Raw genomic sequence first — 72089 nt, 5'->3', positions numbered from 1 at the left:
TCTCTCAGAAATAAGATTACTCTTAGTTTCCTGACTATATAATACAGAAAAATGGACAAACAAAAAACCAACCAACAGCAAATGCAACAAAACCAAACAACAAAACCAAAACAAAGCAACCATAGCTGCTGATGAATCCTGAGCTGACATGTTGCACCCCACAGCAGACTTTTCTTTCTCAGTCCCAATTTTAAATTCCTAGGGATTGAGCCAGCAGTAGCTTGGGCTAACTGATCCTCTTTGGGGAATGAATCTGATGGTCTGCCTGGCCTGGTGGAGAAGCAAGGTATGTTGCTCAGAATAGCTGCCCAGACTCACCCCTGCCACCCTGTGGTAAAATAGGGAAATAGTCTCCAAATAAGGGTGGCATGAGAGACAGGGACAAGTGACTTCCCCCTGAGGAATTCATTATCAATATAAATAGTGTATTTTGAAACTCCAAAATGATTTACTTAGAGAAGCCAATGAATTAAAAAACAGTCTTGCTGTGCCCCTAACACGCATTCAGTACTGGAATGCTATACAACACATCTACTATTTACACTGATTTCTTCAAGGAGCCTCAGAATAACAGCCACATCTCTATTGATCTTGTCACGTTCTGTTCCCTTTCTGTTGGCTACACAGTTGATTAACAGATGATCACTGCTGAGAGTCTATGTGGTGACCAAGCGGAGAGCCCCACGTACAAGGGACAGACCACCCTGGATTTTGGTGGCCAACCCATCGCGGTATTTCTTTGTCAGTGAGTTTGAATTTAAATCGTCGAGTCATTTGAGGTGTAGTGGGCTCAGCAGAAGCAGCTGGGTATTGAATAGGCAGAAGTGTTTCCCAGAACCCAAGAAATACATGTTTCTGCAGAAATAACCAGTAGAGATGCTTCTGAATCAGTACAGCTATAGCTAGACCAACAGAGCCACGGGTTACGAGGAACAGTAAGAAATGATATTTCAGGTCTGGAGTGGCTTCTAAGACCACTTCCTATTTCCCCAAACTTTCCAATATATTATAAAAATAAGCCCTGATCATCTGAGGATAGCTGAGTGTGATTCTGTGCTGTGGAACTTAAAAAAGAGCCTGACACGCTTCTCAAGATACTAACAGAGATACTGACAGGGAGTGAAACTGAAACAATGCAGGGATTAACAGTAAATAATTTTGAAGGGGGTTTTATGAGTAGCAATAACGAAAAAAAGTAGTAGTAATAACAAAGACAATAATACTAGCTACTTTTCATTGAGTGCTATGTTCCCGTGGAAAGCACTTCACAGATATTATCTTAATCTAAACAACACAAGAGTCCTATGAAGTAGGTTTAACTGTTATCATTCTCTTTGCAAACGATTCATCTGAGTCTCAGAGAGGTTAAGTTTCCCAAGATCCCATAGCCAGAAAACAAGAAAGCCAAAAATGTGGCTACAGAATCTGGGCTCTTAACCACTTGGCTGAACCACACCTCCTACAGGATTTAAAAAATATATATAGTATTGAGAACAGATTGTAATTTCATTTTAAGAAACCAAGTAAAGTGCAACATAAAGACACTCACATAGAGGACTCCCAGTAGCAAATATGTGGTTACCTTTCCACATAGTTTTTGAAATATTTGTCCTTAGATACTAATCCCAAAGTATTTCAACATCTGGTTCAAATTATGTATTTTGCTTTATCTATAAAACTGCAAAACGTTATGTCATTAGCACCAGGCAGACATGTGTTCTGCATTAGGTTTTATTCTATTCATATTGAAATAGTTATTAAAATAACACGACTCAGTTTCTCTGTTTTCTTTATTTGTAGTATTTTAGGAGCAAACAAAATGTTTCACTGTTAGCATGAAGAGGCATATTGACAATCGGGGGAATCTTATCCTCTTATTTTGTTTTTGCAAATTATCAACTGTGAACAAATATTAAAATGTTGTAACCTAGGGTTTCTTAAAAATAACTTCCACTCTAATGAAATTGTACTTCCAAGTGCAATCAGTTATTGTTTAAGAGAAGTTGGAAAGCTTCTTTAAAAAATAGCTTGTCCCTATTCACCATTTTAGGAAACTTAACCCTGTGGATCGCCTCCTTTTTTTCTAAATAAAATTTTCCCTTTTTGATGTATTTGATGTTTTATTCTGGTCCGTCCACCTCTCTGACTGCTCCTCTCACTCACTCTATCTTAACATAATTGTCCTTCAAAGCATAGTGTGTTTACTAGAGTTTTTGATATTTTATATTCATCCAGGTAAACAAGTGTTGCTTACTATGGTTTCAAAAAGTTGCACATAGTTCCAAGGAACATGTGTCCTGGATTCTCACTTCCTGTATTCACATCTCTCTCCAGTTACTAGATTGTGACCTTGGGTGGGAAATCTAATGTCTTCCTACTTCTGTTTCTTTTATTTATTTATTTATCTGGCCGCACCTTGCAGCGTGTGGACCTTAGGTCCCCAACCAGGGATTGAACTCGTGCCCTCTGCATTGGGAGCATGGGGTCTTAACCACTGGACCGCCAGGGAACTCCCGACTTGTTTCTTTATGCGTAAAATTTAGAAAATCATAATGCCTTCCCACAGGGCTATTGGGAGCATTAAAATGAGATAATATGAGATAATAAATACACGGCACATTGTAAATATTTAATCAACATGGGCTGTTTATTTCAGCCCTGACCTCTCAACCATACTCTAATTCTGTATTCCTCCCACTCTCCAGACACAGTATTTTGTAGTTAAGGATAAAGACCTAGTGATTAGGAGCCAATATATTTTAAAAAGAGTAGTGAAATGATAGGAAATTTTGGGTCTGGAGGCGAGACTGCCTGATAGATGGCTGCTGTAGCTATTCAGGCATGGAATGGGAGAGGGTCTGCACTAAAAATGGTCTTGTGGTAATGGAGCTTACATGACTTTCAGAATGACTGCATTTGTAGGACAGAGGGAGAATAAATAAGACGGATTATTTCCATTGATTGAAATACTGAACGAATTGTTTGACAACCCTTTAATACTGAGACTAGATATTACTGAGAGTGGCAGTGAGGGTGACAGTGAAAGGGGGTGTTAAATTCAGTTTTGGGCATCCTAAGTTAGACCTTCAGTTAGAGCTGCTCAATGCATGCATGCATGTGTATGTGTGACTAGTGTGTGTATATATACACTTATACATATATATATACACACATGTATATATATACTTACACACACATATATATAATAAACTCTTTCAATTATGAAGAATAGATACACATTTCTTGGTTATCAGCTCATGAATATGCATAAGATCACATAAAGAGGACTTGAAAACTGAGAAGAAATTTGAAGCAAGAGAGAAATGCAAATGCAATACCAACTATAAATAGTATGTGAAAAAAGAAGAGCCCAGAAAGGTAATTGAGAAAGACTGTCCAGAAATACAGAAGAAAAATCTTGAGGTACTGTGTCATGAGACACTAGTTCATGGGAGCTGGGATGAATGCATTTAAGAGTTGGAATGTGAGGCAGTCTAACAGCGCCATCAAGAGGAGAAGACCCCAACTTGAAAGTGTGCTTGAGATTTGGCAACTCGGAGACACTTGAAATTTTCTGAGAACAGTTTCCGCTTGGCTAATTGAACTGGAAGCCATACGTATTTCAGTGAGTTGAAAAACAAATGGGAATTGGAATGTGAAATAGGAAGAAGAAAATCCTGTGTTTAGAACCTTGGTTGTGACAGAAAAAGATGTTGCAGCCACAGTAGATTACAGGTATATAAAGTCAGGTAAAAATGGTGTGTGTGTTTGTTTACTGGAGATGATGGAAAGGTGGAAATGTTTACTTTCTGAGAGGGAATAAATAATAGAGTGAGAAATCTTGGAGTCACATTTGAGCAAAAGGATGACCCATGAGGCAAGAGCCATGATAATAAAGGAAATGAGAGCTCTCCCACCAAAAAACCAAGTATTAGATTTGGGAATGATGTGACATGCCTGTAAATGAAAGAGGGTAGAAGGTAATGATTCATGCAAACACAGGTAAGTGTGTAGATTGAGACAGAAGGAGAGTGAAGTGAAGACCTTTCTTCTGATAAACCACTGCTACTACCACCACCACCACTACCACTGCTACTACTACCACTGCTCTCCTTTCCTTTTTTCTTCATGGTCTTGTTCTTGTTCTTCTTGGTCTCCCCTTCCCTTTCTTCCTATTCTTTTCCCTCTTATTCTCCTTCTCCTCTTCTTTTTCTTCTTCTTTTCTTCTTGCAGTGTAAAAGGAGAATCCATGGAGTGAAGAGGCTTGAGAACCACTATTTGTCATATTGCGCCAGTGGGGGAAAGAGAGAGGGGGTGGGAGGGGGAAGAGAAAAAGAGAGAACAAGAGATTTAGGTATATAGATTAGATGATAGATAGATGATAGATAATAGATAAAATACTTGGAATCCAAACACAAATGACACATTTCTGGAAACACAAAGATATCATTGTATTTTCTATTTCCAGATTGAGAAGTAAAATAATGTTATGGTTGTTGAGATGTCAAGAGAGAAAATATAATGCATTCTAGACTGGAGTGAAAAAAACTTTTGGCAGAAAGAAACAGCAGATGTACACTTTCTCAGTTCTATAATATTTCCTACAATTATATTAAAGTAAACAAACAAAACCTATTAGCTCTATTTAGCCACAGAAAGGCTTACGCCCCAGTGAAATGTCCTATAATGAAAAATCTGGTGAACTAAAAATAAATGAATAATTTAGGAAAATAATTAATATTTCAGATCCCTTTTCAGGTGGGTTTCCAAGCAGCTATGTTTCTTCTAATCAGGTATGACCACATGAACTCAGAAGGAGGAAGAGAGCAATGAGTGGAAGCAAGTATACTCAGGGATGTTGGCGCTTTTTGAAAGCATGTGGGGCAGAGTGTTCAGGGGTTTACGCCTTGTGTTCAGCCCTAGTGGAAATCCTAGTAAATGGCTTCTAGTACCCCAAGTGCCTAGTGCTATAATAAGCAGTGTTGGAGCTTTCATTAGAAAAAAGTTAAATATGATTAGCTTTTCCTAACTTCTATTGTTACTAGACTTCTTGCAGTTTCTTCCAGCTTGCTAATAAATATCTTTCTACTTAAACTAGCTAGAGGAAGTCAAGCAAAACACAGATGCCAATAATTAAAAAGGAATATATTTAGGTTAAAAACTACACTTGGATATGGGACTTCCCTGGTGGTCCAGTGGTTAAGAATCCACCTTCCAATGCAGAGAACATGGGTTCGATCCCTGGTTAGGGAATTAAGGTCCCACATGCTGTGGGACAACTAAGCCCATGCACCATAACTACTGAGCCCGAGCGCTATAAAGCCCTACACTCCCCAAATAGAGGAGCCTGCAGGCTGCAAGGAAGATTCCATGTGCCACAACTAAGACCCAACACCGCCAAATAAATGTTAATTAAATAATTTTTAAAAAGTACACTTGGGTAAAAGGAGTACCCCAAATTGGTCCCTAAGACCATGGGGATGGAGCAGAGGAAGGCCACTTCTGGAAGAAACAGGAAGAAGAGGTTAAAAAAGAGAAAGAAAAGCCTGGGGGAAGTGATGGAGAATGCATGCATTGTAACAGCCTTGGAAATATCAATGAAAATTTTCCATACTTAGTATTAACTGAAGCTGGTAATAAATGCAGGCTGGCTTTAAATCTGGGGTCACATGCTATTTGACCTTACTTGTAGCATCCAGGTACCAACTGGATCACCTCTATTCCGCATTACCTCCCATGGTGCCAAATGTCTAAGCACCTTACCCAGTTCACTGCTATTCTGCCTCAGTGTCCCAGGACTCCCAAGGATGCTCACTCTTGTTTGAACAACAGCAGTTCAGGTGCAGCCAAATCTCCATCTTAAATACTATATCCCTTAAGTTTTATCCATCTTATATTTATTCTCAAACACAGACATCTTTGAGACTAATCAATAGGTCCATGTCTCATCATGCTTTCTTTTTCCTTAGGGAAATACTCAGATTTCATTATGTAGGCCATCCTATACTTGTGTCATTCTGTCTCTTTAGCAGGACTTTGCCCTTTCCCTCCAGCAATTTTAACTGTCTTTCTTTCACAGGACTACATCTTTATATCCTCGAAAAAGCCTTTCAGGATTACACCATCAGGGGATTTCCATGTTCACTGAGCTGTACTGTAACACCTACTGCATGATCCACTTTTTAAAAAATTTATAAAGATAGGGTACTTTTTTTTTTAACTGCTTCGTGTTTTGATGTATCATCTCGTCAATTAGATCCTAAGCTCCTGAAGAGCAGGGATAAACAATATTTTGACTTTCTTTGATGTAACAGCTTCATAAATCATAAATGAAATGCAATATCAATGACAAAATCAACCTACCCACATGGCCTTATCAATACAATGGGAAACAAATAGGCCAGAAGCGTGCTATGTTTTAGGCAACTCTACTCTCAAAGAAATCCCAAAACTTTTTCTCAATGAGGATGAGAGTTTGGTTTGGGGTCAAAGCCAGAGCCTCAGAGGAAAATGAACAGGGGGTAACCTATGCAAGAATTATATCAGGACCTGTCCGATTGACTAATCATGGAACATATTCCACTGCCAGGGCCAGGCCTCAAGGCTATTGCTATTAGGTGGCATTTGATTACCATGCATTTCTCATTCTCCTCCTACAGCCTTTTAATCTACAGGTCACAGGAGCCACACTGAGATGTGATGCGCACATCTTCATTTAACTCAAAGGTCCTGAGGCTTGAGCTCTATGCAGAAACTCTCAGATACACTGGGGTTGTTTCCTTTGAGGGAAGGTTGTGTTTCTTCCATATATGGGGAAAAAAAGGTGCACATTGATGTTTGGGTGGGCAAATCTCAACTGGTTGCCTGCCCAATATTCATTCTCTTTTTCTTGCCAACAGAACTCTGGGCATTGGGCCCAGATGAAGATAAAGATAAGGGAGCAAGCTGAGATTTAAACAGATGTTGTGTGAAGCTTCAAGATGAGTTTTTTTTTTCCTCCCTCTGTGCATCTTCCTTTCTGATGCCTCAAATGAGAATATGATAGTGTGTCAGGAGTTCCCAAACCACTTTTAGATTTGTTGTTTTGCTAAAAGGATTTACAGAACCCAGAAGTTCTTATTTTCATAGTTATAGTTTATCACAACAAAACTGTACAACATAAAATCATAAAGGGAAAAGGTGCATGGGGCAAAATCTGGAGGAAACCAGTCTCAAGCTTCCAAGATTCTGCTCCCAGTGGAGTTGAATAGGATGTGCTTAATTTCTCTAGGAACAGTGTGTGAAAACACAAGCAACCTGTTTTCTGCCAGGGAAGCTTACCTATGCCTGAACCTAGGTGTCTAGGTTTTTCATGGGGATCAGTCACAAAAAGCATACCATGCCTGCAGGACTTAGAGCAATACCTCCAGAGCCCCAAAAGAAAGCAGGTATTCACCATAAGTTATACTTGTTTGTACAACTTCTCTACAAAAACTGGTACAGTGTGGTTAAAGGCCCCTAGCTTACAAACACTCTTATCAGTTAGAACATTCAAAGACTGCAATTCCTAGGGGCATGGTCAAGGGCTAATCCAGTCACAAAGACAGACCAACTACTGGGAATGTGCAAGGTATGAGCAATTTAGGCCTTTTGAGTTAACTCTTTCCTGCACAGATGGCTGGTGCACTAGCAGCCATCTTGTGATTTTGAGAGTAGAAACTAGGGCTAACTTAGATGTCTTTGTGGATCCACCAATCCAATCCTAGCCCTCTTAGCTCTTCATTTCTTTTTGTGTATGTGTGTGCATGTGTGTTTCTGAGAGAGAGAGAGGAAAGAGAGAGAGAAACCTACCTTATACACCAAAGCTATTGTTAATACTCAACTCTATTACTATTGACTGAATCCAATTTCTAATTCTTAACTGACACGAAAGTGAATGCTTATGGTACTTATTTCCTTAGTTTATAAATGACAAGTATAAAATATTTTTTGAATAAGATTTTATTTATTGATAGCTATCACTGAGTTACAAGTTAATAACCTATTTGAATTTCCTAGGAAGCATTCTATCAGTATAATCTCTAGGTCTCATGACTACTTGCTTTGTGTTGTAAGAGGACAGAACAAAGAGGTCAGGAGTTACTCTATAAGAAATCTTGAGAGGCTCAAATTGTCAATTTTGCTTTATGGACCAAGGTTGGCTAATGATGACTTTGTGTAAAGGAGAATAAAAAAATGATGTTTTTATGATTCTGAATGCTCGACCATTATAACCCACTTTATCTCTCTCTCCCCTTCTTTATTACATACCTCAAGTTCTTAGGTTCTGCTTTATTCAGGGAAGTTTGATGATTGTAGAGAAGATCTGCCTGTATCACTTTCTCATTAATATCATTGGGCTTTAAGGCAACTATAAAATACAGGCTCCAATGAACCTTCCATATCCTGCTCCTTGTTCCTTAGACCCTGCTCTGTAAGTAGGATCATTTTGAACATGAGCTCAAATGACATCAGAAATAAACTGAGAACCAAAATTTTTATGGATTTAAAACTTCCTTGGCAAGCTCTCTTGACTGGATCCACTCAGAGGTTTTGATCTATTTTAACACTTTTTCAAAGGAAAGTTTATAAGTAAATACATTACATAAATATAATAAAATGGGTTGTCATACCAGATAACAGCGATTCATAACATGCATCAATATAAATGTATTAACTTCTCTTAAATATATATTTTGAATGTTTATGGAGTTTTTCTTTCTGAAATACTCTTCTGATTTTGATCATCTTGTCTAATTTTCTTCAGTTCAAATATGTTTTGTTGAGCATAATTAAGTTTGATTTTAGAGAAGGGACAATAAAATTTCCAGAAAATGATGGAAAAGTGAAAATAGCACCCTTATATTATCTATTAGTTGAATATTATCCATAAATTACTCATTTTTGTCAATTATCTTCTATTTTAAAGCTGTAATGTTATGCAATGGAAAGATTATTGTCTCTAGCTCTCAGAAATATTTCATTATTGCACCTAAAATCTAAAACAACAAAAATTTCTTGTGTCTAAAAGTAAAAAGATCCCAAAGATATAAACTAACAATAATGTTTAAAAAAACAAATAAGTAGAGGCTAGCAAATAAAAGATGCTCAATGAATATTTTTAAATTCATGGAAGACCAGGTGGTTGAGACATTGTACCTCTCGAACTGTGTTATTGGCAACTACTTCCAAGCTAGTTATTAATTCAGGGTGAATATGGGCAACCAGAAAATAGTTTATTGAACTTCAGAAATGCTCACAGGTTTTCACATTGCTCCACAGACTGTGAACATTGAATCTCTGAAAAAAATTATGTAAAATCATGTCACTGCCTCTCTGAACTGGTAACAGATAACTATTTTACCTTTCAAGAGTCTTTCTAAATTTTTATTCAACTCATAATACATTTTTCATCTTTTCACTTGTTCTTTCTTCTAAATAAATGTGCTTAGTTTAATCATACTCTAAAAAATGACTTAGCCAAGCTGCAAAAATATAAAACCTGTATTCAAACTACCTATGTTCAATCATAACATTCATAGAAAGTTTTGTGCAGAATGCTTGCCTCACTTTGTGGCAAGCTTAACAAAAGTTGAAAATGAATGGGATAAAATGAACTGCAAAATAGGGGTTATAGTCCTGAAATGGCCTTGTTCCTCAGAAGATTAAAAGGTAAAATTATAATGTCATGCCAATATATTTTGTAAAGTATACTGAGGGTACTGCATTTAGAGAAGCTAATTTGTGTGACAAAACTTGTGACAAGAACAGAGGTTGGCACAAAAATCAATACATTCATGTGACCAGTACTGCAATAAATAATAAAAGTGAAGAACTGAGTGAATTTAGCCCAATTTTATGATAAAGTCAAACTAATATTCTATGTTATTGTCTAAGAACAGCACGCCCAGGAAAATGCAGAAAATTATGAGCTGTACTTTACATTGCTTTAGTGCTTAATCAGCCTCAAAAATAAGAATTGAAAAATGTTTCTGACCTTCACTTTTATACAGGAAGCATAATACCTACAAGTATCTGTAAATTGGCTGGTTTTTACATAACAAGAGCTTAATCAGGCCATAATGTGCATAAGGAGGATTCACTGAGCACGTGCATCACACTTCATCATGTGAACCCAACAACAGCTCTTCCCCCCGGGACCAGATTTATTTTCATACTACATTTCACAAATAAGGAAACTGAGGCATAAAGTGATTAACCTATCTGCCGTAGGTCACAGGAAAATCTGTGCCAGATATCAAATTACGATTCTTAGCTGCTAGAAGCAGGATTCAAGGCCACTGAGTCTTTAATCTCCTGAATTTTTATTTTGTGGGTCATGTCACCATGGATATAATTGCTGATGTTCATAGGCTAAGGGATTTTCTGTCAGGATGATTTTCCCATTTACTCAAAGAATTGCAGCTATGAGAAACTAGCTTCGGTTCCAAGAATAGCATCTCAAAGGCCTGGGACATATGGGGATGTACACAAATATATGCATGTGCGTTTTTCAAAGCGAAAGGAAGTTAAGTGTGTGAAAGAGGAAGCTCACATACAAACCTAGAGTAGCAAAATTCTTTGTGTGGATATGCAGTCATTATGATCTTGTCCATGGCCATCCTTGAAAGTGGAACAATCTTAATTTAATATAGTTATATTCTTTAAAAAAGATCTTTATTGCATACATCAATATGTAATTTATTAAAATTTAAATGCCTTTTTGAGACTTTCCATTTGCATAAATCCATAAATATTAAAAATGTCTTTGACAAGTCATTATGTCTAAATTTTAGGTTTATTATCAATGGAGAGGATTGAAGTTACAGAAATTATATATTGCATTTTTCAAACTCCCAAATATATTTTAATTGCTTTGTGTAAAATCAAGACAGCTTCAGAGAGAAAATATAGTCACATGAAAGGCAATTTAAAAGGGATATGGGTGGTAGTGAGAAAAAAATTGCCTTGGTGATTCTTTTTCAAGATATTGTGTGATAATTTTATTTAGCAGCTGCTGTGTCTTAAAATACATAATGTCAGAAGTATTGGGCCCCATATATTCCAGGAGCAGGACATTCACTGCAATATGTTACCAAAGATGGTTTTGACTTGAATTTGAAAACCATTTTAGGGATATTGTCTTCCATATTACTGATAATGAGTTGAAATTTGGAAAAAAAAATTCATGTTTATAAAATTTGTATATGTATATGGTTTTCCCAAGAATTATCTATACATGGATGAGTATGGATAAATGTGATTAACAATACATAAATATTTCATGTACATTTGCATATTTGAATATATATATATACATACACATAAAGTCTTATTTTAGTTGTCATTTAGTGTATAGTAATTATACTTTGAAGTTTTTATTCTATCATTAGGGACATTTAACAAAATAACAATGATCCTGATGCCACTGATAAATGCTATTTGAGCTGATTTAAACATATGAAAAAGAGAGAAATAAAGAAGATCCTTGTCAAGAATTGCTTTCTGTTTTCTAACGACTTGCTTTGTTTAATTCCTAACAAGTTCATCATCTAATCTTCAGTAAATTTGAAGTCTTAACTCTTTTAAGAATCAGGAACAAATATAATGTGCTAACTGCAAATTTGCTTATACTGTGACTTACCAGTCTAAGGTTGAATTACTTATTTATGTATCTACTCAGAATTTAATTTAATAAAGCACTTTATTTTTTACTTGGTCAGTTACAGCTCCTTACTCCTCTGTTCCTGGGAGGCATAAGATATGACATGAGGCATGAAATATGATATGAGATAATTTCAATATCAAGGTAATCCTTCCCTTCAGTGATTTCTTGAGGCCCACAAAGAGTCCAAGAGGCAGAAATAGAAGCCATGTTAACAAGTGACAAAGCAGCCAGAGCAGAAATATGCCAGGTGCTCTCACAAGGTGCAAAATTCAAATTCAAGAGAGTCTGCTGCCCCTAGGGACACCTACTTCCCTGCCAGTATGCCACACACTTGACTGGGCAGAACCTCTTTTGTAGCATCATTTTCTCTTCAGAGGTCATGATATTTCTTTTAACAAAATTTAACCTTTGTAAACACACAAAATTTTATGTTTCCTGAAGATTTTTCCCTAAGTAAAAGTCTATTTCCTCCCCACAACCCCCCCACCCCCTTCTCCTCTATCTCTCGATCTATGTTATCTTTCACTGTTTCAGATTTGGAGGCAACCATCCCCACTAACCAATCTAAATCAACTGATCATCCCATGACTTCTGAAATACATGAATCCTGGGACAATATAAAATTGTATTACTTTGTATTAGTTAATACTTTTTACTGTTTTACTTTGCCAGATGAAAACATTAAAATGTGTTTAAAAGTTGTGTATATAATGTTTAAAAAATATTGGCTAGTTCTTTAATCCTGTGTCCTTTAGAAAAATGAATATGAAAAATTATGATCAACAAAATATTTGAATTTTATTACATAATTGAGCTTCATATTCTCATATGTGAAAATTTTGATCCAGATTATATTCTTAAGTAAGGAATCAAGAAATCTGGGTTGCAATTCTACCAAACATTTAAAGAAGAGTTAGTGTCTATCCACCTGAAACTATTCCAAAAAATTACAGAGGAGGGAATACTTCCAAACTCATTCTATGAGGCCACCATCACCCTGGTACCAAAACCAGGAAAGATATCACAAAAAAAGAAAATTGTAGGCCAATATCACTGATGAACATGGATATAAAAATCTTCAACAAAATACAAGCAAACAAAATCCAACAATATATTAAAAGGATCATATGCCATGATCAAGTGGGATTTATCCCAGAGATGCAAGGATTTTTCAATATCCACAAATCAATCAATGTGATATATCACATTAACAAATTAAAGAATAAAAATGATATGATTATCTCAATAGATGCAGAAAAAGCTTTTGATAAAATTCAATATCCATTTATGATAAAAACTCCAGAAAGCAGGCATAGAGGGAACATACCTCAACATAATAAAGGCCACATATGGCAAACCCACAGCTAACATCATACTCAATGGTGAAAAGCTGAAAGCATTTCCTCTAAGATCAGGAGCAAGACAAGGATGCTCTGTCTTGCCACTCTTCTTCAACATAGTTTTGGAAGTCCAAGCCACAGCAATCAGAGAGGAAAAAGAATAAAAGGAATCCAAATTGGAAAGTAAACAAGTAAAACTATCACTGTTTGCAGATGACATGATACTATACATAGAAAGTCCTAAAGATGCTACCAGAAAACTGCTAGAGCTTATCAATGAATTTGGTAAAGTTGCACTATACAAAATTAATATACAGAAATCTGTCATATTTCTATACACTAACAACAAACTATCAGAACTAGAAATTAAGGAAAAAATCCCATTAATCATCACATCAAAAAGAATAAAATACCTAGGAATAAACCTACCTGAGGAGGTGAAAGATCTATACTTCAAAAACTATAAGATGCTGATGAAAGAAATTGAAGATAATACAAATAGATGGGAAGATATACCTTGTTCTTAGATTGGAGGAATCAATATTGTTAAAATGATCATACTACCAAAAGCAGTCTATAGATCCAATGCTATCCCTATCAAATTACCAATGGCATTTTTTACAGAACTAGAAAAAGAATTTTTAAATATGTATGGAAACATAAAAGACCTCAAATAGCCAAAACAATCTTGCGACAGAAGAATAGAGCTCCCTGAGGAATAGAGCTCCCTGGAGGAATCATGCTCCCTGACTTCAGACTATACTACAGAACTACAATAATCAAAACAGTTCAAAACAGTAGCACAAAAACAGACAATAAATCAATGGAATAGGATAGAGAACCAGAAATAGACTGACACACTCATGGTCAATTAATCTGTGACAAAGGAGCAAGACTATACAATGGAGAAAAGAAAGTTTATTCAATAAGTGGTGCTGGGAAAACTGGACAGCTGTATGTAAAAGAATGAAATTAAAATGTTCTCTAACATCATATACAAAAATAAACTCAAAATGGATTAAAGACCTAAATGTAAGACAAGATACTATAAAACTCTTAGAGGAAAACATAGGCAGAACACTTTTTGACATAAATCACAGCAATATTTTTTGGGTGTGCCTCCTAGAGTAAATGGAAACAAAAGCAAAAATAAACAAATGGGAACTGATTAAACATAAAAGCTTTTCAACAGCAAGAGAAACCATAAACAACACAAAAGACAAACTAAGGAACAGGAGAAAATATTTGTGAATGATGTGACCAACAAGGGCTTAATTTCTAAAATATACAAACAGCTTATACAGCTCAATATCAAAAAAACAAAACATCTAACCAAAAAACGGTTAGAAGACCTAAACAGACATTTCTCCAAAGAAGACATACAGATGGCCAACAGGCATAAGAAAAGACGATCAACATTGCTAATTATTAGAGAAATGCAAATCAAAACTGTAATGAAGGATTACCTCACACCAGTCAGAATGGTCATTGTCAAAAATTCTACAAATATTAAATGCTAGAGAGGTATGGAGAAAAGGGAACCCTCCTACACTGTTGGTGGGAATGTAAATTGGTGCAGCCACTATGGAAAAAGATATGCAAATTACTCAAAAAACTAAAAATAGAGTTGTCATACGATCCTGCAATTGCACTCCTGAGCATATATCCAGAAAAGACAAAAACTCTAAATTGAAAACATACATGCACCCCAATGTTCCTAGCAGCTCTATTTACAATAGCCAAGACATGGAAGCAACCTAAATGTCCATCCACAGATGAATGGATAAAGAAGATGTGGTATATATATACAATGGAATATTCAGCTATAAAAAAGAATAAATAATGCTATTTCCAGTAACATGGATGGACCTAGAGATTATCATAATAAGTGAAGTAAGTCAGATAAAGACAAATATATGATGTTAATTATAGGTGGAATCTAAAAAAAATGATGCAAGTGAACTTATTTACAAAACGGAAATAGACTCACAGACATAGAAAACAAACTTATGGTTACCAAATGGGAACGGAGGAGGGATAAATTAGGAATTTGGGATTAACAGATACACACTACTATATATAAAATAGATAAACAAGGCTCCTACTGTATAGCACAGAGAACTATATTCAATATCTTGTAATAACCTATAATGGAAAAGAATACATATATGTATGACAGAATCACTTTGCTGTACACCTGAAATATTGTAAATAAACTATACTTAAAAAATTTAAAAAACAAAAGAAATCTGGGTTGCCATTTTGTGGTCACCAAATGTTTTGAGCATTCCCACTTTCTGACACATTGGTTGCATTGTACTTTTTTGGTTTTTTGACACTAGTTTTGGTCACGGGACTTGCTTCCAAATGTGATTAACACTAATGTGTGAAGTGTGGAAAACCAGAACTCAAGTTGCCAAGTTGCTTGAAAGCTTCTTTCAGTCTGGCTTTTCTTATAAACACAGTGAGTAAAGTGCCCTAATAACCTGCATTGTCACGTGAGAGAGAAATGAAATTTTGTAGGGTTAAAATACTGATAATTTTTGAAGACTAAAATAAGTATACTAGGTGCAAACACTTAGAAATATGCCAGACATGAAATAAATGCTCAATTAATGAGTTTTCATTTTCATAATCCTAGTAATGTATTTCATTGCAAAGCAAGAGGAGACTTTAAATATCAATTCTAAGTACTACATCCTTTTTTCCAAATAAATTGGCAAAGATAGATTTTCTTATAAAAATTTAGGGTATAATTGACATTTTTTCATCAATATCTTATAGTTTTCAGTGTACAGGTCTTTCACCTCCTTGGTTAAGTTTATTTCTAAGTATTTTATTGTTTTGGTGCTATTATAAATGAGACTCATTTCCTAATTTCTCTTTCAGATAGTTTATTTTTAGCACGTAGAAATGCAAATTATTTTTGTATGTTAATTTTGTATCTTGTAACTTTACTGAATTCATTTATTAATTCTAATATTTTTGGTGAAATCTTAAGGGATTTTTGTACTAAGATCATGTCATCTGCAAAATTCCTTACTTTCTGCTTTGGATACTTTTAATTTTTCTCACCTAATTGCATTGGCTAGGACTTCCAGTACTATATTGCATAGAAGTGGGAAGCATGGGCATCTTCATCTTGTTCCTAATCTCAGAGAAAGAGCTTTTAGCTTTTTACCATTGAGTATAATGTTAGCTGTGGGTTTGCCATATATGGCATTATTATGTTGAGGTATGCTCCTAGTATATACAGTTTGTTGAGAGTTTTTAATGATGAAAGGAAGCTGAATTTCATCAAATGCTTTTTCTGTATCTATTGAGATAACCATATAAATTTTATCTTTCATTTTGTTAATATGGTGCATAACATTGATTTCAGTATGTTGAATCATCCTTTCATACTAGGGATAAATATGCCTTGATTATGGTATACAATCCTTTTAATGTGCTGCTGAATATAGTTTGCTACTATTTTGTTGAGAATTTTTGCATCCATATTCATTAAAGATATTGGCCTGTAATTTTCTTTTCTAGTTGTGCCCTTGTCTGGCTTTGGTATCAAGGTAATCTTGGCTTCATAAAATGAGTTTAGAAGTGTTTCTTCCTTTTAAATTTTCTAGAAGAGTGTTGTCATTAATTTTTCTGTAAATGTTTGGTAGAATTTACCAGTGTAGCCATATGGTCCTTTTCTTCATTGAGAGATTTTTGATTACTGATTCAATCTCCTTACTTGTTACAGATCTATTCATATTTTGTAGCTTTTCATGATTCAGTCTTGGTAGAGTGTAAGTTTCTAGAAATTTATTTATTTATTTTAGTTCTTTTCATCCTTCAATGGTAAGGATGAGAAAACCTGTATGCATATGGGTATAGTTAATTTGAAAACTACTTTTTTTTAAACATTTGGAAGTCTTTCAAAACCAAAAACATATTTACCAAATGATTATTTCCCCCTACTTTTCAAACCCAGTCATTTAAGCTAAAAGAAACTTAGTACATATGCTAGTTCATATTCACTTATATTAAAATCATAAAAATTATGTTTAATAGCTACTTGACACATAAGGAGCTTTTAAATTAAGCTCTTCTAAATTTTATATCTTTCAAAATCTATGTATTCTCTATTCACCTCACTACTCCTCACTACTCTTTAAGAAAATATCAGATTTAGTTCAAATATATTTAATTCAAAAACACATCCTCTTGGTTAATTGACCTTATGGAATCTGTGGGGGATTGGTTCCAGGACCCCCTTTGGATTCCAAAATTCACGGATGCTCAAGTCCCCCACATAAAATGGCTTAATATTTGTAAATAACCCATGCACACCCTCGTATACGTTATACCATCTCTAGATTACTTATAATAGCTAATACAACGTAGTGCTATGTAAATAGTTGCCAATGTGCAGCAAATTCAGGTTTTGCTTTTTGGAACTTCCTGGAGTTTTTTCTTTCAAATGTTTTGTTCTGCAGTTGGTTGAATCTGCAGAAGCAAACTTTTGGACATGAAAGGCCAACTGTATGTAGTAACCTCCTTGTGTCTTGTTACAGCTTTTGAATTAAAGTCTATTTTGCCTGGTATAAGTACAGATATCCCTGCTCACATTTGGTTTCCATTTGCATGGAATATCTCTTTCTATCTCTTAATTTTCTGCCTATATGTGTATTTGAAGCTAAAGTAAGTGTCTTGTAGGCAGTATATAGTTGGACCTTTTTTTTTTTATTCACTTGGCCACTTTATATCTTTTGATTAGAGAATCTAGTCCATTTACATTTAAAGTAGTTATTATGTAAGGATATATTATTGCCATCTTGTTAATGGTTTCCTGGCTCGTTTGTACTTCCTTTGCTCCTTTCTTTCACTCTTGCTGTCTTGCTTTGTGATTTGATGATTTTCTGTAGTGGTATGCTTTGATTCCTTTTTATTTTGTGAATTTTACTACAGGTTTTTGCTTTGTGGTTACTATGAGGCTTACATAAAATGTCTTATACTTATAGCAGTCTATTTTAAGCTGATAACAACATAACTTTGGTTACACATAAAAACATTACACTTTTATTCCACCCCCACATGTTATGTTTTTGATGGCTCATTTTAGATAATTTTATATTGTGAATTCATTAAAAAATTGTTGTAGCTTGAGTTACTTTTAATACTTCTTCTTTTAACTTTTATACTACAGTTAAGTTATTTACACACCACCATTAGAGTATTAGAGTATTATGGATTTGGCCATATACATTCTTTACTAGTGGAGTTTTATACTTTCATGATTTCATATTAACAAATTTAGTATCCTTTCATTTCAGGTTGAAGAACTTTAGCAGTTTTTGTAAAGCAGATCTAGTGATTATGAACTCCCTCAGCTTTTGTTTGTCTGAGAAAGTCTTTATCACTCCTTCATTTTTGAAGAATAGCATCGTTGTGCAAAGTATTTTTGATCAGTAGGATTTTCTTTCTTTCAGCATTTTGAATATATCATCAGACTCCTTCCTGGCCTGCAAGATTTCCAGTGAGAGAGATGCTGAGAGCCTTACGGGTCCCCTTTGTTTTTTGTTTCTTTCCTTACTACTTTTAAAATTCTTTTTGGTCTTTGATTTTTGACAGTGTTAATATCATGTGTCTCAGTGAAATTTTCTTTGGGTTGAATCTGCATTGGATCTGTGAGTTTCATATACTTGGATGTGCATATCTCTTCCCAGATTTGGGAAATATTCAGCCATATTCCATTAAATAAGTTTTTTGTCCCTTTCTTTCTCTCTTCTTCCAAAATGTGAATATTGTTTCATCTGATGGTGTCTCATACTTTACATACGCTTTCTTCACTTTTTCAATTTTTTCTTTTTTCTCTGCTGACTGCATTTCATTTTTGAGTTCTCAGATTCTTTCTTCTGATTAACCAAGTCTGCTTTTTAGGCTCTCTATTGTATTTTTAAATTTTATTTTATTCACTGTATTCTTCAGCTACAGAATTTCTGTTTAGTTTTCTTTCAATAACATATCTCTTTTAAACTTCTCATTTTGTTCATATTTTTTTTTCCTGATTTTCCTAAGTTGTCTATGTTCTTTTATAGATCACAGCTTCCTTAAAATGATTATTTTGGAATTTCTGGCCAGCAATGTTTAGATCTCCATTTCCTTAGAGTCGGCCACTGGAAACTTATTGAGTGTTGCCAGGGATGTCATGTTTTCTTCATTTTTCATGTTTCCTGTAGCCATGTGTTGTTTTCTGTGCATTTGATGAAGAAGGCACCTCTTCCGGAATATATGGACTAGTTTTTGTGGGAAAAGACTTAACCTGTGGGCAGAGGTGAGAGTGCTATCTGAGGGGTGTGTGAGTTTCAGCTCCTGGGAAGATCCAGCAACACAGTCTTATTTAGATTCATCAGCTGAGGTCAGTGCTGATGAAGATTTCAGGGTCTCTCAATGACCGATGCTGAGGGTAACTGTAGCATGATGAGGGTTACTGGAGACCACCTGATCTCTATTTTCCCATGAAGGATGTGGCCAAGGAGTTCCCTGCTGGTGTCAGAACCAGCTTGTGGGCACCCTTGTGGTGGTGGTGGCACTGGTATCTGATGTGCAGACTCCTGTGGAATAACCATGAAACTAGGTTTTAAAGCCCAATTGCTCACAGAGTGACAGTGGCACTGGGGTCTGGGGCACTGGCTAGCCCACAGCAGCACTGACGTGTGAGACACAGGTACACATCAGGCTGCCACAAACCCAAAGTCTGGAGCACAGGCATGCATTGCTTGACAACAGCTCTGAGGCACAGGATGCTGGTGACACCACACTGATGTTGGTTCTGGTTCTTGAGATGTATGTGCAACAGCCATGGTGCTGAGTCTAGAGTATGGGTGTGTGCAGAGCACTCAGAGCTAAGATGTTGGAGCAAAGATGCACATGGAATGGACTTGAAGCTGGGACCTGAAGTGTGGGCCCACATAGAGCAGCTGCAGCTCTGGGGCCTGGGACATGTGCAAGATTAGGGGATGCTGTATCCCTAGTCCTTGGGCAACACAACAGCAACTCTTTCTGGGGAGCAGCACAGCAGCAGCTCCCTCTTTGGTGAGTCTACAGCAGCTATGGCTGCTGGATACTTCAGTGGCAGTGGCTGCCAGTGTCTTCTGTAGAGCAGGCCTCTGGGGTCCTTGATGACAAATACATGGAGTCCTCTGCTTTGAAAGTCGTGGGGAGTCCACAGCTATCATAAGGGCTGTAGAGGTTCTCAGAGGCAAAGGCTACTGGATCCTCCACAAAGTAGGCCCCTGGGGACCATAATGACACTCACTATGTGGCTGATGTTTTCTGCCTTGCCTTCCTCCTTTGTTCCTCACCATCTCCAGACACTTCCACTGAGCTGCTTTCCCTAGTAATTCTTTATGTGTGGATATTTTCTACTGTTTACAATTTTGCTATAGGTTCTAAATTGGACACTTGAGCCCTCCTAGGGCCATTTTTGTTTGTAGATAGCTGTCTACTTATTGTCATTTGTGAGGGAACAAAGGCTGGTGTCTCTTATTTTGCCATCTTGCTGACATCCCATAGACTGGGGAGAGGAAAACGGGAAGGGGCAATATAGGGGTAGCAAAAAAAGGATTATTATGGGATTATATGAAATCATGTGTGTGACACTTTTGAAAACTGTAAAGCGCTACAGAATTTAAAGAATCTTTCATTCAGTACAAAAGATAGATTTTTAAAAATTCCATTTTAATGACCTCTAGGAACAAATATCAGTATTGTGTGAACACTCCCTTCCAATGTTAAAACAGTGGCAGAAATTCTTATGTCTAAGTTAAATTCCATTTGATTTTATTTAAGCCATCTTGTCTCTAGTGCTATTTTTTCTAAAGAGAAAGGATGGATTGTCTGTAAATCCCCTAGTAAAATCTGTCATATGTCTTTTCCAATTCTGTTTCCTCTGCCAGAAAGAAAAATCTCTCATCCTGCCCCCTGCCAATGCATACACACACACACACACACACATTCATACAAACATACACATATACAGTTAAGAATAACTTATCCTTGAAACTTCAGTTTAAACCACTAATTATTCAAATTTTATTTTATCCAGATCACCATCCCTGGCTCAGTTTAGATAGCTTCTTATTCTCTGTTGTCCTATAATTCTCTGACATGCATCTCTTTATACTGTTTGCCACATATCATTGTGCTTATTGATTTTCTTTTTCTTTTTTTTTTTTTGAACTGGGCTGTTTGCTCCTTCTGAGCAGACTCAATGACTCACACATTGCTGTATTCCCAGTGCTTAGCACATATCTGGAAAATAGTAAGAGAATAGTGTGTCATTTAAATCAATAAATTAATAGAAATAAGTGAATTTTACTTCAATCATAATCTTTTGTCTCTTAAGTTTCTTTCTTCAAGTCATTCATTCATTTAACAAATATTGCTTGAATCCTTACTATTTGCAAAGGGGATATGAAGAAATTATTTAGAATAAAAAATACCTGAATATTAATTATCATATTCCATCAATTAACATTTGTTGGATATCTCTTTTTATGGAACTCTTTTTTTCAAATGAGAAAAAATAAAGAGAATAGCAATTCTCCAACTAGGACATCACAGGCTTTGTGGATACTCTTAACAAACTGGACTTCTATTGTAATTCACAGTGGTCAATATGAAAGTTCTCTTGTCTTTAGTTATTGCCTCTTGGGGCTATGCTAGTGTGTTAATGCTTACACTCAAGTGGCTAGTGTTCATTCCCTAAATATAGAGGGTGTATCCCTGTGGTTTAATTCACAGTTTTGATGGACCAGTTACCAATTAACCAGGGACATTTGAATTCCATTTTTGTGCCTTGTAGTGTTGGCAGTCTTCCAAGATGGGAACAGATAGTGTGCTCATTAAGCTGAGGGTGAGGCTATCTTCCAAATCACTAATAAAATGTATAAAAAAGACTGGGCCTTAGAATTGACCACAGTGGGACAGCTCTTAACCCTAGGTTGTCACATAACCATTGATCATCACCTATGGGTATGAGCTTTCCTGCGGTTATACGTTGACCTTACAAAATATTCCAAATTTCTTGGTGAAAAAATGTTGTGAATCTGTGTCAGAGGCTTTATTAAAACCCAGATATATTAACTGTCTTACTCTTTGTTAAGCATCACTGTCATGGAGAAATTAAATTGTTCTAGGGTGACTAATTTTCATTAAATTATATTGTTATGGTAGAATACCTGTGCTTTTCTAGCTATTTGCTAGTTAATTTTATGATTATATTTAGGAGATAGAAACTTCAAAATTAGTCTGACTAATCTTTACTTTTTTACATTTTTCTTATATTTCTTAAATTCTACATTTTCTTTCTCTGTTGTAACATGTCCATCCTATGTCATCATACTTTCCAAACCACTTGTTTTCTCTTCCTGCTTTAGATGATCCCTCTTCCCCAATATTGTTTTCCTACTTAACCATGACAAGTACAGTCTTACTCTCTTCGAATTCATTGGATTTGTATCTGTATCTTTATTTGTCTCTTAAATGTTCTCTTTGGAATGCTTATAATTTTGAGAATGGAAACCTTTCTACATCCACAGTGCCTGATAAGAGGACTGACACAGTATTGACACTTAATTAGTATACACATGCTCAAGAAATTTATTCTCAGACTTTTCCTTAAATGTCACTTTCTTTTCTTTGCTTTTCTCCCAGAACAGATTACAGCTGGCTGTTTAATGGTGCTTGCCAAGCATTCATACTGACAGAACAATGCATTTGTACATTACCTGCTTCCTGCAAGTGGCCAGAATGCAGTCATTTCACCCTCTTCTTTTCTCCAGTTCATATCAACAAGGTTCCTTGTTGTCCTTTAATACAGTCATTTACTGAGCTACCCAGACCATCTTCTTCTTTTCTCAGTGATTTCAGCACCAGGTCTACATTTTCACAATTGCTTCACAGTTCCACAACCTCCTCTGGTCAAGTATTATAATTTAATTTCTACCAGTAGCAAGCACAACCATTACAGCCCTCCAAGTTCATGAACACTGACACTTATAGTTTCTCATATATGACATGTTCTTACTTTGCATGTAAGTATGATGATCTAAACATTCAGAAAGTGAGTTTGGAGAGCCCCTTAACATAAGGAATGTTCCAAGAGGGTTTGAATTGTCCTCATAATCAGGAGAGCGGCAGTGGGTAGGAGATTTGACAAGAGGGAACTTAACAGATGGACACCAGTAAGGACTTCAAAACTTTCTTCAGATAATTTCTTCTGAATCCTTTCTCAACTTCCACTCTAAGCCCCACACCTAAAGAATGCAAACTTACTTCCTTGAGATGTAATGCAATTCTACACATCTTTATTGAGCATCTTTTACTTATGAGATGCAGTGCTAGGAATTTGGCATACATCAGTGAGCAAAACAGGTAAAGCTGCCTGCCATTTTGGCATTAACATCCCTGGCTTGAATAATCTTGCTGAATGTATTTTGTCTTGTATTATATATATTGTTTAGAATTCTGTAAATTGCTATCCAACAGAATCTTGGAACCAGACAAATCTTACCATTTCTTAGCTTAAGTAATATCTCTCAGCTTTAGTTTCCTCTTCCATGACAGGAATATGTAAACTCATAGGCTTGTGGACTTGCTTTTAAACAAGGCAATGTTTACAGTGTCCTGAATGTTGCCCAGTACATAGTAAACATTCTGAAAATTTTTTATTACTGTTGATATTATAGTAGTAGTATATTTATTAGTATTGATTAGTATTAGGATTGATATTTTAGTGGTAATAATAGTAATAGTACTGTACTTATAAGTGGACAATAAATTGCAACTATTTATATTATCAACATTTTTGGCATGGCATCTCCTACTGAACAGTAAGCTCTCTAAAGACAAAGATTCTCTCTTTCTCCCCTCATCACACCTCCCTCCCCTTCTCTCTCTTTGTGAATTTCTGTATGGATGGCACATTGGCATTCAAAAATTTTTTACTGTATTGAATTTAATTAAAAACTATAATTTCATTTTAATAACTTCTGGGTTTTTATTCATTCTCAATTTTCCCAAAATAGTCTGTTTTTAATACCTAGCAGTTCCTGAAACTAAACCTAGAGAGCAAATTATAAGATACCACAATCTAAATATTCCTAGGTTTAGAAAGGAATTTCAAAATTCATTCTCCTATTAAGAAAGTTGTAATTGATTTTCTGATCATAATTGAGATTTACCCAAAATATAGACATCTTATGATACGTATGAAAGTTTCAGCACTGCTCATTAAAATGGGATATGAGACATCTTACTGTCTAGACCTAGAGGGCCATTTACGGGGAAGTAAATCTGAGACATGTACACATTGGAGGTCATCATGAGTACATTTTTTCAAAAAGATACAAGTCACACAGTTTGAGGACAGTGAAATCTGGCCTCCAACCTTTCCAAAGCCTGGATATTCCATATTTGATATGCTAATGACTAATCAAATCACAATCAGTATGCATTCTAAACCACAATGCAAATACAGAACTTCATTTGGTGATGTAAATACACGATAATAATTATGGAAATTTCATTGGGTGAAGGGCATCAAATATTAGTACAACTAATATGGTACTTATTAGGTCCTAACTGCCTCAACCTGCCAAATGCTGTTAAGGAAGCTGCCCCCTACTGTCTTGGTTTTTCATCCTTATTGCTGAAAAACTAGAAAGGAACAACATCCATTGCCAATGAGCCAACCAACGCTGACACAGTCCTCCACGGTTTAGCTATGCTTTTCCAGATAACTTTATGATAATAAGATAATTTTATGGCCCAGGCTGTCTTGCTTCGGTACTCTAGATCATCAGTATAAATATCTGGAAGTGTCTTGCATTTAGAATGATGCATTTGAATAAACAAAGAAAGGATCAGATGGCCATTTTTGCATGGGACTAGTCAGCACTATAATAATATGCAGCAGCTTTTTTTGGATTATTGGAGCTTTTCTTTCTGAAGTGTGAGATTTATTTTGCTGTACTGACTGATGACGATAGCCTGCTCTGAAGGAGTTAAACCTGGCTGCTGAAGAAGCAGCGTCTTCTCTCTGTAAGAGCCATTTACTGCACTGTCTTCCACCTGGAATTAGAGGTGGGCAAGATAATCTTATCAATAGTTCAAAGCAAATCCGTCTTCAGAATTCAAATTATGAGACAGTGCTATGCATTGCAGAGTGGTCTTCCATGAATTATTTCAAATTATTTCCACAATTCTACAAAGATTAGATTAGATTAACTGAGGGATATAGAGTTAAATTACCTTTGTTATTTGCCTTAATGGACAAGCTCGCAAATTATTTTTAGTTAGAGAATCATATTTTTTCTTGTAGAAGATATTAATATATATTGAAATATACAAAGTGATACAAAGTTTAAACATTAGAAAAATATGTAATATAGAAGAGAAAGTCCTCCATAATCCACCTCCCTACCCCAAGAACTGTTTTCAATTCCGGTTCTTCTCATATTTGCTACATACATTTTCTATATATTTTTCCATTTTTTTTACTATTAACAAAAATGCAGCAATAAATTGACTCTGTTCTCAATATATTATGAGAGAAACTTGTTTCTTCCCCTTTCCAATAATTCTTACACTTTTTTCCTGTGTGTGTGTGTGTGTGTGTGTGTAATTGGATTATTTTAAATTTTTCACTACTAACAAAAACACTACAGTAAGAATTCTTGTGCATATTTTTCACTCTCAGGTACATACAGTTTTGTTTAATTTAAAAAACATGAGTCTATGTCAATAAGTAATATTCAATATGTTGAATAATTATATATATATACACATACACACATGCACAGGTGGCCTTTAAAAAAAGGGCCTTGAATATATGTATGTATGTATATACATTATTGCACTCTTTTTAACTCATTTAATTCTTGACAATACATAGTAATTATTAAATAAATATTAGGAGTTTATTTGAAAAATTAAAATCACATTTTTCTAAATTATTTTGCCAAAATTCCTTTATAACCTATTTGAAGTAAATTGGCCAATTCATGTGTATTTAACTGACTGGTAAATGAAGTAAAAACATTTACTGTGTGTTCACAATGGAAAACTTGTAGGTTACACACTCCAGAAGAAGGGAAGAAAAGGGGAAATAAGGCTTATGTAATCTCTATTATGATCTAATCACTGTGTTGGACATTTTTTTCTGCCATTGGAAAATCTACAGACAATCCTGCACATTATGCCTTATTAATAATCTTTTTAGAAAAAGAATCTGATACTTAAATTGGTTAAATAAATAAATAAACAGATAAACAAAGGCCAAGATTACAAAGTTTGTTTGTGGCAAAGTTGAGATTTAAATCAAAATCTCTGATGCTATGGTTAATACCATCCTCATTACACTGTACTGTACAAGATGTAAGGCAAAGACATTAAGCATTTTCTGAGTATACAGTCTATTATCTACTTGTTTGCTTGTAAATGGTATATCTATACAGAAAAATATGGATATGATACATGGTTTCTTGTAACAAAATGGGGTCTCATGAATTTAATAATACATTTTTCCTGTAAAGAGGAATATAATTCAGTTGATCGATTGTTTCCAAGGGACAGATTAGATAAAAGTGTCAGTGTTGTACATTTAGACAGAGATATCTTCTTAGAACCCAAATATTAAATTTCTGTAAAAAGCTAAAAGTGGAAATATAATCTTTTTAAATAAGTCTTGGTTGCTACTAGCAATGTGGAGAATGTTAAAAGGGACATTAATAAAACACTTTGCAGAGCAAAACAATCAAGAAGGATTTGCCAGGAATTAGAGCAACATGATGAAACATAACACAGACAAAAATTACTGCGGTTTATTTATTACAAATAGCTCAGAGTGGTTAATGAGGACTCCTATCATGTTCTGATAAATTTTAAATCATCAGTTCAGCTCCTACATCTTCTAATTATAAGGGCATCTACCCTTACAAGTACAGCTGCTGTTTTTTCTCCCACACTTTGAAATGGCTGACAACACGGAGAATTTATATTTGCCACAGAAAGATCTTCTATGAAACATTGTATATATTTATTTCATTTTGGGAATGGTATAACTCTTAGGGATAGTTTGGTTATATGGTGCATAAACTTCTCCATGACAGTAAACTGCATGTCCATATTACATGAACTAACACATCCCAGATGCCACAAACCCACTGAGTGAAGTTTTCTGTTCAAGCACAATTCATTGCAAAGACGGGGATAGCTTATTCCCCAGGAAGTATTTACTTACCATAACATCAGGCTTTTTATTGTACCACCTGCACATTTATTAGAGTAAAACCCTGTATTTAAAGGAAATGTACCCAAACAACATAAGGTGGAAGCAGTTAACCACAGGTGGCCTTTTTTTTTTTTTAAAAAAAGCATTGAATATCACTAAACCAAGGCAGAGTCACATGCATCTGATTATGACTAAATTGTTGAACTTTCTATAATCCTTTCCTTCCAAAGTTTTTGGAAAATGCTACTATACATTGAAAGCAAAGGGCTCAATGTCTTGGTGAAGTTTGCCTGAATCTTTGTTTCCTGCTTTTAGCTCCTCTTTACTGTATGAAACATTAGGGCAGTTTGTATTCCTTTCAGAAATGAGTTTACCCTGGTTGCCTGTGAGTATCTTGTGTGTATTAGCAAGGTCACTGGATTTCAACAGAAACTCTTTTCACCCCATTTTCTGGACTCTGGAAGACCTGAGTGTGGTAGAGATTTAGGGAACTTCTATCATTAGCCAACACTCTGGAATGGGACAGAGTTCACTCTAGACTGTTCATCTTCAGAGGATGAACTGGATACTATTTGCATGGAAATAATCTCATTTGCCTTTCTTTGGTTTGCATTTTTCTACTTGAAAAAAAAAAATACCAAACACAAAGAGTGTAGCTTAGGTAACAGTGGAAGACAGTAGGCAAGGGAAAGAAGAGATTTTATAGTAAAAGACCTGGTTCTGCCTCTAACTGTAGGACCTTGAACAAATCCTTAACCTCTGGAAGTGCAGTTCAGCATCACTGGGGATTAAACAAGGCAATGGAATGTAAAACATCTAGCACACAGTTGACTGGTTCAGGTGGATCCTTAATTTTAAAAAGTTATAAAATGTTCCAGTAAACCAGTTTCATATTACACTGAAGTAGAGGATACCTAGGGTATGATCTTAGTGTATTACTGAAATATGTGCTGGAAAGGATCTTTCACCAAGTTTGTCCTTGGTGAAAAAAAAAAAATCCTTGTAATGCTTTTTAGGAGGTCATTTTGTTAGGCTTGGAGACTGTAAAACAAGTTGCTTCAAATCACAATGTAAAGTATACATCTACAAGAACTCAATATTTGTGTTATTAAATTAATTGATTATAAGAGAGTGTTTCTTTGAACTGATGCAATAACTCTGTTAGTTTTGCCCAGTGGAAAGAACATCAGCCAGAAGGATTTTGAATACACAAAATACATTGAAGTAATTGCTAAAGATGGCATTAAAATTAAGGGGCAGTAGCCAGATGGCTCTGCAGCCTTTGGTCTGGCCTCAGGCTTTGAGGATGTGCAGGTAACACCTAGATGTCCATCGCAAAGTGCCCAGGCACTAATGAAATCTGACAGCCACTTGGACGGATCTTCTGCGTTAAGGTCTTGGGTCTTCTCCTGTGCTACTTCTCTTTCAATCTATAATGACCACCCAATCAGTGCCTGAGGTCTCAGGAGTCCAGAAAATTTTCTCCAATTTTTATTGCCTGTTGAATTGACACCCAGAGATAAATATGTGAGAGGATTTGCACTAGGACAAAACGTTGGTTTCTTTCTTGAGGGTCTGGGAGTTGCAGGTGGTTGGTTGCTGACAGTAAAGAAGGTGTATGTGCCTGAAAATCAGCAATGGTTTGTTGTAGACAGTACCTTAAAAGTGCCTGGCATACAGGAGCAGAGTCAGCCCTTAACACAGAAGAAATGCCTGCCTCCATTTGTCCCTTGGAAGACTCCCCAAATAGTGGTGTAACAACAGTATATGGTCAGAAACACATGGTCTGGGCTGAAGCAGAATACTTGGAAGACAAAATATTGAGATGTGACCATTTTGAGACAGGGAAGATTTTGAAGCAAAATGTAATAATATGATTTTCGGTTACCAGTGGATGCAAGAAACACACATCTGACCTGTCCTGTGGTTAACTTTGGTAAAGAGAGACAGTCCATTTCTATTCATTTATTTCTTTAAAAAATAATTATTTAATAAATCACATATATATTACTTTGATAATCAGAAAAATAAAATAATGAATCATTATTTTAAACTAATTAGAACTGGGTTTGTCTCTAAGGACATTTCACCCATATCCTCAGGTTATGATTAAAAAGGAGTTTGGTAACAACAGTTCAGGGATAAAATGGACTCAGCAAAGAAGTGAGGATGTTTATTTTAGATATTGCTTGGCAACAAAATGAGTTTGTTTCCTTATCTGCTTATTTATTTTCCATCCATCCATCCATCCATCCATCCATCCATCCATCCATCCATCCAGTAAGTGAATAGGATGGTGATGGGGATGTTGTTAAAATATAGCACATCGAAGTACATACATCACGCTGCTCTATTAAAATGGCTGACAGGCCAGAAGTGGAGTCCATTGGGCATGGCTTTGGTCCAACCGTTGGGCCTACTGAAATGTATTTATATAAGAGCTAAACAGTCTTCCTTCCTTCCTTTCTTCCTCCTTTCCCTTTCTTCTGTGTTTACTTGTTATTTTCCAATAATTTTAGAATTAAAGAAATGAGCATTCACATGTACATTTCCTCTAATATTAAAAACGTACAGAACCTTCATATAATTATCAAAGCAAGGAAATTAATATCAGTATAATACTATTAAATAAACTATAGGTCATGTTCCAGTTTCACCAGTTTTTTTCACAACTTGTCTTATGTTGCAGGAAACAATCTCGTATCTCACACCGCATCTAACAGTGACTCCTTAGTTTCCTCCAATCTGAGACAGTTCTTAAGTCTTTCCTTGTCTTTCATAATCTTGGTGTTTGGATAAGGACTGGCTAGTTATTTTGCAGCATGTCCCTCAATCTGGGCTTGTCTGATATTTGCCCATGATTAGATTGAGGTTATACACTTTGGCAAGAATACCACAAAAGCGTATCGTGTCTTTCTTGGTGCATCTCTACTGGGGGTACGTTGTGTTGGCGTGTCTCATCACCGATCTCTTGGTTACAGTGGTGTCTGCAATGTTTCTCTACATAAAACGATTATTTTTCTCTTTGTAATTAATAAGGCAGATACTTCAGAAAAATACTTTGAGACTATGTACATATAAGTTTTTCCTTTCATTTTGCCCCCCTGCTTTAAGCATATATTAGTGGGATTTTTTTTTTCTGTAACAATTATTACCATAGTGTTTGTCTATGTTGATTTTCTATTTCTTCATTCCTTCTACAATACATTCAGTAAAATTTGAACTTATCTCTAATGAATAGTTGTCCCTTCTCCCCAACTTATTTAATTATTTAATTACGTCCATTGGTATTGACTCATGAATATTATAGGAGGCTGGACAATGGCCCCCCAAAAGATATCCGTGTCCTCATTGCTGGGACCTATGAATGTGACTTTATAAGGGCAAAAATGTGACTACATTATGGGTTTGAGATGAAGAGAGTATCCTGGTTATCTGGATTGTCCTCAGTGCTATCGTACGCATCTTTCTAAGAAAGAGGCAGAGAGAGACTTTTCTTCCTTCCACTCCTTTCTCAGCCACTCCTTAGAGGCTGAGCTTCTGTTTTTGTCCTTTCTGCAGTTATTTTGCATAAATAAGAAGATAAATGCATTTTCTTACATTCCCTTCTTTCTTGTAAGAAGGGTAGGATGCTCTTTTGCAATTTGCTTTTTTTACTTAACAGTATATCATGGAAATCACCTCCATATCATTTCACAAAGAATGTTTGTAAAGTACTCCATTGTGTGACTATAACATTACTTATTCAACCATTCTCCTATATCTGAGTATTTAGACTGTTCTCAATATTTTGCAATTGTAAACATCGCTGGAATGAATAACCATGCATATATATGTATTTTGATGTTGTTTGCGCTTTACCTTTAGGGTGGATTCTTAGAAGTGGGGTTACTGGGTAAAAAAGTAATTGCACCATATGTAGTTTTGTTGGGTATTGACAAAATTTCTTTCAGGCAATTATGCCCCAGAACACAGCTCAAAGCCATAAACTGCATTATATAGTGGCTAAGAGTCTGATTTTCTGAAATACAAAATATTGTTTATCTGGAAACATAAGAAATGTTCACACAACACAGCTGTGCAAAAGACATTTTTAAATGTCTATTCACTTTTTTCAGTCAGATCATTGTAATAACCTAATAATGACTTGCTACGTTGTTCAGTGTAGGATGATGGTGTAGTCTGCCCAGCCTGTGAAAGTTTGTTGAGTGAATACTTTGTGGACTAATCTATATAATGTAGACAAGTGTGTGGATCATAAAGAGTGATAACAGTGAGTCATCTTGCTGGTATGACGAATTTCAGTGATCCTTGGTCACTTAAATATTTAGGAAGCTAAAATCTCTTTTAAAGTATTGCATTGAAATTAGGTTCATATAAATAATATATTCAATTTCTTAGCCATCATAATGTAAGACAATAATAAACCCAAGAAAATGCACTCAGAAGATTTCTGGTGGAGATCAGATCTTTTCAATATTTATTTCCTTTGTAGTATAAATGTCTAAGTTTGGGAATGATTGATCAATCAGACCATGAGAGGGCTTGTATCATATAGAAACATTATGTGTCATTGCAGCAAATGATTGGAGCATAATCAGGAATAAAGCCCTCAAGTCCCTCTAATCATGTTTCCTTTGCAGCACATGGAATGCATGCGGAAGGCGATGTGGAAAGAGAAGACAGCATCCATCTCAGGAGACCAGAGATGGCACAGGAGCAGCCTGGGATTAAAAGCAACACAAATCAAGTGAGAAGCCTGGTGTGAAGGAAATGCAGCATGACACTGGGAAGTCAGCAGGCTGTGCTCAGTGCTTTCAGAACTTACTATGAAAAATTAAAGTGATCTGAGGGTACTTTTAGTGTGGATAGTAGTCTCTAGAAAAATGTCTATTATTGTGACTGCTATAGAAGAAATAGAAATTATATAGCCAGGGGAAAAAAGGCAATAATATTTTACTTGAATGGTTAAACAACGATTATTGAATCAAGGAGAGTTCTGAACATATGACCAATTATTAACAGCTAAAAACTAAGATTCAGGTACTGTAATAACATGTACCATAATTTCAAAGTTTTCCTGAAATACCCTGAAATACTTAAATTTCCTGGAATGCCTAAAAGAAATAAAAAATATGTCTTTTGAGTCCCTGCATCTAATAAACAGAATATAACTATAACTAGTAAAATATTAATTTGATTTTTGATTTGCATTAAAATCAATCTGTAAAAATATTCTATTGACTCTTCTTTACTGCTGGTGATCTTGTAAATTTGTATAATCACTTTGGTTATTTTTAGAAATATTGAAAATGAACATAACCTGGATCAGCAATTTCACTTTCAAATACACTTTTAAAGTATCCCAAGTATAGTACAAGAAGGTCCTCACAAGAATGTTCATTTTAAGCATTTTCTATAATAGTGAACAACTGGAAATCACTTAAATGTCCAGCAACAGGAGAATGGATGAATATGCTGTGGTATATTCATATAACTGGGATAGTGTATAGCAGTTAAATTAAGAAACCAAAGCTGTATAAGTCACAGATAAATATTTAAGGAAAAAAAGCAACTGGTAGAATTGTGAATATAATATACTCTTTATAGAAATTGTAAAATATGACCCAAAGAATACATACATGTTTGTGGATACTTGCATATGATATCCAGTATTAAAAATCAGGCATGGAAATGATAAATAGCAAATTAAGAGAGTGTTTACCTCTAGGGAGGAGGAGAGGAAAGGGAACAGAGTTCATTAGGGCTACATAAAAGATTTTAGTTTATCTCCAGAACTTTACTCATTAAGAAATTTAATGTAAGTATTAAAATTTGAAAGATTAGTAGGTGGTATTTATTATAACAGTAATGTTTAAACCTTTCTCTAGTTTAAAATATTTAAAAATAAAAAGTATTGTTTAAAAATTTCCTTTACCCAACACATCAAGTTCATTTCCTCATAAACTTATAGGCACTGGGTAAAATACAGACACACTTATGCAAGAAATTTTAGGTTTCATAGAACTTGATTATTTCACTAGTCAAACTTCTCTCTATGAAGACCACATTAAGTTCTATATAAAAACCATTCTTCGTGGCTGAAATGAAAAGGTGCAATTACCTATTTTTGGTACATCAGATTTTCTTTGTTGATGGTAGATAGTAAATAATCCATAACAACAGATAACTTTTGTAATAATAACTATATTCAGTAAAATTTTGGTGGGATTTAATAGGTTGAATTTGATAATGATCTATATCTATCTATAAGTTTATGTGCATTGCCAGCCAACGTTGGGTAAGGTAACTTAGAAATTAGTTTTGGGGTGATAAGAAATCAAATTCTACCATTTAAAAATGTTATAGATAGTACACAAAAATGGCAATTAAAGCGGTATTGTATCAATATATAAAGAAGATGAAAAGAATGACAAATCAGTAGACTTTTATAACATTTAGAGAATTATTAAGAACTTTTGTTAAAATTGAGAAAAATATAATAATGTTTAAGGCACAAATTTGAAAAAAAATCTTTAAGACACAATTTATGGAATAAATTCACTAGCTCAGCAAAAAAGGAGCATTGTAAAATATAGAAACTATACTGACATGTTTAAGTGAAATTTGACTTATCCAATTACAGTGATGTAAAACATCTTAAGCCATAATTATACGTGATTATATTACTCCTTTCAATAAAATTTTTACCACAAGATTTTTAATATAAATTCTGCCAAATTATTAACATAACTGAGATTTTAGTCTGTATATCTGAATATTGTATATGAAAATTTAATTTTTAACATTTAAGTATATACTTAATCATTTAGTTTTTCATTTGGAATTGGTTGCTAGCAATTTTTAGTCATCAAGTTATCATGCAATATTGGAGGTATGTGTCATTTTATTTAAGAAATGCTATGCTTCCTTTACTTGTATTTCATGGATGGAGGAGCTGAGATTTTCTTCCTAGTGTGGCTCATATTTTGAAGTATGTAGACAGATATGTATTTTAGTCCCTAGAGGTTTTTTTACAAATGCATCTTGATGATAAATGCCATTTCTACACAGGCAATACTCATTTCCCTTGGAATCATAAAACCAAATGCAAACAGTTATTCAATGTGTAAAGGGATATTACCAAGAAATAAGAAAGGTATTATGTCTTATAGTCATTAACATGAAGGTGACAATATGTATAGACTAAATGCCATGTACACAACAAATCAGAGGATAAAAATATATAGAAGAAATTCGGCCACAAGGAAATAATAGTACTAGGCATATCACACAATGTAAACAACAGAGAACTGGGCAAAACTTATAAAGCAGCTCTTTTCAGACATTAAAAAGCAGCATAAAACTGTGCTCATTAAAGAAAAATACACTTTAAATTCAAACACTCAAGTTAACAGTAAAATGATGGAAAAAACAAAACCATGCAAACACTACACATAAGAGAGCTGAACTGACTGTATGAATATGAGACCAAATCAAATTTAGGTAAAGAAACATAATCAAGGATAGAAACATTTCATAAAAATAAAAAAGATGAATTTATCAAGAAGACATGACAATCCTAAAAAGTATACATGGAAAAACAGCTTTAAAATATTTGAAGCAAAACCTGGCAGATTGGAAAGGAGAAACAGACATATTCACAATTAGAATCAGAGACTATAGCACTCATTTCTGTAATTGACAGAACAAGCAGGAAAAAAGAATCAGAAATAATCTAGAAGATGTGACCAATATTATTACCTAACATGACCTAATTGACATTTAGAGAACACCCCATCCAGCAACGACAAAATGCATGTCCTTTTCAAGCGTGCATGGAATACTCACCATAATAGATATATATGAGGCTGTAAAACTTGCCACATTTAAAAGGGTGGAAAATTTTAAAGGGCGGAAATTACACCAAATGTGTTCTATGGCACTTACATAAGAGGAAGTCAAATTGGAAAGGATGAAATAAAATTCTTTATTTGCAGAAAACATAATATGAACACAGAAAATTTTATGAAATCTAGAGGAAAAAATGCCATTAGAACAAATATTTGAGTTTAGCAAAATCACTGGAAAAAAGGTCAATATATAAAATTTAACTGGATGTTTATATTCTAGTAATGAAAAGCTGGAAAATAAATCTTAAAACAATGCTGCTTATGATAACATCAAAATATTAAATTAGATATAATACAAAAGATACATAAAAATTCCCCAAATATTTGAAAATTAAACATTGAAGTTCTATAAAATTCATGGGTAAGAACATAGCACAAGTAAAATTAGAAAATATTTTAAGCTGGATAATTTTGAAAGTATAACATATCAAAATTTGTGGGCTATAGCTAAAGTAATGCTTAGGATAAATTTATAAATGCTTTATTAGAAAGGGGAAAATGACAAATATCAATGTTCTAAGCTTCCACCTCAAGAACGAAAAGAGAAAAGGAAATTAACCTCTGTATAAATAAAAGGATGATAGGAATGAAAAAATGAACTCAAAATTAGGTAAATAATAGGGAAAATTAATAAAACCAAAAGCTAGCGCCACACCAAAAAATGACTAAGTTTTACTGTATGTAAATTTTTTAAATGAATAAAAATTTCAAATGCTTGAAGTGGTACTATTACAATGTGTTTTATAGTAACATATTTCATCAATGATCACACAAATCTCATGCTGAACTTTCCACTTTTTTCTCTCTTTCCACATGGCCCCATTGTGGCACCTACATCCTGTCATGACACGTTTGTAGATAGACTCAGTCAAGCCTGATCATCCCTACTGCCTGCCCAGTTGGATTTAGGTGCAGGTTTGGCACAAAATGATAGTCAGGGATTCTGTCACCTTTTAAGATCTGAGTCATAAAAGTTAGTGCTTCGTTTACTAATAAAACATTTGTAAAGAATTTGTTAAATTACTGATGACAGAGTACTTTTCTACATGCTTGTATTGGATTTCCATTGTATCTCAGAACAGGCTAAGGCAAGAAACATTATTCCCACTTCATGGAGAAGAAAGTGAAACAAAAATTAAGCGACTTATCCAAAGTCAGTAAGATAATAATAACTAGAGGAAACTCAGTATTAGTCTTTAATGCCAACCCTTCATCTTTTCCCACGTCATTCAGTGATAAAGAATCCTGACTCTCCCAGCCAGGTCAATAAATCTGTATTGAGACTAGCCCTATGCTCAGGACTCCGTAGATATTTTAAGTATTAGAAAATACTCTTTACCCTCCAGAGTGTTAGAATGTAACTGGATACTTGTACAAAAATAAGTGAGAAGATGGTGGTAAAGCACATTTTATAAGAAGACAGGAAACTTGGGGCTATTTTTTATTCATTTGCTAATTTTTTAACTTAATTTTTTTAACCACTGCTATTCATAATAACATGAATGAATCTCACAGATATGTTTGGCCAAAGAAGCCAGGCATATTGAAGCATCTTTTGTATTATTCTATGCATGTGAGATTCCAAACCAGGTAAAACTAATTAAGGGTAATAGAAGTTATAAGAGTGGTTAACTTTGGGAAAATATTGACTAGAAGATGATAAGGAATCTTCTATTTGCTGTTAATGTTGTATATCTGAGCCAGTGTGGTGGTTATACGAGTGTATTCATTTGTAAAAATTTCTTAAGAAATCTAATCTACAGTGACCTAAGTATAGATTAGGCTGGGCTGCAAGTAGGTGAGGAACTGACTAAGATGGAGCATGAGGGAGCTTTTTAGAAAGAGAGAAATATTCTAGTTTGTGTGGGTGATTACCCAGCTGTACACTTTTGTCAACAAGTGTGGAACTATACTCTTAAAATGGGTACATTTTATTATAGGTAAATTATACCTTAATAAAAGTGATTTGAAAATTAAGGATATTTTCATTGAAACAGAAATAAAATTATGTGGATTTTAATATGTAAGACGAAGTATTCATTTCTCAACTTGCTATATTTTATTATTATTTATGTTCTATTATATCTCAAAAGATAGTTGACTGCTTGTGATTCGTAACTTTATTAAAGGGCACCCGTAAACAATTTACCTTTGACTTGTGTTTTAATCACTGATGAATATAAAGCTGTGGTCAGTAATTTTCAGAATGCTTTTCTTTGGTAATTATCAGCAGATTTCTACGATATGAATTCGGCATATGAATAGGAATTACAGAGATCACTATCTTATGAAAAATATATCCTACCACTTGCAAAATGAATCCCGCAGTGGCAGGGTTGAAGGTGCCCTTGTTAAAACAGGTGAGAAAAGGTGTTATACCTAAGTCCATCATGGTTTTGGCTTTGTTTGCCATCTGCGAGGAATTGAGCAACCTTGTGAAATCATGGTAATTTCCTGGAAATGAAAGTAGACCTGTCACACAATATAATTCTGTTCACAGCCTTAGCTTTGTTCTGAAGCACAGTTAACTTTAGAATAGTGCAAGAAGGGTATGGCTTTTAAAATATCTTTGAACCTGAGAGCAAATCAAGGTGGTCAAAAGATAATTGGTTGTGTCAGGTTAGAAAAGTAATTGGTTTAAGAAATTAAGTAGTGAAACTAAACAGGGTATCTTTCAAGCTAAAGCTAACCTTAACAGTGGGCAGAGGAATAGAAGGGTTATATTGAATTCTAGGCTTTTATACTTATGATGGCTACATTTGCATGAAATGCACGTTGGTGATTATGCTTGCAAAAAAGATGGAAAGCTTTGTTTCTGTGTAACAAATCTCATCAAATACAACAGATTTCTTATAAAGAATAGAAAAAAAATAACAGAAAGGAAACCAAACATTATAGGAATCAAAGTTTAGAGGAATGAAGAGATGTATAGATGAAAAACAAGAACCTCCTCCTTTACATTGGAGGCCCCTGATGAAAGCAAACATTGCTGTAAAGCACAGACTATGTGCCAGTCACTCGCATTCTCTGTAATTTAACAATCATCACAAGCACCCTGTGTGATAGCAACTCTTATTGTCATCATTTCCATAGTACAGAAAAAGTGAGTAACGTGCCCAAGGTCATATAACCTGTAAGTTATGAAACTGGGATGTGAATCTTAATAGTCCAGCTCCAAAGCCCATATGATGACCTCTAGATGTTCTTTTTTTTTTAAAATAAATTTATTTATTTATTTATTTTATTGGCTGAGTTGGGTCTTTTTTGCTGTGTGCAGGCTTTCTTTAGTTGCGGTGAGTGGAGGTTACTCTTCGTTGTGGTGCGCAGGCTCCTCACTGCCGTGGCTTCTCTTGTTGCAGAGCACAGGGAGCACGGGCTTTGTTGCTCCACAGCATGTGGGATCTTCCTGGAGAAGGGATGGAACCAGTGTCCCCTACATTGGCAGGAGGATTCTTAACCACTGCGCCACCTAGGAAGCCCTAGATGTTCTTTTCTTACATCTCCCTACTCTTATCTTCCTGCACAATGAGTAAGGCGTCCTTTCAAAGGCCTCCTAGAGCAGCAGCACACCCTGAAAAACCAGAACCCAGCTGAGACCATGGATAGAGTCAACATCAGAGATGAGAGGATGGGAGAGGAAACCCTGCTCCAGTGGAGGGACCAACAAGGCTCTTTGGACAAATGCTGAGCATAACTCTTCTTGGCACCAGGGTCCAGCTGGGAAGTGTAAGACAGCCTGTCATTACAGCCAGAAAAAAAAATATACGTCATAATTCATGATGATTTTCTATGAGAGCAGTATAGAGGGTTATAGTTCTAAACGAACATGATCAAGCAAGAAGGTACAGTCTAAGGATAACACATATCTAAAATGGAAAGCCAAAAAATAAAAAATAAAATAAAATGGAAAGCAAGCATCTCACTTAGCCTCCTTTCATCCTCTACTAACCATTTATACTGACTTATAGAAGCGTAGAAACCCAGCGGGAGAAGAGGTCAACGATGCATCTGTAGGGATTGTGAAGGTGAACAAGAAAATAAAGTGCTTGAAATCCAGACAAAATTTCTAATTTTATAAAATCTGATTTCTGTGTAATGGTTTATAAAAAAGCATTGATGACAGGGAAGAAAGTCAATCTCCTTAGACCTATTAAAGAAAATTTTCTCTTGGATAGTGTCTTATTTCATTTAGACTATAATAACTAGAATACATTGACTGAAACAAATATGCTATTTAAAAAGGTTTTAAGTTAGGACAGTTAAGATAGGAGGCCAAGAGTTACAATAGATCAGATGGAGATAATCCTATATCTTTTCTAAGATTTAAAGTATAAGAGAAAATATGGGTGAAGTTAAAGTGAGATGATGGAGGGAATAGATGGAGTATTTATTCCTGAAAATAATAAGAAAATGGCATTAGGTGAACATGTATTTGAGCCATGAATTTTTCTAAATAATTTACAAACATTATCTCCTTATTGCTTTTCCAGTTAGCTATTGATGAATAACAAACCACTTCAAATTTAGGCGGAGTAAAACAAAAACATTTTTTGTTTTATGCTCATTCATCTTGCCAGTCCAAAATTTGGACAGGGCACAGCGAGACTGGTTTATCTCTGCTATAATATGTCTGGGGCCTCAGCTTGGGGGACACAGATGACTGTGGACTGCAGCCCATTGAAGGCATTTCGCTTATATGGGAGGGCTTCACGGCTGGGCACCGTTAGAACTGCCAACTGCAGTGCCTACACAAGACCTTCCTTCACAGCATGAAAGCTTCAAGGTTGTCAGACTTCATTCATTGCGGTTTAGGGGTCAGACAGAGTGTTCAAGCAAATAAAACCATGACCTTCTACTCGATTCTATTAAGTCCTAAACAGTGAATGCCTAACAACGTTTTAAGTTTTCTAGAATATACCCATCTCCTCTGATCTCTGTTCCTGTGTTCTAGAGATATCCCGGAGATGGTAGTAAGTATGGGCAAGGTTTCCATGCCAAGAAGGTATGGCAGCAAAATCCTCCTCTTCAACTTTATGATGATGTTAATTGTAAATGGAGAGATATCATGTTGAATATGAAAACATATCTTTAGAAACTTAACTTCTAACATCTTTCCTGAACAACGTTGTGCTTTGTCTGTGTAAGTCCTCATTAAATGTTGAATTTCATTAGGTTTATTATTAAGTTGTATTACTTTTAACGTCACCTGGCAAAATCTTATCCTTCATGAAGGCACAGTTAAAATATCACTTATTTTGTGACACTCACCACCTCTTCCCAGCAAACATAGCTTCACAAATATGGCTCTGTCTTTTGGCGTGGTGGGAAGCTCATTAAAAACAAACAAAGAAAAAAATGGCCTTATTCATCTTTTATTCCCAAGATCAAGTATAATACATAGGATATATTCAAATATGTCTAGCTTATAAACTCATAGAAACAGAGAATAGGATGATGATTGCTGGGGGTGAGGGTGAGGGAAACTGGAAGATGTTGGTCAAAGGGTACAGACTTCCAGTTATAAGATGAATAAGTTCTGGGGACCTAATGTACAGCATGGTGATTATAGTTAACAATACTGTATTATATACTTGAAAGTTGCTGAGAATAGGTCTTGAATATTCTCACCACACACACACACACACACACACACACACACACATATACACACACAGTGGTAATTATGAGAGGTAATGGAGGTGTTAACTAACCTTACCGTGGTAGTTCTTAACACACAGGTATCAAGTCATCACGTTGCATACTTTAAACTTATCCAAAGTTATAGTTCAATTATATTTCAGCAAAGCTAGGAAAAAGCCCCCCAATATATCTGGCTTAAAATGATTAACATAATAAGAGATGGAAAAATTGAATAGTTTATGAATTGAAGCCAGGAATTCTTGAAAAGCAGATTGAAAACTACAACAACAAAGCCCCCTCTTTTAAAAAGGGTAGAGTCCAGCCATATCTCCTTCGTGTTAAATATAACAAATATTTGATAACTATTTGGATTACGAATCATACTATGTTATGAATTCTGTCAGTAAAATTATGTCTTGTAGTACTATCAAAACTGGGAAGAGTTGGAAAAAACCAAAATGCACAAAGGACATTTAACAGAAAGAGAAGTAGAGAAATCCATGGAGAAGTGGATTGCCTGGACTAAGTGTTGCTGCTGGCAGACCTGCTGTAACCTCTCCTGGGAGCCTGTCAGAAATGCAGAATCCCAGGCTCCCCCTTAGAACTACTGAATCAGAATCTGTAATTCGGCAAGACCCCAGAGTGATTCTTGTCCATGTGCTTTTGATAAGCACTGAGCTAAGGACATTAAGCCCTTTTCAAAGGATCCTATACGAATCCCAGAGTTGTCTCATGGTTCCCAGTGAGGAAGCAAACGTACAACCCTATTGGTTTTTCTTAATCATATTAATCCAGAAAGGAGAATGACAAAATTTCCAAATCTAATTCACCCAGAGTTATCAGTTTAATGGTTAATGAGAAATTCAAGTAAATTTGAGGAACTTTTTTTTTTCTTCAAATTCTCAGTAATAGTTTTCCCAAATGGGAGTAGTTATCTTAGGCTACAGAGTTTTTCAGACTGCAAAGATTCAGTTGCTGGATTTTGATCAATTTCTGTGTTAGCGGTGCTCGGTTTAGGCATCTGGTGAAGCAATCTAAAAGACCTCTTTTTATCATGACCAGTCAGCTGAAAAAAGCTGTGGAGAGGTTTCAAGGTGTTACTTGCAGTGGGCAGAGAATAAGAATTGTGGTTGTTGTTTTTTGCCTGAAGGCAGAAGTTGCTTGGAGGGAAATTTCCCAGCTGTAACTGAATGTCTCCATGATATCATTTAAGCAATTTCAAAATTTGTGATGAATCTTATTTCTTGTTATCAGTTATATTTGTGAGTTACATCAATGTTAATGAACATTATTTTGAATATTAAAAACATGCTCTCTCTTGTCTTGGAGAACAACTAAAATTTAAGTATCTCAATTCTGCTTAGAAGAATGACTTTCACTTTATCCTTTTTAATGTGTCATAAATACATAAATCAAATAGATTTCCTTTTTCCCCGAGGCTTGCTTAAGTTAAAGTCAAAAAAAAGAGAAAAGAAAAAGCTTTATTCCTCTCCTCCTTCTGATCTGATGAAAAGCCCCAAAATGAAATTAGTATTGATTTACCCTAAGAAAGGACAGATGTTTTAGGTAGGTATATATGTTTATAATAGGCCTATTATTGATGGACAGTAAATAAATGGGTATCACTAGAAAGTGGAATTATGATTCAGTCACAAAAAGAAGAAAGCAGGATTTCAATTTTCTAAGGCTTCAGGCCATAACTAGACCAAATTGTTTTTCTCAGCAATAATTCAGACAACATAAACAATAAGTGGGAGTAGTGGAATCACGTATTGGACTTTGTACCATCTAGGCTTTGCTTATATCTGCAGCCATCTGTGGTAGACAGAATAATGGCTCCCGGAAATGTCCATATCCTAATCTTCGGGAGCTGTGAATATTTTAGGTTTCGTAGCAAAGGGCAATGAGAATTGTAGTTGGAATGAAAATTGCTAATAAACTGATCTTAAGTAGGGAGATTATCCTGGATTATTATATAATTACAAGGATCCTTAGAAGTGGGAGTGGCAAGTAGCAGTGAGAATCTGAGAGAGAGTGGCATGAAAAGAACTCTGCTGACATTGCTGGCTTTGAAGATGGAGAAAGAGGGCTGTGAGCCAAGGAATGTGGGCAACCACTAGAAACTAGGAAAGGAAGAAGATGGATTCTCCCTTAGAGACTCCAGAAAGAAATACACCCTGCCATTACTTTTATCATAGCCCTGTGAGATTGGGGTTGAACTTCTGACATTCAGAATTAGAAAATAAAAAATTTGTGTTGTTTAAGATACAAAGTTTGTGGTATTGTCACAGCAGCAGTATGAAACTAATACACCCTGTTACCATGATTTCTACTTGCACGCTGCAACTACAAAATAATAACACTGCACCCACAAAATAATTACGGCTATCGTGTGTTATCCATTCAGCGCCTGCTGTGTACTAGGAACTTAAAATTTATTACTTTTATTTCTCACAAATCTCTGCAAAACAATCCTAAATTTATCAATGAGGAAATTTCATTACTGGATAAGAACTAAACTCAAGAATTGTGTAGCTATCTGTTATTTTGCAGAAATGATCCATAAATTTCGGTAATTAAGTGTTTGTTGTTTTAGGATACAATGACAAAAATCTGTGTAGATAGACATGGAGTAAATGTGTATTTGTCCTTTGAAGAATACATTTGAAGGATATACTTAGACTTTGAACACATGTATTATCATTTGTGCTGACGCCCAAACAATTATTTCATGTTTGTAAGAAATAATGGGGAAGGCCAAATTTATGGCTCAAATGCTACTTTGCATTATATGTACTTCTTTCACAAGAAAGAGAAATACTCTTTCCTAACTAATAGAGAATGAATACATCTCCTTGGGTGAGATCTACTACTGTGCTTATATTAGAATACTCATAAGCCACTGCTATTGTCTTTATCAGCATGGGATACCCTCAAGCACTCTTTTGTCTGCAACAGTACAAAAGTGTTTCCTAGCCCTCTCCTCTCTTCTAGTGGCCTTATTACCTGGCCAACCTGCAAACCTCGCTTTACCACCTGTGATGATGCTCTCCATTTTCCCTTATAACTTCTTGCCCATTTGCTAGGGTACCAGCTAAGGGAGTGGGAGTGATACCGGTGCAGCCTTTACTTCTGCTGAAAGCAGTACAGATAGCAGTGATTAAAAGTCAAGCACTCATGCTTCCAACGACATCACTATTTTCTGACAGCTGACTCAATCGCTCAGCAGGCACTTTTAGTGCCATCTTGCCAGGTATGTGATTTTCAGTGGATATGTAATTTGGATCTTGGCCTCTCATTTCTTTAACTGTCAGAATGTGGGCCTCCCAGAGCAGCAGATTGCTCAGATCCTAAAGGGAAAGAGCTGAGTCCCATTCTTCAACAGATCATTAAAAGAGAAGTCCCAACTGGTGGACTCTGTAGCTTTCTATGTTCCTGTATAAAGCAGGATGTGAAGATATAAGAGTGGTGACAAAATTAATGAGAATGTACTGAAAGAAACAAGTTTTTCAATGATCATTTACAACTCACGAAGTATTTTCTTCTGCTTGAGAAATAAAATAAAATTTTAGAAAGAATTAAAATTTAAATGAAAATAAAATTCTTATTCTTGAATATGTAGGCTTAAAGAATATTTCTGCAGCATCTAAATTTTTTCTACTTCTCTTTAGGCCAGAAGAAACATGTTTTATAAATTATTTTCTCAATATCTTTGATCCAAAGACTCCCTTTTTACTTGAATCTAGAAGACTAAATTTTATTATTCAAATGCAAATGTTTCACAAATGGGATATATTTTAAAAATAGAAATAAATTTTAAAAAACTTTCTGTGCGACTCAGGGGAGGGCTGACATTTTGTATTAATATACAACCCAAGAGATTAGACCAACTCTCTGTGCCCTGTAAATGCAAAAGTAATTTTTTGTCCTATGATGTTTATACAGATATAATACACAAATCCCTCTTTTCACAAGATGTTTAGCTATATTTGAAAAATATCAAGATATTTTGGAAGACATACACATTCTTCCAATCACCGCTGCTCAAATATATCTTAGCAAATTAAGAATAAGGATCTACAAGGTTATAGAATACTCATATATCTTAAATTTACAAAGAGTAATTTGTTAGAGAGGAACACCTAAATCATATTTTAACATCGGCTTTACCCATATTACATAAACGTATTTTCTGATTGACTTGGCAGATCAGAATTCAATCTCTCAAAGCATAGGTCTCACCTCGATATTTTACTACTGAAATGGTTTCTTTGCTTAAGGAGTCAAAAAGAAAAACAAAACTAAAACAACGTCTGTTCTGCTGCTCACCTATAAATACTTCTAAATCTCCCAAGCCCGAATACTTTTGAATCAGATAACAAAACCCCAGGGCTGTGTGCTATTTTTTCCACATTCTGCTTGGAAATCACCACTTCATCACCCACAGTCTGTTTGGAAATTCTTCATCATTAAGTCCTCCTGCTTGTTTTCAAACCAGGAACCATCATTTTGCCTAGCCTGATTTGGGCTGTTGATTTGAAATCTGATTATCTACCTGCTTCCAATCTAGTATCCTTTGGTGTGTTGCATTGCCATTTGGCTCTCCCAGTTTCATGCTGCTAAACTCCAAGTTTGAATGTCCTGTGCACTGCCCAAACCCCTGGGGGCATGTGTATATCCAGACTCCTCATGTCTGGTGAGAAGAAACCGTGTACTGAAAAGCATGTCGATGTTTTCATTTGCCTTAATGACTTTGCGAGTGAGTAAATTGGAAAATAATGTTCCTAAAGCACTGTTGCTAGGAGGATGCTTAATGGTGTAACACAGAAAACATCTCAAGAGAGATTCTATGTTCAGGTTAGGCCCCAAAGTGTAAGTGGCTCTTTCTGCCAAAGACATCAGGATAAAACACCATTCTTCCTAGGGGCAGAGAGAAGGCAGATTGTTGTCAGGACACCTGTACACAAAGAAGGCTCAGATTTGAAAAGGAGAAAGCCACTCCTGAACTAACAAGGCAGGCAGACAGCAATATTTTTGCTCACCTGAAAGAAGGACATAATTAGTGAGATTTAAGGTCTTGAAATGCAGACTAAGACCTAGCAATGAGAGCATTAAAACAAAGAATTGCCAAACAAGGCGTGGAAAGTTTGAAGCAACAAAGAAGAATACACAGTTCCTGGAAAAAGGAGAAATTGGATGCAGATTCTTTTATCCACATTGGTTCAAGTTTGCCATCATTTCTCTAATAAAATGTCACCACAGTTTTATACCAGACTTCCACAGTACATCCTTTGAGCACTTTGTATATAATTATGCTCAAATTCTCTGTATAGCAAAATATAGAATTCACACTCTAAACAGTTCATATTCCACCAATCCTTTCCTTGTCGCTGTGGAGATGTAGTTCGAGAATACTTTCTTGTGATATTATATAGTGGTGTCTGCCTCAGCCGTCCCTCTGGGGGATCACAGAGCAGATTCCAGGGCTCACTATTGGAAAAAGGGAAGGACAGCACAAATGAGCAAACAGACAAGTGACCTTCCTCAGGGAAAGCTGCCTTTAAAACCTTTGTTTTCTTTGTGTCCAGAGTACATTGACGAGGGAGTGATCCTGCTTTCTGCTCTCAACAAAATGTCATCTTTACCCAACAATAACCAAGCAAGCCCAAGAAAATGGAAACAGTGGATGGTATGTCCATATACACTTTGTGGCAGCATCGCGTGGTTAGTGAGAGCGTGGGCTTTGGGGTGAGACTGCCTGGATTGGAATCCTGGTGTAGCTTGCTCTCATGTTTTTCATTAGTGAGGATAACTTATACCTAGTTTGGTGTTAGGTGTTGTCCATCTGTTTACTTTTAATGGGATATAGGCGGGGTTCACAAAGGACCTCTCCACAGCTACCACATTTTCAGAATCTCCTTTGTTCATTTTTGAAAAAGAGAAATTATCTTTATTATACAAGTTCTTTCTTGCCTAAAAGAACATATCATGTTGACTATTTTAAGGAAATTTGGGGGGAGGGGGGGTTGTTAAGTAATTTCAGGAAACAGACTGGGCCACATAGTACCTAGTCTCAGATTTAAGCACACATAATGTAGAACATTCTTTCCTAATTTTGAGGCAAGAGGTTATGTTATAAACTTTTGAATTTATTTGTTCTCTTTCACCTTGGAAGGAACTTAAAATGTTTGAATACAAAGGAATTTTGTTGAGCCTCCATTTTATAGCTTATTCTAAGTTTAGACTTCTGTTTACAAGTATATTGCAATGAATGTATTACAACAGATCTACTATAATCTATAAACACGCATTATTAGGATGAAAATGTCCCTGACATAGTCTCTTGTCTTTGGAATAAAAGCAGCCAAATAGAAGGCAACAACAAAATAATTTCACTTACAAGGAAAAAGAATGATTATGAATTTGTAATAACAGAGAAAATCCTAGATTGATACTGCTATTGGAAAAGCTTATAAAATAGTTATCCAGTAGCATAAATCTCCCCTAAACAATCATGCATCATCAACAATGTGGAGATTGAGATTAGTCCTTTTTTAGTTCTGTTTGCCCTTAAAGTAGCAACAGAGGTAATTTTCTATTGAATTAAAATAAGCTATCAGCACTTCTTCACGGATCATAGTACACTTTAATAATAAGGCCTATTATTGTTAACAGGGCGAGAGTGATTCTACCAGATGACAAAACTGATGCATCCCTTGGTGCTCGTTTATAGTGGTTAAGTGGGATTTAGTGAATTGTTAACAAACCAATATAATTTGTATAAATGCATTTTATTGCCACTTTTGAGATAAAAATATTTCTATTAATTGAATTTCTAATATTTTAATCTCCTCTGATTCAAATATTAGTATTTTGTCAGTAATTAACTTCAGAACAAATGGACAAGGTTGAAATGAGGTAGCTTTTGATGCATACTAGGGAAGAACCTACTAAAGATTCAAGCCATATTGAGATGGAATGCTGTCCTTAAAAATATAGTGAGCTTCCTTTTATCAGAGGCATTAAAACAGTGCTCAGAAATATATTTGTAGAAATGATTCATGTATGTCTAGAGGCTTGGATAAGTTGCCTTTAATATTACATGTGAATCTGGAATGCTATCCTTTCATGGACAGGTTTGAATCCATATCAAAACAGTATGTCCGGGACAATGCCACATAGTTTATCAATATTATTATAATTGCAAAGTTGTTACTTTTCTTCATAAAAGTAGTATATGGAGAGTAGGACATGATTTAAAAAGAATAAAGCAATAGAGTATTAAGCAGAAATAAAATGTTGTCCCTTAACTTCATTCCCATCTTCCAGATGTAGTCAGATTTAACCATCACTTTTTAATATTTTTAGCTATGCTTATGTCTAAAGTTTTTCTTTATTAAATTTAGATACTATCTACTGTTTTCCTGCCAATAACAATAATTAATTTGCCACTATTACCTGTCTCCTGCTCCCAATTAGTCATGCAAGTTATTATAATTTAGTTCATCTATTTGCTACCTTCTGTTCTAGTTCTAACTCTAGTTAGTGTTCCACCAATTTTAAACAGTTTACTCTCCACTTTTACACTGAATAAACACCTTAACTTCCCTCTTTTTACCTGTACACTATCAAAGTTTATAGTATTTATATTCTGTTACTATGATTAATTCCTCTGTGCTTTGTCTTTAGGGTCTAAAAATTGAAATTCAATAAACTCTGATTTCTATTTGATGTTTATTTACATATCATACACTGTAACTAAGAGGAGTAATCGGACCTGAAGAGAAAATTATGCTATCCTATGTGCCATTTAAAGGAGAATATTACAAGTTGCAAGGCCAGATATATTTATTTTATCTTTACAATTGCTCAAAAGAATGACTGAATTGGGAGATTCAAGTTCCCTAACGCTCATTACAATTAATACTATTTTTCTATCTTACGGGAAGCAAATTAGATTGGAACTGAAAACCATATCTATTTTTAATATGTCACAATAAGATCTGTTTTCTCCCCTTCCAGAAGAAACATTATGCATTTTGTAATGAGGGGCAAGAAGATAAAAAAGTATGTGGAATTCATGTACAACATCTTATTCTATCCAAATATTATGTTCGTATTCTCTTTTAATTTTCTATTAAAGAATAGAGAAGGGTCTGCACAGTCTCAAATGAAGTCATGGAGCTGTAACTGGGTATCATCATGGTTCATAATATATGCTCTCGGGATTAACAAAATCTTGGAATAATCTCTCCATTTTAACAGAGTTCCCTGTTGATTGTACAAAGCTCTGTGACAAGTTGAGTACAAGCTCTCTGGTGTCCCTTTGAGAGCAAGTGAACCGTGCCCTTTGGTAATTTCTCCTTAGATGACAAGGAGTCAAACAATAGAGATGATATAATGTTGCTTGGCATTTGTGGCTGAAATTATTATGTTCATTTTTATCCACGTGCTCCTCCACTTTTGCTGCGTGTGGGATTGAGTGGAACGTGGATAGAAGTGATGGACGCCACCTCTAGGACAGGCCCCTGAAATGTTCTGCACATTCTATTTCCCCTGTTAGTCATCTGGAAATCAAGAACTATGAAACTTGAGAATCGCACAATGGAAGGAGCTTGGTTTTCTGGGTCACCCTTTGCAGAGAAGCACACAGAAAGGTAATGATCAAAATTGATAAACCAAGAAATAAATTTTCATTTCGTTAAAAGTCATGAGAATCTAGGGTTCATTTCAGTGGCATAAGCTGGCCTCTTCTGACTTTTATAACACTGCTTTATGATGAAATTATGGTATTCTTTACTGGTCTCTGTTTCTTGGTGTCTTGAAATTTCTGTCATGTTTATTTAAAAAAAAAAAAGGCATAGTTCAGAAAGGTTTGTTATATCTGATTTTAACACCAGTTTCATTTACTTCATATTCAGACCAAGACTTTTCGTGAAGATGTTTTTCTAGAGTTTGTAAAAGTTTTTCTTTTTTGTTGACGAAGTACATATTATGATTTCTTCATCATGTTGCTGAGATAATCCATCTTAATCACAAAGTTTGTTTAATAAAATTTATTTTTTGAAGACACTTCTCTGAGTCTTTGGTTATAAATTGTGGCGTTTCGGTATAAGCCAAATCTTTTTAACTCTTCTATATTTGCTGCATAGCTGTCATTTCAAGTTTTCTTTTCAAGGGTTAGATCCATACCATTCCTTATATACTGTGCTTTCTTCTTTTGGTATTCCTTTTGCATTTCTCCAGATAATATCCTTTAGTAATTTTTTAAAACGTTATTCAAAGGATATAAACTTTTGACTCCTGTTTTTCTAAAATTATCTTTAATTTCCCTTCACTAATTATGAAGGACTGACAATGGTGCAGAATTCTAGGTTTAAAATCATTTCTCTCAGATCTTTGGCAGCACTGTTCTCCTGACTTCTAGAACCCACTTTTAGAATCCACTTCTAATCACTTGCCTATTACAGTCTAAGTTTGTTCCTTCCTTTGGAGTTAAACTGTTGTAAGCTTTTCAGACCCTCTCTTTAGCATTAATATTCTATAATTGCAAAATGATGTGTTTTGTGTTGGGTGATTAAGAGTTTATTCTGCTTGGCACTTGGTCAGTTCTTTTGGTCGAAAGTTCCTTTCTTCATCTCTGGAAAATTCACTTTCATTTTCTTCGATCATTTCCTTTCCTCCATTTCTTCAGTCCTCCTCATAGCCCCACCACCTTCGGGAACACCTCCTAGAAATACGTTTAATATCATGGCTTGATGCTTCATATCTCAGTTTCTTTTTCTGTAGATGCATGCTATTAATGAGGATACGATACTGCTCCTAAAATATATATATTAAATGAGTATGGATATTGGACATTCTTGCCTTTCCCACATCTAAACAATTCAGAATCAGTGAGATTTTATGCTATCTTTTAAAGCATGCTTTAAAATACATAAAATCACTAGCTTTATGGCTATTTAAAATGTATTTAAAATACTTCATAAATAACTTTTTGAGAAGTTCAAACTAAGTTGATTTCAGATTTTATCCTTATATCTATCTGAACCACATTTTAATTTTCCTTTTAATATTGAAACTTCACATTGTGGGGAAAAATCATAAGGGACATTTATGCCTGCGGAGAAGGGTTCTTACATTACTCTATCATAAATCAAAACTTCCTGAAACTACACCAACTCTCTCAATCAGTTGACACTAGTGGATGTATCATATGATGAAGATCCGAAAGAAAATTGATACTTAGATCCTATTTTTCTTCCTGGAATCTCCCGTTGATTCTAGGTTCTCAATATATGCTTTCAATATTTAGAGGTTTCCAAGTGAAAGCTTCTTCTACCTCCATGATTATGCCTCTGAAATGAGATTGTCTTTCAGGTAACATTGTTTAATCTTGGTATATACCTGCATATGTTTTTTGTATTTGTGTCTTACAGCTAAATAATGTTTCCATAAAACTAGGAATATATCTTATTATCTTTGTATTTCTGCATTTTCCTATAGATAGTGTGTGTGTGTGTGTGTGTGTGTGTGTGTGTGTGTATGAAATTTTGGGTGACTGTGAAAGGAGGAACTCTTTGATGGTCTTCAGTGCTAACATGTGGTAAGGGAATTCTTGGGTATACTCTATTTAAAGTGTTGGTTCAGTTTTTAGTTATATAGAGTAGTTTCAGGCTTACTATGTGCCACCAGGCTCTATAATTTGCAAACAGTTGTTTCTTTTTTATTGCTATCTCTCTGATCTTTCTTTCCCCCTGCAAAATCTCTGGCCCTTGAGAGCACCTGTGTCATCTGGTCTTGGTTGAACCAGTTTCTTGGCTTGTTCCCTCTTCAACACTGATGACAGTTGATCTCCAACTTTTTTCTTATCTACATTGCCACCTTTGCATTTCTACAGTAGTTTTCATTAAAGCAAAAAGTCCTAAAATTTACATTTCCTTTTTAACATAAATGGCTACGGTTATACAAAATAATCACTCTTAGATCCCCATGTGGCAATGTGGATGCTACCTTATAGGAACAAAAGAGGATTTTCTAAGAATCCTGTTGCCAGTGACATTGTAAATGGCTAGAAAGTAGTAGTCACTATTGTGGTGTAAACAAGACACCTACACAGAAACAAAGAAACAAAAGCATTGGTATCTTAGGCTTGCCTTTGGGGGGGGTGGGGGGGTGGGGGGGGTGGGGGGTGGGTGTCCAGGGGAGGTGTTCGTGCTTTCAAATATCTCCCTTCTCTGCCTGGTTGGGGTTACGATGGTAGGTAACTTATAAAACTGATTAGCTGGCTAAGAGCATAATTTATGTTATTTCAAGCCCATATTTTAAGTTCATCTTATGATGAATTTCTACATTATGCTTCTGTAAGATAAAATATAGAATCATTAAGTAGAAAATAAAAGATGACATCATTTTCATCAGCTTGTGCTTAAATAGAAATCCTATTCAGGTCAAGTTTCCTAAGTTCACAGTCTATAGAAACACCTGTTTATTTAAAATAGTGCAAGTAATTCATGAAATTTAGAACACAAACTGTAAAACACTCATAATTTGAAATATTCTTCTTACTAATAGCAGATATTTAATCTAAAAACAAGCCATGGTTTTTAAAGTAAGAACTATTTAGCACTTATAGTTACAAAATACACACATAACAGACCTGAAAAAGGAAACCCCGAAGACTCTTATTTACATGCATTATAGATAAGAATATAAAGCCTGTCTATAAATCAGGTTTTGAATTTTACAATTATTGTGCTTTTCAAAGTAGATAATTAAATTGCTATGTCTTTGGGAAAAGGTCAGCTTGTTGGGATAGCACAGATTAATCTCTCTAGGGCATTTGCTCTTAATAACCATGAATCGTTGTTTCATAAGCTTGAAGGCTTGGCAAGGTTCCATCCAGCCTAAAATACTTTGAAAATGACAGAAATTCACTAAGAAACACTCTAATAGTTTTACTTAATCACCAATTAACCTGCATAAGTACCTTTGTGTTCTCATCTACCCATTAACCTACTCTGATCAGATATTGGGGAAAATGAGAACATGAAGCCTCCTGGGTTTTTTGTTGCTGTTCATTCCTGTATTGGCCATGGGGTTTGTGCCCTGAGCTAGATGTAGAGGGCAAAAGAGATGAACTCAGGTTCAGACAGAATAAAACCTCTAAATCTATAAATTTATTACTGGGTACCTGTTATCTGATTTTGTATTTTTATTCTAATGTTCCCATGCTGTACCTTTACACAAATTATTAAGAATAATTTCTGGCACAACTTTTAAGAGAGCCCTAAAAGAACCTTTCTAAGATATAATGCCAAAATCTATGCCTATACAAGCAAAATTAGAGTCCTTTATTGAGACTATGTCAGTCTCAAGCCCTTCTAAGGAGAAACAAGCAAACAAACCAAAAAAAAAGTTAATTTGATCCTGAATTATCTAACATGAATATTCTCACGTTGATGGCAGTATTCTCCATCCCATTCACATAGCCCAAAAGAAAAAGAACAAACTGAGAAAGTGAAATAGGCTGTTTTCTAAAGCATAACTATTAGAGGTATAAGTATAATTCATGTATCATTTTTAAAGTTGTGAGCCTAAATTTTGATAATTCTATCAACATACACTTAAATTACCACTAGAATACCTAGATCCCATTGGGGGAAAAAAACTTTCTTTCTAATAATGTGTATGTTTGGTAATTATTTTTCAAAACTTATTTAAAGGAACTGGGATCTCCAGTGCTTAAGATAAAGGCCCTTCTAAAGTGAATACCTGTGTCCAGATTATCCTTCCCCACCATTCAACAGCCTGTGTTTTCTAGTAACATCCTCTGACTTCTCTGGGGTATTAAAGGAGATTTTCCTTGTCTTGGTATTTGAAGAAAGGATTCTTCCCTTCATCCTAATGCCTTCAATATGTGTGTTGGCATCAACCATTTGGACTCCTAAGGGAAGTGTTTAATATCCTGTAATGGCAGCATGTAAGGGGAAGCAGCAAAAGTGGAAACTATTCTAGAGAAGAATCACTTTTTTATTAGTCTTAATTAACAAGGTTCATAACAACAACAAAAATATAATTACTTTCTTCTCTGGTTTGTAAGGGCTTCTTTCTTGGGACACTTAAATTATACATTAATCTTAAAAATAATTTTGTTCATTGATTTTGATTTAATCACCTTTCCCTATGAGCACTGACTGTTGAGCAATTTGTGTTATTAAAGTTCAAAATGAGGGGGGGAGTCAGGGGAGGGAGGGAATACGGGGATATGTGTATAAAAACAGATGATTGAACTTGGTGTACCCCCCCCCCCAAAAAAAAAAAAAGTTCAAAATGAGGAGATAACTGTTATTATTACATGATTATATCAACCTGAAAATATTTACAATTTAGTAAATTGTTGCCCAGAGCATCTATCCTGAACCACCAAAATATCAACAGGACAAAGTATAGACTGGTATTTTTCTTATCAACAAGAGTTCAGTTCATGCCCTTTTAGTATTTACTATATGTTATTATTATTATTAGCAAGCCATTTTTTAAGAACTTTTATTGAGATATGGTTGACATACAATAAACTGCATATATTTAAAATGTATGATTTGATTTTTTTTTCTTATTAGTGATGTATATTTGAAAATCCAATCTCCCAATTCATCCGCTCCCAGCCTCTGCCCCTCCACCCCACCACTTTCATCAAGCCAATTTTTAAAATCAATTGCTAAAAGAAGGATTTTTTTACTTTTTGAAACTGATTTCTTAGTTGCCAGTTTTTTGAAAAATATCCTAAGTAAATGTGAGAGCAATTTCAGCATAAACATATGGAGCTAACTGACAGAAGTTGTAGCTACAAATAAAATGCTGAATGATATTTTTTACCTACTTTCTGGGATCCTAAATACTGCTAACTAATATTTTCATAGTCTTCTCTTAGCATATATGTTTTTCTACAATTCGTAAAAGACATTTATTCTGCATTTCACATTGAGTAACACCTCAAAAATTTATTTGTGTGTCAAAAGGAGTTTTTCTAAAAATAGAATGATCTTAATCCCCACTAAGCTTATAAATCACATGTATTTCATGTGTAATGTTAAAACATACAAAAGGATTCCAACTTTTGTGAAGATTTTGTACATTCTGTGATTATCTATACAAAATGTATTTGACTTGAATGTTAAGAATAATTTTAAAGAACTCTAACTTTTGTCCATTGTTTGTTTATTTAACTGAACAGTTACACTCATTCTAGTCTATAATTTCCAACAATATAGTGAAAAGTTACAATGTCTCAAAGCTATTTGGATCTGAAATTAATTTTATTTCTCTGCTAGATCATTTAGTACTCATTCCTTTATATCTCCCCACCCTGTTTCAGATCATTTGTTTCATTTTCCATTAATAAACTCATTAGCCTAAAAAAGTTGTTGTTTAAATTGTGTTTTCATGTAATGATAAAAATCTGCAAAATTGTTTGTTCATTGTTATGACCAAAATTCAGTCATTAACATTGAGGTAATCACTCTACCTTTAATTATGCTGCCTACAAACCTTACAATAGCTTTGATTCTGAACAGAACATTCCTTAAAGCAATTCACCTCAAACTATTAAACTAAGAAATTAATGGTTCTCTCTGCTGTGGCTCTTTCTGGCAGATTACTTGAATAAGACAAAGTTTTGTGTAAAGCACATTCTTTTGCTTTTGTCCTTGGTTTGCAATCTATCATGAAGTCTGACGACCTTCCTGCAACTCATCATTCTAATCAAACTTTCTCATTTGTACTAGCCACTTCCTGTGGTGTGCATTTTAGTTGTTGAGAATGTGTGTGTGCGTGTGTGTATCTGTTTGGCGCAGAGAGGTTGTTACATGAAGAACAGTATCTTAAGGAGTCATATGACAAGACTGAAGAGTATAAAGATTAGTGACAGAAAAATAAAGTCTTTTTTCCCATGGTTTTTAACCTTGTCTTTCTGACCAAGAACTTACCTAGTTTTCCTTGCCTGATACAACCCATAAGAACCTGATTTTAGAAAGCAATTTGATGAATTCATTCATACTGAGATGTAAATGATGCAGGGTACAAATATTGCTAGGGAAGAGGGCTTTTATGTTTTCAAAGAAATACCACTATAATTATAAAAATTAATGCTTAGTTAAGTAGTAGATTAGTACTATTTTTCAAAACTAGTAACAACAATGATGATTGTAATATATAGTTTATATTAAGAAATACATGGGCAAGGTACATCCTATGAGTTTTACAAACATCTTTTATTTAATGACAGTTCTTTGAGGTGGGTAATATTATTCCTGTTTTGCATATATGCATCCTTAGAGAAGTCTCCCTGAAATTCCTGAAATCACATGGCTGAAGCAATTAGTAAAAGTTTTAAAATCACCTAATTATTGGAAGGTGTGGTGGTGGGGAGTCCTTGCCTTCATAGTTCAAACAGTGAAAAATTAAAAATATTCTGCACAGAACACATGCATACTATCACTTACTTAATTTTGAAATATAATAACACCCATAAAGTTTGGGGGAGAAAACCAAGAAAAATACTACTTGAAGGCACTGGAGAACAAGCAAAATTAGGCAGAAATTAGATGGGAACCTACCCCTGGAGGAAGGCACAGTACAAGTCTAGCAGATCCATAATTGACATCCCAAAAGAAGAGAAGATAAATAGTGGGCAAAAAGAGAAAATTAAGAAATAATGGCAAAAATTTTCCCGAAGTTGGTGAAAATCAGATTGCTGAAAACTAAATGAGAGAAAACTTTGAAATCAGCTAGAGTGAAAAAAATGACACATTAAGAACAGAGGACTCAAAATACAAAGTACTGGAGACTCTTCAGGAGAAATAATGAAGTCCATAAGACACTTAAAAGTGCTGAGAGAAAAAGTTGTCAGCTCTATACCTGTTGAAAATGATGTTCAGGAAGGAAAATGAGATATAGACTTTTATGGATAAAGCATAAAGAAAATAATTCATCATCAGAGCAATTGCACCATGAGAAATGCTATAGCAAGTCTTCTAGTCTACAGGGAAATGATACTATTTTGAAACCCAGGTCTTTAGGAGTGAATGAAACTATAGGAAATAATAAATATGAGAATAAATATTATATATACCTTTTTCTTTTAATTAAAAATATATAATTTTGTGAAAGAGTATAAATTTGTGTTATGTGGTGTATATAATACACAGGACAACTGTAGCAGAAAGGATGCAGGAGATGAGGTAAGTGGGTCTACACGGCTGTGAACTTCTTAAATTTTACATGAAGTAGTACAATTTTAACACTGAGTAAGCTGTGAAATGTTAAAGATATATTTTGAAATTCCTAGATAAACCACTAAATACATTGCAAAGAGTCAGCCAAAATCAAATAGTAAATAAAAATGGAATTCTAAAAAAATGCAAATAACACAAATTATGAAGAAAATTTTAGATGAAATGAACAAATTCTGTGAAGAATCAACATACAAAATCTATTCATAAGATTAAGAAAACTTTACTATTCCTACATATATTAAAGAAACTAAGTTTATTATCAAAACCTTATTCACAAAGAAAGCTGCAGCCCCAGGTAGATTCACTGGTGAATTCTAGCAAACATTTGAGGGAAACATAATACAAATCTCACACAAACTGTTTCAGAAAATTAAGTAGGAAACACTTCCAATTTAATGTTACTTTCCCTGATAACGAAATTAGACAAATTTATTACAAGGAAAAAAAAATAAAACTACAGACAAATATCTTTCATGAAAATAGATACTATATTCTCTACAAAATATCAGCTAATAAAATTCAGCAATACATTTCAAACCAACATAATGACAAGAGGGTAACAATACCAGGAATGCTAATTTTGGTTTAACATTTTAAAAATTCAATAGAGAACTAGAACCCATTCCTCTCTTAGCACCTCCAATTTTCATGTCATGGGTAATCTGTGGGAGAAGCTGGTATCTTTGACTCAGGGTTGCATATGCACTTGGCCCAGAATTCAGAAAAGCTGAAGAAGGAGATCCTCTGAGAACTGGAGAAGCTACAGGCCCCACTGCTACCCCACACTTAAAAAGTAAGCTACTAGATTTTTAAAAAGTCAATCTAACACCGTTAACAGATTAAGAGAAAAATCATATAATCATTTCAATAAATTAAGAAAAAGCCTTTGAAAGTATTCAATGTCCGTTCACTATAAAAGCTCTGAGCAAATACAAATAGAGAACATCTTCAATCTGATGAAAAGAATACATAAATTCCTTCGACTAACATGACACTTAAAGTTCAAAGAATAACCACTTTTTCCATAAGATCAGGAATGAGACAAGCATGTCTCCTTGCACCACTTACATTCCATATTGTATCAGAAATCCTTCCCAATGCAATAAGGCAAGACAATGAACTATAAGACAACTAGATCATAAAGGAGGTAGTAAAACATTCTTTATTTACAAGTGACATACTTTTTCTTTTTTAAGTGTAGACTATGTTAAGGTGTCTGTTAAAAAAATACTACAACTAATAAGTGAATTTAGCAAACTCACTGGATACAAGGTCAGTATAAATAATAACAGTATTTGAAAAAAAAATAATAGTATTTGTATATAATAGAAATAAACAATGGGAAATTAAGTGGACAAGTAAAAAATTGCATTTAGAACTAGAAAAGCAAAACCAGAATAGAATCAAAGAACAAAAATTTAAGAATAAAATAAAAATTTGATTTTCTCCTGTTAATCTGTCTCAGGTCAATATAATTCTTAGACCAGCCAGAAGAATCTAGAAGGTAGAAGAAATTTTCTTCCTCCCTGACAGCATCCAGAATTCATAATGAAATCTTACAGTTCAATAGGAAAATATCAAACAACTCAATATAATTGGGCAAACTATTTAAACAGACATTATATAGAGAAAGTTACATAAATGGCCATAAGCACGTGAAAAAGTGCTCAAGGTCAATAGTCATCAGGGAAATGCAAATTACAGCCACAATGGTATATTATTATACAGCTACTGAAATAATTACAATTCAAAAGAATGGAAACACCAAATTCTGATGAAGTTGATGAGCAACTATAATTTTAGTACATTATTTGTGGTACATCAAAATGGTGTAACTACCCTTGGTATTATAAAATGATACAACTACCTTTGGCAATTTCTTATAATACTAATAACACACAGTATAAATTATTTTTCATTGCTGGTTTGGAATACTCATTCATTACTGCTGTTACTTCCTCTTCTGAAGTCCATTATATCCTCCATATTCCTTCATTTCTAAATCCTGTGGCTAATGTTTACTGCTGTCCAGATGTATCTTGATGATTTTATTGACAAGTTTTCTTTCTCAGATTGTTTTATGCCTTTCTACTTAGGGCTTTTATTGACTGCTTTGATAACCTATATGGCACAACCGTTCTTTGACCTTCTCAACTGCACTGACTTACAATTAAAGAGTTGCCATCTGGCAAATCCCCATCTCAGAGTTTGTCTACAGTTGGAATTTCAATGATGTTTCTTTGACTTATAGTTTTTAACTCTCTCCATTTTCCACTTTTACATCTGCTTTAAGGTTTTTTGACTCTTGGCTCCCACTGTGACCTCTGATCCTTCACCACCTGCTCATTTTCCTGATTTTGTTCTTTCTTCACTATTGGGACCTAGCACTGGCCTTGAAACTGGAGACCTATAAATGTTACACTGAATTGAATCCACTCACCTCTCTGATTTGGCAGTACACTGTGATCTGTCATCTCAATATCCCCTTTAAGGCATCCTAGAATCACTCATCCCCTTGGCCTGTACTGCATTCCTGAACCCTTAACCTCTCTTACCTGTGGTTTTCTCTGTTCTCTCTTCCACCTGGTTGAAAGTTGATATAAGAAGTCTATACAAATCACTGATTACATACATTACTATAGCTATTTCAGAGAGCCCTAGCTGTACCTCAACCGCCCTTATATTCATCTTGTGTTCGATTCCTATTCTACCCTCTGTAGTAGCTATTCTAATATTTTAAATTTTCTTCAAATCTTTTGTTCCCAACCATTTTTCTTTTCTGAGGAAAATAATGACTCATCTGTTTTCCAGCAATAATAATTCAATACTTGATCCCTTTTCATCCTGGCTTCTACAAAAGAGCAAGTTTTATCAATAACTGCCACCCTCTCCTCCTCATTGCATTTTTGATATTGTTTGCATTATCCTCCTTTCCCTCTTTCTATAAAGTTACTCAGATATCCTTTCTCAAAAAAGAAATACACTTTTGCCACTCAAAAATTTTTTCCATGGTAGCCCCCGAAAACACTATTAACTCCAAGTTAAAGACAAGTTTGCACTCATTATTTCTATTTCTTCAATTGTAAATTCTTAGCCCCTGGCCCCTTAACCACTTAAGTCCCACCTTTCTGGAATCTGCTTTCAGGAGGACCACCTCTGACTTTTTCACCAAAATCAATATTTTTCTCTGTTTTTTTCATCTTTGACCTATCAAGTCATGTGACATTCTCACTCTGTATTTCAAAACTTTATCTTTGACTTGGATTCTGTACTTGAATTCTATTTTATCTTGTATTTTGTTCTTGAATATCTTCTTCACTGATTTATTTCCCTCTCCACTTCCTTCTCAGAGGTCTGTTCCACCTTGCTCTTCTTTTTGAAGGGTTAATGGCTAGCCACAGCATTTGGGCTCACCTAGTTCAAATACCTCTCTCTAAAAATAAATGTTCTTCTCTTAATGGACTTATTTAAAAATGCAAGCAGAAATCAATTCATGATTTAAAATAAATTATATTCTGTTTGCTGATGGTTTAAATCTCTTTTTATTTCTCTTTCCCTCTCTCCACACACACATACGCAAACACAGACAGAGAGAAACACACACACACACACACACACTCACACACTCATGTGACAATAGAAACTGAGTAAATTACACATTATGCTTGGCCATGACAACCAAGTACTTCGATTGTTAACAATATATTTGTCCCACATTGGTACTGGTGAGGTCCTTCATAACTAGTATCTGGGTCCCAGTTCTTTTGTACCTCCATCTTCAGTTATCCTATTTCCTATGTCAGTTACACTTTGTCTACTTTTTTTTTTTTTGCTTACAAGGAACCAACTTTATTTTTATAAATTTATTTTTATTTATTTCTTTTGGTTGTGTTGGGTCTTCGTTGCTGTGAGTGAGCTTTCTCTAGTTGTGGCAAGTGGGGGCTACTCTTTGTTGTGGTGCACGACCTTCTCATTACAGTGGCTTCTCTTGTTGCAGAGCACAGACTCTAGGCACATGGGCTTCAGTAGTTGTGGTACATGGACTCAGTAGTTATGGCTCACAGGTTCTAGAGCATAGGCTGAGTAGTTGTGGCACACATGCTTAGTTGCTCCGTGGCATGTGAGATTTTCCTGGGCCAGAGATCAAACCCGTGTCCCCTACATTGGCAGGAAGATTCTTAACAACTGTGCCACCAGGGAAGTCCCCACGTTGTCCACTTCTGAGACACATACAGTCTAACTCATTTGGAGCACCAGCTGAAATTTTAAAAATTCACTCCATGAAACAAAGAGCCTTTTCTTCTATTGCCTCATAGAATCCAGAAACTATACTTCTGGTAGCACAACCATTTCTGTTTATAATTTCTATTGCACAAGGCCAAGGAATTTCTTCACTGTGGTTCTCTATCTCTCACTTTCAAATCTTCCCTGGCAGTAGCAGCTAACTTTAAAGCCGTCTACTCTAAGTAAATGCTGCCTCACTTGCTATTTGCAAATAATATACGGATTAAACTATAATCAAGTTACTTTCTGCTCAGTGAATCAAATTCACTCCCATCAATATACTACACCAAATCTGACTTCTTCATTAAATCTTTCAAGATCCCATATAAACTTGACCAAACTTATGTATCAATCTTATTTTCACTCCAACACCCAATTCTCCTTTCATCACATAGATTGCACAGTGACTGACACAGCATGATGGTCCCTCCAGCACACCTTCTTAAATGGGGTTTGCTTCACTTCACCGCTACGGCTCTTCCCTCCTGCTTGCACCATTATTAATTCTAGGTATTATTCATGGCTAAACTCAAGTCCCAATTCATCAAGGAATCATTCCCCAATTATTATACCTTTTTTGTCTTCCCTTTTTCTGGTAACATTTACTCTGTACTACCGCTGAGTATTTGGTCACAAATATTATTGTTTATTTTTTAAACTACATTGTGAAATTCCTGCTGTCAGGTGCTTTATTAAATAAAAAATATCTATTGCCAGAAGGGAAGTAGACATGTTTCAATTGCACATTTACAGTGCCTGAATATTATATATTCAGAGAATTTGTTGGGTACCAGATGCTATCCTAAATTCGTTTAATTCTCACCACCACACTCTGCAGTCGTTGTTATTAAATCCATTAAATAAATGAGAACTGAGGTTCAGAGAGGTTAAATCTCCAAGGTCAGAAAGCTAATCAAAACCAGCTATGTTTTATTGCAAAGCCCATAATCCTTCCATTATACCTGGAAGATTCCAAATACTTGTGAAATGATTTTTTTAAATGAAAAGACTGAATTGGTTTAATATGATATCCAGTATTTGTTTATAAATATTTCAGCTAACCTTGAGTCTACACTCAGAAAAGAATTCTTCTTCTTCTGATATTTTTGTTGTTGTTGTTGTTGGCAGTGAATGTCTTTTCTGGCTTGTTCTAGGCCTGCCCAAATGTGCAATTTCAACCTGTGAAGTTCCACATAATTGAAGTCCAGGTTTGTATTATTCAGTAAAAAACCTAAAAATCAAATGATTGAGATAAGAAGCTATCAAGAAGTACAGGAAAAAATTTATCTCTATTGACAAGCAACAGAGTAATAAAACTAGAACATCTTGAAAATCTGCTAGTATTGTTTAGATGATCTGAATAAAGTATTGGTGTTTAAGTAATAAGGTCTTTTAAAGGGAACATTACAATATTTATCTCAGAAAATGTGAAAAAAGAGCAAATGGAAAAAAGGTTAAAAGAAGTTCTATAAAAGCTTCCAATTGTACTTCGTACAAATAAAATATGTTTTTATCCTTAGGGTGGAGGAAAAAGAAAATGAGAGAACCTCATAAGACAAAAAAGTATCATGTAAGTAAAAAACTGGGTCAGCAAGGTAGTGTTTATTTTACTGCATCAGTTGTAACTATTCCTGAGAAATATGTATGAAAGAAAAACCATGTAGAATAGAAATAGTTTGACCATGAAGTTATTAGATTGAAAACCTTCAGAGTTAATCAGATTATGTTACTATATCTGAATGACATTTTAACTCCAGAATGTTAAAGGAAAGTGCAATGCATAAGCAAAGAATTCAGAACTTTTTGGAGTCTGTGCTCAGCTGAGAAACCCCAGGAGTCTGTCATCTTCTAAGAAAGGTTGATGTCATTATGCAAGGCCATCAGAGCTTTTAAAGAGAATAAACTCTTTCCCTTAACTGCTTATCGCTTGTGTTATTAGTGAGTCAGCTTGAATTTTCTTTTCCTAGCCCCGGTAAAGGATCTTAAAATTGTTTGTTTGGTTTGGAAACATCCCAGATATGAAGGCCTGTGAGGTCTTCCAACACCTGGAACATTTGCCTCGAGCTTGTGGCACCAGGGCACATCACCAGATCCCCTACAGTGTTTTGTTTCCAGTGACTTTCACAGCAATCCAGACAGGAGAAGCTGTTTATATCAATCATCCTTTATTATCTACATCATTTTGTTGGCTACAGAAGACATTTCTTTTTTACAAAAAGAAGAGAGGGTCTCAAGTTAGAAAAGTAAAAGAAAAGCAACTCAGCTGCTATCAAGGGACTTTGAGGCAAGTAAGAACTTTCTATATGAGAATAAGGAAAGAAACCTGACAGAGATGACAAGAAGACATCTCTTTCTGTCAACAGTCTTACTTTAGTTCTGCTGAGATCCATTAACAGCTGTGAAGTGTGAAAATTAGGAGCTAAAGCACAGATGATATTTTAAGACTGAAAATGCAGTAAGCGTTCACATTTCCTTATCACCTACCCTTTTATTCCATCCAACATGTTATTTGTACTATTTTTTAATGACTTCTCAACAGATTCAAATATTGCCTCAGAACTCCAATGAGGGAACAACCTGCTTTGGAGCAATAGCATCGGGGGCCTGTTTCCCAAGAGACTCTTTCAAGGCGTCAGGAAGAAAGCAGATGTTTTCCATCAACAACCAATGCTGGAGAGCGACCATTACTCCCTTCTTAACCACATGCTCTAGGCCATAATCATGTACTCCCTTCTTCTGCTTTCATAGACACAGCAGCATGTCATAATTCAAACCCTGTCTTGTTGACACAGCTTGCTTCAGCTGTTCACATAGCAAATTGTTTGTTCACTGAAACCGAAGACACGGCAGCTCTTTGTGGTATGACTAAAAGGAGCTGCAGATTTCTGGATGATGTTTGCAGTCAAGTATACTGCTGTGTGGTGGTCCAGAAACATTACACAAATACGTTTACACTCTTTCACTCCCAGCTACACATGGGGCATTTCCATCACTGTTATTCCCATAACATACATGAGCTATAGCAGCGCCTGTGCATCATTTGGTGAGCCTCACACTACTACAAAAGCGACTTAATCACATTTCTCTCTACACCAAAAAGGTACCCTTTATCAATGAGGGAACAAATGTGAAGGGGCAAAGGCGATAGGGATTACTATATGGGAGATAAAATCAATCTCTTATTAGGGCATTGTCAATCACAATGTACCATTTGGCATCATCTTTGAGTAAACTGAACAATTCCTGTATCATATATGTTTACTTATCACTAGGGACAAACTATTGGTAATTTACCACTAATGTGTTATTTTATTTAGGGTAATTGCCCCATCAAATGTGGTTGGCATTAGTTAGCTCATGGCAGCAGGGTTTAGTGGACAGAGAACTGGTGTACAAATTCATACGCCTAGGCTTGTCCTAGCTGCACACAGATTATGTAACTGGAACAATTCACTTTAAGACTCAGTTTCCTTATCTACAAAGTGAGATCCAAGATATTTCAAAACTCATTTAGGTTTTTAAAGGCCATTTTCTCCAGATTAATGCTTAATAACCAAAGCTGCAAATCAGCACAACTGCAATCTAATCATCTTTCCAAATGATTACAAATAGTTTTCAAAGATAAAGTCCATATGCCTAATTTTCTCTGCTCTTCTAAAGGTTATATGTGCACAGAGAAAATTTTCCCAAGAGAAATGGGCAATTTTGCATAATCAGCTCACTCCTTTTTTTTTCATTCCACTCTGATTGTTCAACTCCAGGACTCTACACATTTTCTGGTTGGTATTTTTGGTCTTTAGTCTACCTGCCCTTGCCTCCTCCCCTCCCCCACCCAACTCCTTTACATCACAGCCAGAATCATCTTTAAAAAAACTATTTCATTATTTCATTCCCCTTTCCAGGGTGTGAAATACTTTTCTGTTACCTGTGAAATCAAGCCTAAATTATTTGGTGTAGCTTTCAAGACCTTCATATTTTATGATTAAATTTTATAAATGCCACAGAATTATCCACCAAAGCCAGGTCAGTTTCTTTACTGACTAAGCTATATCACCTTTATTTCTCAGTGATCCTTTTCTCCCACTCACGTCATTTACGTGCCTGGAATCTCTTTCTCTTACACTTGATTTAACTGAGTTCTGCTCATCCTTCAATGCCCAGTTTAAACTCTTTAAGGCTGACTCTTCCCAGGATCTCATAGGTCTCCCCAGTTTCTCTTCTCTTTGCATTAATGGTCAGAGTGGAATTTTTGGGAGACACATATTAGTGCTTCTCCTTCCCATCCAAGTTTGAAACCAAATGAGGAAAATGGAGCTTGAAATGTGATCTTTATGATAAGGAAAGGCTGAACTGGAAATTGTGACTTACTTAGAGCTAAGGCTGCAGCAAGTTTGGTATCCATTATTTCAGCCCAAATTTGAACAACTGCATCCTACAGTCTGGCAGATCGCTGCCTGGAGCCCATGCTTCCTGGAGCCCATGCTTCCTGTAGGCAGGCGGATTGGACAAAGCAAGTGCATATAAAAAAGAGTCATATAGAGAGAATATTTTTTGTTGAAATAGGTGGTTTTATGAAGAGCTGTAACTACTGAAGCTTGTTTTATTTCTGATGGAGTATAAATGAACACAGCTAGTAGTATAACAACGAACAAAACCTGCCATCTTTTGTTAGCTCTTTTTGTGAAGGAGAGAAGTCAGAATGTTTATTATTTTGCCTTAGTGGGATACTGTTAGTCATACATATTAATGACATTATTGAGGGAGAGGGTCATTTTTGTAACCATAATATGGGAGACTCTCTTGGTGTCACAAATTTGGAATGATCTTAGGTGAACAGAAATGTTTAAAGTATTACACCAAAATTTAAAAAAATGGTAAAATGGGTTATACCACTCGGAGAATAATCACAGTTAATTCATCTTAAAATAATAAGCTATATGTCTTTTAAGGACTAACTGGTCTTCGTTACCTTTATAACATTACAAATTTTTTTTCTAAAGTTTCTATTATAAAATTAAAAAATGTTATTCCCTTAAATTAAAATTAAGGGACTAAAATTAAGATTTTTAAGCTATTAAAAAGTCATGTACATGATATGATTTATGTAATATATATTATACATATTAAAATGTATGTACTATGATATATACTTTATATTAATTTTATTATGTTTATTATATACTACAATAAAATATAACATATATTATGTATCATATATAATTTTTCCTTGGTGATATTCTTTTATCTTTGGGAAGAGACAGAATTGTGTTTTGCCTTCAATGTTATTTTTATCTATTTATTCAGGGACATGATAACCAACTAAAGCCTGAGCTGCCTGTTGGTAAGACATATAAGAAGTGGCTGGATATTGCATTTCAGCAGGCAGTTCTCCAGAGGAAACTCAGGTGTCTTATGCCCTTAGGCCTTTCTCATACATAATAAAGGGGTCTCTAGTGTGTTGATCTTCTGGCAAGAGTAACTTAGTTTTAGGCTGTCCTGTTAAAGAAGACAATACGAAATTCATGATTTATTAGTAGTTGGGCATAAATTGAGTGACATATTATACAGGTAGGTGGGGTAATGGGTAGATTTTTTTTCTTTGTGTGCCACAGGGGTTAGAATGCTGGCTGTGGTAGTTTGATAACTCCCTCCCCTTCTCTACACCCCCACCCAATTATGTTCATATCCTAATCCCAGGTACCAGTTAATATGTTACCTTACATGGCAAAAGGGAATTTGCAGATACTATTAAATTAAGGACATTGAGATAGGAGATTATCCTGGATTAACTGGGTGGACCCAGTATAATCACAAGGGCCCTTATCGGAGGGAGGCAGAATGGTCAGAATTGGAAAGAGATGGACAGAGTCAGAGAGTGATTTGAAGATGCTATGCTGACTCTGAAGATGAAGGAAGAGACCACCAGCCAAATAATGCAGGTGGACTCTAGAAGCTAGAAAATGCAAGGGCATACGTTCTCTCATAGAGCCTCTGGAGGAAGCACAGCCCTGCTGAGATATCGACCTCGGCCCAAAAGAACCCATTTCAGACTTTTGATCTCCAACAGTATAAGATAATAAATGTGGATTGTTTTAAGTCACTAAGTTTGTGGTAATTTGTTACAGCAGCAATAAGAAAATAACACACTGACACCTGTTTAGAAATGGGGGAAGACTCAAGTATAAGCTAACTTTACATTTATTAGAACATTTTGTTATGTTAAGGAAATTTATCAATCTTCACAAAAGTCTTAATGCCTTGTTGAAACAAAAGTTATAGCATCATAAAACTTTCCTAGAACTTCTGTTTTTACCTTTTAGAAGGTCCAAAATTTTTTTCAAAGCCAGCTTGAATATACAATATCTCTGGTTTGGATGATCCCTAAAGTAGAATACTTGCTAGTACTGATCAATAGAACTTGGAATCACTTGTGATCTCGTTGGCACTCAATTAAATTTAATGCTCACTGATACTTGGTCAAGTATGTTCCTAAGCACTGTAGACTTTTAAAAATTTTACTTTTTAATTTACCTGAAACAAAATATATTCTTTTTGGTTCTGTAAGTCTTGAGAAATGCATATATCTGTGTGTTTGCCACCAGCATCAAGATATAGAATGTTTCCAACAGTTCCAAAATTCCCTTATGCTATCCCTTTGTAGTCAAGCGTTCTCCCCAACCCCAACCTTTGGCAACCAGCTCTCTGTCTTTCATTCCTACAGTTTTATTTTCCATAATGCCATATAAGGGGAATTACACAATAATTTGTATAATTGTCTTTTGGATGTGAGTTCTTTTACTTAGTAAAATGCAGCTGAGGTTTAAACACGTAGTAAAGTATATCAATAGTTCATTCATTTTTATTGAGTAGTTTTCCATTGCATGGATATACCACAGTTTGTTTATCCATTCACAGTTAAGAGAGGTTAGGGGAGGTTCTAAATTTTATTACAAATAAAGCTGCTGTAAATATTTATGTGCAGGTTTTTGATGATCATAAGTTTTAATTTCTTTCTAGGAGTAGGAATGATAGGTCATACATTTAATTTTATAATAAATGGCCAAGCTGTCTTAGAAAAAGTGGCTGTATCACTTCTGCTTTACTGCCAGCTATGTGTGGCAGTTCCATTTGCTCTATGACTTGCTAGCATTTGTTATTGTCATTTTCTTTTTTCTTTTTTTCTTTCTAAACAAAGTCATTAAAACAGTTATGACAATGTTGACTTAATTTCAATTTCTCTAAATACTATGTTGATCATCTTTTCACAGTATTTACAACCTATTTATCTTCCATCTTTTTCCCATTTAAAAATTGAGTTGTTTGTTTCCCTACTTTTGTTTGCATATTCTGGATATAGTTCATTTCAGATAAATCATCTGCAAAAATTTCTCAGTCTATGGTTGTATTCTTATTTTTTTAATAGTGTCTTTCACAGAACACATTTTTTTAATTTTGATAAAGCCCACTTTTTATCCATGATTTCTTTTATGACTTATGCCTTTTGGGAGTCATATTTAAGAACTCTTTGCCTAAACAAATGCTACAATGATATTTCTATAGGTGTTCAGTAAGTTTTCCAGTTTTAGGCTTTATATTTAAGTCTATGATGCATCTTGAATTAATTTTTGCATGAGGTGTGAGATATGGGTTAATTTTTTGTTTTTGTTTTTTTTTGCACATAAATGTCCACCTGTTCCAGCATCATTTGATAAAAAGACTATCCTTTCTCCATTCAGTTACCTTTGCAACTTTATCAAAAACCTGTTTACTATATTTGTAATATTTGTGTGAATCTATTCTTGACTCTCTATTCTACTCAATTGATATATTTCTTTTTGGTCAATATCACACTTTCTTTTTATTTTTGATTTAAAGCAAAGCTTGAAGTAATATGAATATTCCAACTTTGTTTTTTCTTTATAAAATTGTTTCAGCTATCCTAATTTCTTTGCCTTCCTATGTGAATTTTAGAATAAACTTATTAATTTCATAAATGTCATGCTGGGATTTTTATTGAGATGAAAAATCTTAATTTAAGAATAATTAACATCTTAACATCTTAACACTAACATCTTCTAATCCATAATCATTGTTTAACTTGCTATTAATTTTGGATTTCTTTGATTTTTTTATAATGTTCAATATAATGACTGCAAATATCTTGTAATATTTATATTTAAGTATTTCTTTTTCTTTGGTGCTGTGGTAAATTGTATTTTTTCTTTTACATTTTGAATATCAATTGTTCACTGCTACTATAGAGAAATACAATTGATTTTTTAAAATATATTGATCTTGTATACTGGAACTTTGAATGGGGTTAAATTCACTTAACTTTGGAACTTTTTTGTAGAATTTTCATAAATATATATGTACAGTTATATCGTCTGTGAATAGAGAATGTTTTTTCTTTTCCGATCTGGATGACTTATTTTCTTTTTGTTGTTTTATTGCATTGTCTGCGACTTTCAGCATGATATTGACTAGGAATTGTGAGTGCAGACGTCATTGCCTTGTTCCCCAAGTTGAGAAGAAATAAGTCATAAGTATGACATCGGCTACAGGTCTTTTGTAGAAGCCCTTTATCAGATTAAGGAGGTTCTTTCTATTTCTGTTTGGCTGAGAGTTTTATCATTAATGGAATGTGAAATTTTGTCAATGCTTTTTCTGCATTTTTTGAAGTAATCATGGTTTTTCTTATTTAGTCCACTAACATGATGATGTACACGGATCGATGCTGAAATATTATACCAGTCTTGCATTCGTGAAATAAATAATGCTTGTTTGTGATGTGTGATGCTTTACTTATATGTTTGTGGAATTGGTTTCATTATAATATTGAAGATTTTGATATCTATACTTATGAAAGCTATTGTCTGAATTTTCGTTTCTTCTAATATCTTTAGTATTGATATAAAAGTAACTATGGCTTCATAAAATAGAGAAGTTATCCCTCTTCTATTTTCTAAAAAGATTGCATATTATTTTTTTTCCTTAATTTGCTTTAGGTGTAATTTGCTTTTGTGTTATTTTTCCTAGCTTTTTTGGGGAGAATGTTTAGCTTATTGATTTAAGATTCTTGTCTGTTCTATTATAAATATTCAATACTATAAATTTCTCTTTACACACTGCTTTAAATGGATTCCATTCATTTTGATATGTTGTATTTTTATTTTCACTTAGTCCATAATACTTTTAAATTTTATTTAAATTTATTTAAATTTTGAGACATCCTCTTTGAACAATAGAAGCGTGATTTTTTTAAAAATTCCAAATATTTTGAAATTTTCCAGACAGCTTTCTGTTATTGATCACTAGTTCAATATTCTGTGATCAGTTTAGTTCTAGTGTGGCCTAAAAACATACTTTGCATATATTTATATTTTTAATATTTATAGAGTATGCTTTATGGCACATATTTATATGGATTTTTGTAAATATTCCAAGTACATTAAAAAATGTGTATTTTACCACTGTTGGGTAAAATATTCTATAAATGTTAAGGTGATGAATATTGCTGTTTGAGTCTCCTATATGCTTGTGGATTTTATGTCTGCTTATTCTATCAATTATTGAAAGAGGAGTACTGAAGTCTTCAACTATATTTGTAGACTTGATAAGTTTCTCTTTTGGTTCTATCAGTTTGTTTTATGTACTTTGAAATTATGTTATTAGGTGAATACACATTTAGGATTGCTATATTTTTTAGAAGATTGGCCACTATCATTATACGATGTCACTCTTTGTCTCTCTTCAATTTTTTTTATTTCTAAGGTCACTTTGCCTGATGTTAATATAGTCACTCTGTCTTGATTTTGAGTTGTGTTTGTGTGGTGTATCTTTTCCAATACTTTTACTTTTGAGCTATCTATATGTTTATATTTAAAGTCTATTTCCTGTAGATAGCACGTATGTGTGTCTTTTTTATCCAGTCTGACAACCTTTCTCCTTCAGTTGATGTGTTTCAGTCACTTACACTTGATGTAATTATAGCTATAGTTAGAATAAAATCTACTATTTAATAGCTATTTTTGATTTTTTGATCTGTTCTTTGCTTCACTTTTCCTCTTTTCTGCACTCCTTGGGGGTAATTGAACAGTTTTTATAATTCCATCTTATCTCCATCACTGGCCTATTAGGCCTATTATTTATATCTGTTTTTTTAAAAATGGAGTTTCCCTAGTGTATACAGTACACATAAAATACACTTTCAAATAATTTTACAATATATTTCTAATTCCTCTCATTTTTGTGCTACTGCTTTAATACATTTTAATTTTGTGTGTAATATAAGCAGAACGTATTGCTAAGTATTCTCGCTTTCAGACAGTTATCTTTCAGAGCCAGTAAAGTAAGAAAAATAAATTGTATTTTGCCTTCATTTATTTTAATTCCCATTTATTTCTTGAGTAGATTCAAATTACTGTCTGGTATCATATTCCTTCTGCTTGAAAAGCTACCTTTAACATTTTCTTATAGTGCAGAAATACTGGCAATGACTTCTCTCAGTTTTGATTTGCCTCAGAAAGTCTTTATGTCTCCTTCATTTGTGAGAAATATTTTCACTGAGTATAGATCTTTTTGCTTCTCAGTTTTTTCTTTCAGCAGTTAAAAGATGTCACTTGGTGTTCTGCTTTACACAGTATCTGACAA

Source organism: Hippopotamus amphibius, chromosome 10, assembly GCF_030028045.1.
Source record: "Hippopotamus amphibius kiboko isolate mHipAmp2 chromosome 10, mHipAmp2.hap2, whole genome shotgun sequence".
NCBI lineage: Eukaryota > Metazoa > Chordata > Mammalia > Artiodactyla > Hippopotamidae > Hippopotamus > Hippopotamus amphibius.
This window is presented reverse-complemented; position numbering follows the sequence as displayed.